Here is a 64369-nt window from a genome sequence, read left to right as displayed (position 1 = left end):
TGTGTGGGAGTTTTCTACAGGCCGCCGGGATGAAAGCATGCAGCTACACCATGTCACCAGCAAACATGAGCTCATCTCCACATTCAGACTTATGACTCAAACTTGGAGCTTAAAAACTGATTAATGTGCGTTCAAGAGTGGAGATTTCATGTGCTCCTTCCAATTCACCACATTAAATTAACGTTTGCAGCTGGGAAAACTCCATTAACCTTCTTGGAGTCAAAAGTAGGTGAGGCTCATTGCACCATGACGGCCCAGATTGTGTCTCATGGGTTGTCAAACATGAAGAAATGAACTTTAACGTGCTTTCTCGTCAGGTTTCAATCTGAAACAAATACGAACAGCTATTTGCGAGTGCAATTTGGCCCATGAAGGTACGCTGAGGGAAACCACAAACTTCACCATTTTTTTCCAACTATCATTGTGTTGACAGCCACCCAGCCAACAGAATTTAATTATTACTCTCAGGGAAGAGGTTTAATGTTGCCTCATCTTAATGGTATTTCAGAGGTCATCCCACCCCACCAAGAGAAACATCTTAGAGGAAGAACAGCTCTTGAAATAGGATTTTAATGTTGTTTATTGTGAAATTGCTCAGAGATGGGTTTGATGTTGAAATCAGGCAAAAATTGGTTTGGTTATGTATTAATAGCTACAGTACGGAGACAATAGCTCACAATAATGTGGGTTAGTATAAACAACTGTATGAGTGAATCACAAATTGTTTAACAGACATTCAATTTAAACTTTTTTTTGAGAGGAAAGTAAAAAGGCGTAGACTTCGTTGGGTTGCTTTAAGTTCACATCAAGCCACTTAGAGATTTTCACATGTAGTTGTAAGGTCATCAAATAGAGGGAATTACTGAGAGACCATGCAATTTACTAAAAGCCACTGACTGTGGTGAAATTACTGAAAATTAGACTCATTTTTGTCCTCAATCATCAAGTCAAGTTGCCTCAACTATGAGAAAATAAGTCACGCAGGAAGATAAAAACCGTCCTCTGTGTCGGTTTGGCTATCGAGAACGCAGAGCATTTTCCACAGCGAAAAGTAGACAATCAACAACAACTTAAGGCCCATAATAAGGTAGAAAATCTTTCAAATTCCTAATCAAAAAATATAGTAGTAAGATAGTACTATTCCTTAGCCCAATCCTAGTATCTTGGTCTGAAATAGTATATAGAAAGTGAGCACAGTAGAAAACACAGCATGAAAATAGCTCTATTAAAGCCTGTAGCTGTGGATGCAATGGTGTGTGCTTCTCCAAGTTACTGCCTAAAAACTCATAAATACTATTCTTGACTTTATTTATCAGCTTATCATGGCCAAAATACCAAACAGATTACCACCACAGCTCACGCAAAAGTACACATGTATGAATCGAAGCACAAATGAGCTACTGTTGGAAATTTGTTTTACATCTGCTTCAATATGTGTACAGTTAATCTTTTTCAAATGAGCACGGACAGGAAAGCAATTGAGGGCAAATATATCCATGTCAGTTACATCACCACCCTTTCTGTAGTTTAATGTTTGAGTCAGGCCTTTATGGTCACCCATCATACATATGACACAGCAGCTTGGTACAGCAGTTCCCATAGACGGAAGCCAGAGAGCCGCCTGCCTGCCAGAAGAGAGCACTTGTTTGCTTGGTATTACCATGGTTTCCATGGTCAGGGGATTAAAAGAGGCGCGTACGTATGGTTGGTGCGTGAGTGAGAGCATGAAGAGTTTCTGTAAAAGATTCTGGGCATGCATGATCTATTTACTCACATGAACTTGCATATATTCTGAGTAAGTACATGTGTGTTTGTGCACGCACTTCCAAATTTGTGTGGGCTTGTCTAAATGGCTATCCCATTTGGTCTACTTAGCCATAATGTCTCACTCCTGTCGCACACAACGAGACCATTCGGGACGTGAATTCATTCACGGGCTCGTTACCCTGAAATCCAAGTGACACAATACTTTCCGGCAGGCATCAAAGTGGCTCCCTTTTTGGATAGAGACTACACTGGACCTATTGTATCCTGCTCTGACATGAATGCTTACTTGACCATTTTATTCATTTGAGAATCAGGCTGGGTAATGACCGTACACAGTTATAATGGGTGGTAAAGCTTTGAGGCTTGCTATAGAAACATTTCAATAGTAAATTGGATTATAAAGCAGTGTTTTTGCCAATCTTAATTGATGTTTTGTTTCAGGATTAATTTCTGTTCAAAGGGCAGTGGCAACTCCAAGGCTGTTTTTATCATCATTCATTTTTATTAAATTACAGGCATTTCCCCTCTCTGAGTGCCTCTTAGCCGGGTGTGTCAGGGTGTTCACCTACTTCACTGACCAAGGAGCCTTTGTTGGGAGATAAGAGCCCTCATTGTTTGAGTGACCCTGAGAATTTGACCAAGCCGGCTAATGCTCAGTCCAAAAGTGAACGATGCAACATTAATAACAATGTTCACAGACCTTGACCCTGCTTTATCTTACTTCCAGCTGAGAAGAAACTTATAGCTGCTGTGTTCCAAGTGGAAAGCAGGAGGAGGGTTGGGAGTTGTTTGGGCTGTTTTTATTGGTGGAGAAGTTTCCGATCAGGAAGATAGTCTGCGTGAGGAAGCTTTTTGCCACAACCTTGGCTGATGAAGTACAGTAAGCAGAAAGAACCTGATGGTATCTGCTGAGCAATTGCTGCACCTTGACCTCTGATGTGTGATAGGCCAATCAGCAAGCAGGGATTGTTAAGCGGTTGCCATGAAAACAAAACAAGGATGACCCCGAGAAGTAACATCTTTTGCTGTAACAGAAGGTTAACCAGTGCATTCCCTATTGTGTCAACAGCAGCCTGTAAATACGCTGTTGGCGGGCGTTTCTGAACTCATAAAAGTGAGTTCTCATCTACGTAAGCACTTTTATGAGTTCGGTTGTAGAAATCTTTCTAGGACCATGATACTTAAGATATTATAGTGACATGTCGGAAAAATTCATGGTGTGTGTGAATTGAGTGAATGAGAATTATTTTATAAGCCAGATTTCAGCAGCTCAGATGCAGTTCTGCACTTCTTCAGATCTCTCCGTTCACCATTTCATTCAAATGAAGTGTTTTCCTTTTACTGTTTTCCTGGTCTCTGCAAACTGCAGCATAAATATTATTAGTATTATTATTATTGTTATTATTATCCCCAAAGAAATGTAATTGTTTGTCTTGGAAGACGTTTCACTTCTCATCCAAGTCCAGTTGCTTTTGACTTAAATTTATTTGGGGATAACGATGACCTGGACTAATGAGAACATTCACAGGCATATTGTAATAATAATAATAATAATAATAATTATTATTATAATAATAATAATAATAATTGTGTTCCACTCTCGTCTTTTGGGCTGCCAGACCTATATAGTAAAATACTGAGCCTGAATGGAGGATAAAAGCCCCAGCTGTCAAAGCAGCAGGCAGTCAGACAAAAGTAAATGGAGTCATTCTCCAAATCAGGGCTAACTCATTGGACTGCTGCAGTTGTAACCCAATTTTTCCCAGGCCACATGTTCTGAAAGTAGGGGTGTCAGGCACAGGGGGAAGCCCTCCGTCTTTCTCCTGCAGTGAGCCCATAAAAACACCAAGGGGTAGAGAGGGAGGGTGGAAGGGATAGAAAGTAGGGAAAGTCTAAGTGATATTCCATGTGATTTAAATGTAAAGTCGGTTTCAAATGTTGTGGCTGTGGTTTGGCGTAGCCTATGTTGTACTGTTGTATGGAAAGACAAATGGTTAAATGTAGATTGTAGTATATGCCTTTGCTATAGAGGAATATTGAGATAAAGAGCGAGATGGTGGGGTGTAAGGTTGTATGAATTAGATTTATGGGTTTATGTTAGCTTACATTTCACATCATTGTAACATACTCTTTTCATTAAGGACACTTATAAGGTGAATTCAAGTAAAAGCATTGATTTATGATGTCCTGTGAGTTGCACAAAAAGGGCAGCCCACTGAAGACGTTCTGTCTAATTGAAATGTCTAGTCAAATATTAAAAAGCTCATAGAGGCAGTGCAAAGAAAACATGTCAGTAAACGAGTAAAAAATATTGCCATCCTCATCCTTTTACTCCTCTCGATTTGCTATGCTCCGGAAGAGTAGGATGATGTGGTTTGTACTACACTGGGGTAATTAATGATCTGAGAGTGAGTAGTTGTTACAGGGAACCATGCACAGTTAACAATCCTCACCCATTACACCCTGTTAAACCTCCCTTGTCCTCTCTTTTCCTCAGTTGTCCATCCGCCCGAAGAGTGATAGACACATTCCTCCATGAAGCTGAAGGAATAAGGGATTTATTGACCATACGAATGTGGTGGTTTTTTTATTCTAACGTAGTGTATGGTGACATGTCATTGTTGTCTGACATGATAAAGGAAGCTGTGCAAGAAAGTAATGCAGTCAGCAAAATGTTGATGCAGCTGATTAGATTAATCTGAACTCAAAATGACAGTTAGTGGTACTTATTCTAAAACAGTGCCAAGAAAAGAACTACTGTATACTAGCAGTCACATAGTAGGTTGCCTGTCTGTGTCAAATTTCTATAATTAAGGAAAATAAAGTCAAAATTCTATGATTCCAGCTTTTTAAATGTAAATATTTCTAATTCTGTGCTCCTATGACAGTAAACCCGATAATTATGAGTTGCAGACAAAACAACATATAAAGATGTCATCTTGGGCTTTGGGGAACACAGACTGTAAAAAATAGAATACAACAAGTGACAGTATCTGCAAAGTGTTTTTAAGGATTGATAAAAGTGGTAATAGTTTAGCCTTCTGCTAAACGTAGCCTCACGACTTTGGGGGAAGTTGAGGAAACAGGACGGTAATCCTCATAGAAATGCTGCTATATACCGCCATCTGGATGAAATGAATGGCTAGTAGTTGTACTCTATGAAGCCTGTGGTGGGAGGGGCTGAGAACAGAGAGGGGAGGAGGTAGAGCTGCAGGAAAACTCTTCAAATTCTGGCTTTTTTTTTGGCATTCTGCCTCGCCCAGCTTATAGGTTGAGGTCTGGTTAAAGTTTAAGCAACATTGTCTTAATGGCTAAATATAACTAGATAGAAAAGAAACACCTTTTGTTACAGTTGAAGTGAAAGGCTTTGAAAAGGCCTCTGAGAATACAAAGTGGTATTGACCGTTGAGCAGCCAGTTCAACTGTAGTATTAATTAATCAAATAACTGTCATGTTATTTAAGGGACATTTTCTGTGACTAAGCAATAAAATACACATCCAAAAGAAAATATATACCCGGCTTAATCAAAAATGACATTTCTCATCATAGAACATGGTCTAAACTTTAGGAGTAGGCTGAACAATACCACATACAGTTTTGTTTTCTGTTTGGTGAAATATATAAGACATACACACAATCAACTGCTGCACATTCCCAGCCTGGGATCAATATAGTATTTCTATTCTATTCTAACTATTTGTAAAGTGACGGATGATAAATGTAAAAGGTACCATGTCTCTCTCTTTAATCCATGCACATATTATAACGTCGAATGCTGGCTAAGCTTCTCAACCCTCTGCATATTCAGCATACTGAACATTAGAGTTGTTGCCATAGCTGTTCAAGAGAGTCGATGTTTGTATTCTGGCCAACATTCATTTTCTGAGTCTTTCCAGTGGGCTTTGAAATATTTGTTTCACAGCAAATCTCAATTTTTCTCCAAATGTATTTAGGACCATGGAGTGGCCATACATTCAAATCAGGAAGACATGGTTTTCATGATCTGTCATAACAGCAGCCTTTTGTTGGATGGTGTTGCCACCTTGTGTTCAAGACAAGAGACAGTCTGTCAGTTGATGACTAGCGCGTGTATCTCATCTGACAAAATATGTGATTTGGCTCCATCGTGTGGTCTGTGATGAACATTGCATCAATTGCAACTTCCTACTTCAAGCACACCAGTAGTGACTGTTTTTGCAGAACCACCAGATGTTCCAGACAAAGGAATGAAAACCCACTTCAAGTAACTTCCTTCCATCTGTGTTACACTTCGAGTAACTTCCTTCCTTGTTCTTTGCAAAAGTCGCTACTGAAAAAACAAGGGTAGTTCTAAGTTCTAAGTATGCCTTAGATTAGCTAGTCCACAACGACTTCAGCTTCTTAAATCTTTAAAAATATGCTACATAACCAGTTATCACAGTTAGACTTCATAAAGTCGTGTTGCATCAGATAAATATAAGCCCGCCTGTTAATACTTATGTAGGGGGATGAGATACCAATATGCGATTTATTAACTGTGCACACTGTGCTCATCTGAATGTAGACCATCTGTCCTAAATTTACAGTAGCTCACCTCGGTTCAATAAGTTGGTCAGTTACACTAGGGCTCTTTTTTAGCATATATAATTGGAAAAAGGTGCTAGTGACAACCGTCTTTAAATTCATGCAACAGCAAACACACAAGGTAGTAGCACTATACGTGAGTGCTGCTGATTTGAGTGCCCTCTTTGTTTAAGTTTGTGTTTTTCTTTATGGACCATACTGAAGCCAAGCCTAGTACAGTTTTCTCTGAAGACACGTTGGTTGCTGTGTTGTTGGTTTCTTTGTTTCTGCCTTTTAATCTCCTGTCCTTCCCCACTGAGCTTCCATTTCTCTCTGACTTTTCTCCCAGAGCCGGGACCGTAATGTCCTCCAGTTATGTTACTGGACCATCATTTCCTTTGCAACTCCAACCTAGGAACAGTACAACAGAAGAGAGTCAGTCTCTATGGATCAACAATCAGGAGGAGGTCAATCCTAATAATAGTATAATAATAAAGTCATAACACAATCAACAGAAAGTGAGGTGGTTGAGTTTGTGGCATTGTAGATGAGAGGGAAGAGATAGAAATGGGATTCATAAAGTGAATTAATTCCAATAACTAATAGAATTGAAAATTCTCACTTAGGATATTTACCTCTTCTTCCCTGCCTGCACCACAGGTTCACCCCGGTGATGACATCATCATCAAGGGGCTGCAGCGAGGGAAGACACTCCCAGTTCTGCAGTCTAAGTGGCGAACAATCAGGTTTGCATGTCAGGTGCATGTTTACTGATGCAACAGATATAAGCACCATCATCACCTTCCACCCAGCCATGGAGAGGCCAAACACAAGAATGGGATTAGCAGGAAGCAGAGCACGAGGTATAAAAGCAGCAGTACCTGTATGTGTGTGAGCTATGTTAGTTTATTATATTATTTAATTCATAGTTGAGTTTTATTAAAAGCAAAAGCATTTCTTTATTTTCTAAGTAATACAATAGTTTGGTATCCAACGAGGGTTCAGCTACAATCTTTACACATTTTGTTTGTTTTGAGTAAAAACAAAAACCATTGCTGTTTATACCTGGCTGTGCATTTGCCAAGGGCACAGGCCATACGTATGGGTAACCAGGGGGCTGGAATGGATACCACAGCAGGATACCCAAGAGGTTAAAGAAAAAATGACACAAAGCAACCTGAAACAAAAGAGGAGGTGATGATAAAAAGATGCCTGACTAAACGCGAGGCATAGAGAATAAACAGCAGTATGCTTATATTCCGTCATGTCATGGTCTCTTTACTTTTTCACGAGTTACAGTATAAACCATAGGAAGAAACCACATGCATGTGAGTCAATTTAAAATCTAATAAACACATGAAAAATGCCCCACTGTCATTTCCAACTTGACATGACGTCTTCAGATGTCTTTTTTTGTTTGACAAACAGTTCAAAACAAAAGGATATTTAATTAACAATTATATAAACTGAAGAAATGCAGCAAAATTTAATAAGTGATTTGAAAAATTATCAAAATAGTTGCTGATACATTTTCTTCAATCAACTCACTGATTCATTGATTCAGATGTAGTTTCGATCAAATTGGACACTTTAAAAAGCCTACAGTAAATACTGAGTGTGCTTGCCAATTGAACAAAACCTACTTGAACATTAATCGTTGGTAATGTGATGTGTTTTCGGTGTTTGGCAGCACATGTGTATTGTTGCTTAGGTGTTCAGAGTGGCCAAGGGCTGCACTAGGACTGTTAGTACCACATGCTTTGTAGCTGGTTAATTAGATGTTTCAGGCAGAGACTTTTTTACACTACTGAGTGGTTATCAGGTGTTTTTTCTAAATGGTTCTGCCTAGTTGGTAGATGGTTGCCACGGTATATGAGGCTGGCTGTGTGGCATCAGCTAGCTTATCTCCAGGACTAGCCAGGACAGCCAGTGTAGCTGTTGTGGTTAAGAGGTTGGACCTGAGGGTTAAAGGGTAGGCTCTTTCAAATCTGATCACACCGATCCCTGAGGGTTCATGAGTATATAACAATAGCTACAATAGGTACAATAGCTATATGACAATAGTTTTAGTTCCTCAATTTGACAAATATATGATAATTTAAAGAGTATACTGAAAATTTGAGTTTAGGAACTGTGGAGATACCTCTGGAACTAAGTCATTCTCCTGCACATGGGGGATTTTTACCGAACATGCTTAACCATTATCTGCTGCTGTCTTGTTAATGCTATACTAATTTAGCAGGAGAGTGTTGCATGCAACTGTAAAAACACAGCTGTGATTTATTCTCGTAGTGGAAAGCAAAAAGGGAAAAACTTGCTAGAAACCCTTGTCAAAAGCTTATTTCCATGTATAATAAATCATAAATAAAGTACTAAAAAAAGTAACATTTTAGGATACCATTATGATTCATTTATTCTAGACTGGGAGGACTTCTTACCTCCAGCTAGTTGGAAGGCAGAGCTTAAAATGTAAAGGGATCACACAAAGATGTACAGGAGCAGAAAGAGCAGCAGGATTTTGCCCAGAGCAGATGCCAAAGTTTTTAGTCATGTTTCTGCCTGAGTTTCCATGGTCAGATCCTGGAGGGCATCAATTATGGATAATTGAAAAGCAGAATTTTTAGTGGGTAGTGGCTGTTGTATTGTTTATACACAGTTAGAAACAAGCTATAACTGTAATAGCTACTCCAACATGTATGGCCACATTCTGTATTAAAGTGCAACAAAGATTTGTTTCATAAACAAAGCGTTTTGTTCAAATAGCAGCATTTCAACATACCTTGGGTTTTTAAAGAAATGGCGCCTTAAATTGCTGTTGAAGTAAAGAAAATGTTGCCTCATACACTACTTCATACATCGAATAGGGAGATAAGAGTGGCCGAATGAGACATGGAGTTGAGAAACAGGAGGAGGCGATAAAAGGCAGAAAAACGAGGAAGGTGCTGCTGTGTAGTGAAGATGAACTCTATTAGTAGAGCCTGGTTGACTGATGGTATAATGGAAAGCTAAGACTCTGCCTCATTCTTTCTTTTAATTCCTCTTTGTCACCTCTTTGAGACTATCTGCACACCATATTGTTTCAGTTTGATACTCCATTTACTGCTTAACAGACCACTATAGAAAAGAAAAAAAATAATAATTAAAATAGTGGCTCACCTGGTAGAGTGAGCGTCCTCGCCGTAGTGGCCCAGGTTTGATTTTCAAGCACCAACACCTTCAGAAGAACAGCACATTGTATGTACAGTATGTACTGTGTCGATATCAAGAAAAGCTAGCAGAACCGGTTATATTTTGTGTTAACTGAATAACCACAGAACACAAATTAATTATCCTGTAGCTTGTTTTGCACATCACCAGACATGTTGGAGCCTGACACATTGAACACACACAGCTCCACGAAATAATTGGGAATCACCTAAAACGTGCGTCCTCGCCGTAGCGGCCCAGGTTTGATAGTGACCTGCAGCCCTTTGCTGTAATGTCTCCACCATTATATATCAAATCTGGCTGTACTATCAAATAAAGGCACGGGGTAGTAATCATAAAATACTGATTTATTACTTATTACTTCTATCATGTTCTTGCAGTGCATGTGAGTGTATCAAATGGCAAAAAAAATCTTCCTTAATGCAGGTATTATGATAGTCAACTACAATAAGGAAAGTAAAACAGCAACATCTAGTGGACCTGAGCTGATTGTAGCCATGTTAGACAAAAGCTGTTAAACAGTAAAGTTTGTTCTTTCTGGGCCTGGCTTTGTGAATTAAAACAGAAAAGACACTTCTCAGTTATTTAAATCATCATTGTATGCTGTAGAATAAAGATTTCTCTGAACTGGAACTTTAGATTGCTCTGTGTCATAGTGTCCTTTTTTGATACTGCCACTGGGAGTCACCAGACAGTTAGACATTTGTCTATCCTACACAGAGGTGTTACATATTGTAGACATTTTTTTTGTTTCAGGCAAACAGTAGAATCACAAGTGCTACATTTTGGTTTGTCATTTACTGTATTGGTTTCCACATTCACATAAAGTCAAAAGAGGAAGAACAAAGTCAGATGTTTTGTTTCTCAAGACTTCACTCATAAATACATGGCTCTCAATGCCACCTGGTTGCCAAGCACAGATCTACTGTATCTGACCTCGGTCCCTCTTTCAATAGCTCTGCCATCTGAATCTATGTCTTGCATAGGATTACTGTCAGTATTAGCTACTATGGCAACACATCACAACTCAATGCTTACCCCATCTGCTGTTCCATCTCTGCAACTGTAGACGTGCCTGTGTACATTTGCAGCTGGCTGGTACTGCAATACTCAGTGCCCCTGTACTTCATTCAGCTGATGCTTCAAAGTATATAGCAAAGAAAGAGTCGCCCACAATTATAAGAGGCTAAGGCTCCTCACGCATCAGAAAAAAAGAATAAAACTGAGGACACTCAGCCTAAGGCTAAAAGTAGCTTCTAACTGGCAGTTGGGAGAAACTCCTAAAAATAAGGAAAGATAGATGTGGTCCAGAGGTCTCTTAAGTAACTGAAGACTGCACATTTTCAAGTCAAATGCTGCTGTTAATAGGTCTAGCTATGTAAGCGACTTGAAAAATAAAACATGAGCACACTTTTTAAAAACATGCCAATACGACTGTTGAAATCTCATCAAATATCCAATCTGAACACAGCTGCTGTCCTTATGAGGCAGAAAGCGACCAGCTTTTCAGAGCCACTTTGCAAGGCCTAAGGGTTTGAGTTTCTGATACTCAAAACAGAGACTCAAAGAGTCCACATGAAAGGAATGTGTCACCAATAACTTGAGGCTACAGAGTGGGGCTTTTTTTTCCAATTGTATCTCCCGGCTACTTGAGCTCTTCATTGTAGAAAATTGCATTTCACAGTTTTGCTGTTTCCTCTTTGCAAACTTCTTAGGACTCCAATGCATGAATGATTCTACTCTATTTCAAAACTTAACTTGTTTCATTCACCCGCTGCAGTGTCTGTTGCGTGCATGGGTAAAACAGCCTTGCCACCAGTTCAGTCCTGATGTTCATCTACACAACAGAGCTTTATCCAACAGGGTTCAAGAACACAACAGCGGGAACATGCACCACATTTTCCAGACTGGGCAGCTGCATCTCACCTGTTTTGTTACAACTGAGTGAGTAAACTGGTTTTCAACTTTAAACGTTTCAAATTTCAGCCTTACACTGAGGAAACAACCCGCTGTTGTGAATATCCAAATATCCTAAAACCAACACCCTCTGTCTCTTAAAGCCCTGATTTTCAAGCACCAACACCTTCAGAAGAACAACACATTGTATGTACAGTATGTACTATGTCGATATCAAGAAAAGCTAGCAGAACCGGTTATATTTTGTGTTAACTGAAAAACCACCGAACACAAATTAATTATCCCGTAGCTCGTTTAGCACATCACCAGACATGTTGGAGCCTGACACATTGAACACACACAGCTCCACGAAATAATTGAGAATCACCTAAAACGAGGCGCCCCCCGTTGTGTCCAGGTGCGCCAAAAAGAGCCTGGGCGCAAAGCTCTCTAAAAAGTACATGTTGCGCGTGCCAAGGTATGAGTGAACAGTTTGATAATTTTTTTTTGGAGGAGGGCGGATGGGGGGGGGGGGGGGGGGGGGTGCTGTGAGAATGACAGGCGTCAATTGTCTGAGTCTGACGTTAAACAAGAGTTGGCAGCGGTCCCGGTTTTTTTTAGGGCGGCGGCTTTATGACAGGCGGGGCGAGGAGGAATGTCTAATCATAACCACATTTTCATCCCAGTATGGAGGGCGGGCATTGTTTAAGATACAGTCTGTGCAGGCCACAGTTGCAGGAAGACAGATGAAAGTACCGTAGACTTAGAAAGACGAGGATCCTTTGACTATGATGGATTACGAGGACGCCATAGCGTTTCTGGGTCAGTGGGGCCGTTTCCAGCAGGTAGTCTTCTTCCTGCTGTGTGCCAGCATCGTGCCCAATGGCTTTGGTGCTTTCACCCTCATTTTCGTGGGAGACGTACCAAGTCACCACTGCCTTGTGCCCGAGTCCAACCTCACCGATGACTGGCGTCAAACCGTAATTCCTATACAGGTGAGCCTGCGCCCCGCGCGACATATGTAATTTTTTATTTTGTGCGCACGAGACAATTGACTATAAATCTTGGATTCGCACCAACTTCCCTCTGAGTGATGTTTATAGCAACGCAATAGAGCCAGACGGAAATGACTACAGTAGCCTATACTAGAACAATGTGTACAATGTGAACTAATTCAGCAAAAGGCTCTATAAATGTTCTCATTTTAGGAGAAGGGGGGAGCCACGTCGTAGAGTTTAAAAACAAAAAGCTCCCAATTAAGACTTCTTAATGAAATATTGTTTTTCACGTGCACTTTGTTTACTGATGCAATTTCTGGCTTGGACTAAAACATGAACTGCTTAATACAATGGGAAGTCTCTCCCGGTTTAAAGTCTGCATATTACTTATTACAATTAGGATTAAAGCCACCTCGACTCATCTTAACTTCAACCAATGAAGTGGTCAATTCCAGGATGATAGTTCAGGAAGACAGTATAGGCAACATGAGAGAGTGCCATCAATTACGTGATGGGTTCACTGCATGATAAATGGAGAAAGTCCTTGGGACTGTGACGCGTAAGTATAATGGGCTGCTTTGTGAAACATAACAGCAATAGTCACAAACCAGTATAAATGGTAATCACAAGGTTTGCAAAGTCGTTTTGTGATTTTACTGCAGTTTTTTTCCAGAATACTTTGTTATAATATTTTAATGATGATACTTGATTAAGGTTTTGTAGTTTATTTTTTTCTGCCTCTTCTTTATAAAGTCAACTCCCTGTTGAAGTGGTTTGGCAACCTACAGGGTGAGGCTATGTAAGTATACTGTAGAAGGGTAGCGTAAGGACACCATTGTCTTGTTGCATCACAATAACCCTCCTTGGCTATAATTCCCTCTTTGTCTGAGAGAATGTTTTGAATATTGCCAGGAAGTAAATTATTTCTCGGTTTGTACATCATTTGTGCAGTCTTAAATTCTATAAGACCCATGGACGTCAAAGCATGTGTCCTTAATTCTGCATGCTGGTGTGTTTGTGATTGTTTGCTATCCTCATGGCATTTTTTTTATGTGTAAAGTGTAAAATGATTTTGTACATGTTACCCCATATCTCCAAAGTTATTGTTTCAGTAAAACAAATGCATATGCAAAATACAGAGCGATGCTCCAATATTTGCCTTGCTTTTCATACAACTGCAATGCTCACTGGAATAATTTTTTGGTCTAATATCACACCCAGAAATGTATTTTCATATCCTCTTTCTATATTAAAATTATCTGTATCATTAGTTTCTATTTTATAATTTCCAAAATCATAAGCCTGCTTTTGTTCAAATTTTATTCTCATTTTTTTAAAAACTATTTCAATCACTTCCAAAATCTGCTGCAATTTTTTCTTCCGTTGTCTGTACAGTAAATAGACAAAAATGTCCGCAACTTTGATACCCTACATACTGTGAGTCCTTTATTTATAAAATCAACAACTTGGGCCGAATGCAGATCCCTGTGGGACTCCACATGTAAAATCTACATGTTGATTTATACACGCCTATCTATACAAACTGTTGCCTATTTTAAATAAACCCCTCTAATACCTAACCCTTTATGTTATACTAAGTTATCTACTATATCATGATCAGTGCTAACAAATGTTTTGTTTTTAGATCTACAATTAATTCCACATACTTCTTTTGTCTATACAATTATTTCTCGTTATTTGCAAGTAAATGTTACTAATAACACTAATGCAGTTTGTGTCATTGTGACTGTGAGGTGGTGAATGGGAAACAGGAGCTGAGCAGATGCAGCAGGTACAGACTGGATGTGGTCAGAAACCTCTCTGCTCAGGGACTCATTCCTGGCAGGGACGTCAACCTCACTGATCTGGAGCAGGAGGGCTGTGTGGACGGGTGGAGTTACAGCAGAGACATCTACCAATCTACCATAATCTCTGAGGTGTGTGTGTGTGTGTGTGTGTGTGTGTGTGTGTGTGTGTGTGTGTGTGTGTGTGTGTGTGTGTGTGTGTGTGTGTGTGTGTGTGTTCTAGAGCCACATTCTGTGCTTATAGTCTGCAGTTCCCCTCCTAATTCTCATTTCCAATCTCCCAATCTATGAATTTGTCTTGCACCCTTTGAGGTGTTTGCCGTCTTTGCATATGTACCATCAATCCTGTTCCCGTCTGTATTGTATTTGCCTTTAGGCAATGTGTTTATGTAAGGCATGGCTTGTCATGGGTTTATATTTGTATGGGCTTAAAGAGGAAAATATTTTGAATGTAACCCCTCCTTATAATGTCTCTCTCTCGGTTTAACCAGTTTTCCGTTGTTCAAGTAAATACAAACAATACTTGTACTTTTAGGAGAGGTACATGAGTACACGTAAGAAATACAAGGCTACACAATAGATGTGCCATGGCTAACACATGTGCATCGACACAGGGTTCAGATATGGACACTGAATAGAAAATACATCCAGTCATTCAAAATCATTTCCTGTGTAAACAAATTAAGTGGATTAAACAAAGGAATGTCAGACTCCATTTAGCATTTCTTTATAAAGTACTCTTGGATGGTGGATAACTCCAAATACCATGCTATACACACGTCATAGACTTTACTTCCCTATTGTAAATTAGAAGGGAAGAATAAGAATAACCTCAGGTGCCCAATATAATGATGCACATATTATGGCCAGTCTCAGGTGGATGCTGGGATGTGGTTTAAATTGCCATGATTTTATATGTGCACTTAAAATAACAACAAATAGAAAGGAGCACATGTCCGCACTTGCCATAGGATCTTCATAGGATATCATACGAAAAGTAATGCACAAAAATGTGTATATTGTACAAAATATGATGTTCTATTAAATTCCGGCAACCGGAAGAGGATCGGGACGGTTACATTAGGCTTAGGAAACAAAAGGTGCCTGTTGGGTGTAGGCAACAAAACTGCCCTTACATGACAAAAGTATATAAACAACAATGCTACAGCAATGTGCATCTGCAAGCTGGTAACTCTTTTTTTCTAAACCAATAGGTATACAATTAACAGCAGTACAGATCACCCTGTGTTGTCAGTTTAGGGATTTTCTTTTGTAGATCTTGGTGTTCTTGCAGCCATGGGCTTTTCGGTTTTGCCCACCACACCTATTTGCCAAACTCATGTTTTACCTGTTCTGGTAGACGGGTCTGACGCCTCTTTCATTCAGCCTAATTTCCAGCATATCTGGCCCCCATGGTGGTCCAATCACAACCATCAGGCAACGCTAATAATATGACTCGAGATGGACTCACTGAAAATATTGTTGGTATTGGTCATTTTATGGGATTTTTTAACAAGCAAAATATGAAATACTGCCAGCCCAATCAGACAATACTGTAAGTGTCATATAGAGCCACAGAGAGTATATAGCATTAACATAGATATCTCCTTGGCAGTTTATTTAACTGTTTACATGTGGTTATTCCAGTATGACTTGGTGTGCAGTGAGGAGTGGAAGCAGCCATTCACCACCACAGTTTTCTTCATCGGAGTTCTTCTTGGATCCTTCTTCTCAGGACAGCTCTCAGACAGGTACTGAAAACACCAGCTCTAGGTGATACACCACATACAATATATGCAGTGCTTCTAAACCTTAAACCCCCTATATACTGCATAGTAGTAACTGACTAATTACTGCACTTAATATAGTATATACCTTTTTCACAGCAGACATTTTAATTCATCATAATAATAAAGCAAAGGTGGAATTGATGACGTTAACAATGGCTGAGTTCTAGTTATTCCTGTGAGCCAGCATGCACAATACCAGTGCCTCCCGGAAGTGAAATGCAATCATCAGAAATGTTTAGTACACCTGTGCTTTTACTACTGGGACATGTCAAGATGTCTGCTGTGGAAACTCGTTTCAGATCTTGCTGTAACTCCATGATTGTATATGGTGAAAATAGTAAGCTACACTTTCAATAATCAAGAATGGCAAAGATAGCTATTATTCTTTTATGGCGATATTAGTATAATGTTACACAGGTATGAACATCCATTATGTTGGCTTTTGTATTGTTGTGCCCGTTCCTTGCCATATTATGTAACAGACCTTTTCCAGTGTTAGACTACATAGTGATGTGTTATACAGTATAATCCACAGTGGGGGGATGTAACTACCGGTAAGTTACTACGAATATTTTTACATTGTGGTATTGCTACTTATGCTTGAGTAAGGAATATCAGAACTGTCTCCGCCACTGATGATGTGCAGTGCTTTATACTTCATTAGGCACTAGGATACTGTAAAACATTTAGCAGGCATATTTAGCGAAATCATTGTAAAGTGTGTTCCATATGTTTGAGGTCAGCGCATCTGTACATCAAAGATACACGTTCACTATAAATACTTTGGTAAGCATTTGTTTTTCTCATTTCTACTTTGGTTATTTAACTTCCCTCCTAGATTCGGAAGAAAACCTGTTCTCTTTGCAACCATGGCAGTTCAGATGGTGTTCACCTTTATTCAAGCCTTCTCCACTTCATGGGTTATTTTCACCATCCTCCTCGTCATCAATGGTTTGGGACAGGTGTCCAACTTTGTATCTGCTTTAGTGCTGGGTACATATGAGCATTGCATTATATAAACTACCACATACATACTGCCACAGTAGTTTTATATATTTGAGGGAAGGAATGTAGATGGTGTAGATGGTTCAGTAAGTTGGTTAAAATGCTGTACATGTCAACTTGCCTTTCACTGGTTCACCACATGTCCATATGTTTGTTTGTTTTTTATCTCTGTGTGCAGGTGCTGAGATCTTTAGTGGCGAATTGCGAGTCCTTTACTCATCCCTGGGCACGTGTTTAAGCTTTTCCATTGGCTACATGATGTTGCCTCTCTTCGCTTACTTTTTGAGGGACTGGAAGTCTCTCCTGTTGGCTTTGTCTTTGCCTTGCCTGTTCTACATCCCCTTCTGGTGGTTAGTTGCTCTCACTACAATAAAGCATACAGTGAATTACAGTGGCGTAGTGTAGTTGTGCTAGGCTCCGGTGCAAGTCTTGCGCTGGGCCCAGTGTCGTAAGGGCGGTGCTTCCAGTGCAACGCACCCCCTTCCCGCTAACATTACACTTTTCCACTACTTCACCATCATGTGATAGCCTGAGAACAGTTCATTAAGAAATAATGTAGAGCTGACTGATGTTTTTCCACTATCTCACACATCACAGTCATGGTTGTGTATAATCCCATCCAACTCATATATTTGCTCCTCCTTTTCTTTAATGTATGTCTATTTGATTTCAGTAATGATACTTTGGCCGTGAATAAAAAACAGATTTCCCAGCAGTCCATGCCCTTTTGTAAATGTTGAGAATAAAACAAAATAAATGAAGTAATTGTGATTATGATTATTTTTATTTTATTTACCGTTAAAGTATCATTACTGAAACCATATAGACATACATTAAAGAAAAGGAGGAGAAAATATGAGTTGTGTGGGATTACATACAACCATGACTGTGATGTATGAGAAAGCGGACAAATACCAGTCAGCTTCACATTACTTCTTGACAAATGATCTCAGGCTATCAAATGGAGGATGGTAACGGAACAGCGTAATGTTTCCATGTGTTTTTTCACGAGGGGCGGCCTTTCATGGCCCCTGGGGATGTCGAGGGCCCCAGTGCGTCGCACCTGCTGCACCATCCTTATAACCTGACTATCGCCAGATGAATTCATTCCCACTTGCTTCTGCCTTGACTCAGCCTAGCTCCAATGAGTGAAGCAAGGCGGAATGAAATTTGTCTGGCGAGTGTCAGGTTACCATCCTCACCTATGCCCCTGATGACAAAGTCTGGAGTATCTGAATTTTTGTTGTAATGAAATATCTTAAAACCAGTAAAGCCTTGACTCTGTTAAGAAGAATGGTAGAGTGACTCACAGACTCACTAAATAACTGCGCAAGTTATTTCAATTTGGGTGAAGTTAAACACGAAAACCAAGTTTGCAAATTAAATTCTACACCTGTTTGACATATTTGCATTTCAAAGTAAGACATTGTCCCTGTAAGTTGCATCCACATTCACATTTAAGACTTGATTATATGATATAGATTTTTTTAAAAGGACACACTGCAATCCTTATTAATGACTAAACTCTTTCCCAAAAGAGGTTTTATAACTTGTATTCACCACCTTTGTTGCTTTGTCTTTTAAGCCCTTCAGATCCAGCCTGAACCTCATTTTTTCTCTCCCTGTTTAATACTGAGGCAGGTTCATCCCAGAGTCTCCTCGGTGGCTGCTCTCTCAGGGAAGAGTAGAAGAGGCTGAGGCCATAATGAGAAAGGCTGCTAAGTGGAACAAAGTTCAGGCTCCGAGGGTCATTTTTCGGGATTACAGTGTAAGTCCACTTGATGATGCCTGTAGTTGGCATTCACTATAGAACAATAACAATAATTGTAATAATGATATTTATTCAGGAAGCTTTTTTCATGTTACAAAGTGCTTCACAATATAAAACAAAGTCATGCAATCGATGAATAAAATTTGATGTATAAAAAACAATAAAGTGTAGGAAAAGTTAAGAATAGGAAAACCTGTTTTTTTTAATGTAATGAAAGACACTTGAAAAAAAAAAAACTAAAGACAAAAAAACACACTCACATGCAAATTCTGGAAAGACTGTTATGAAAGTATGTTAAAGAATAGACCTAAAGATCACTGACTAAGCCGACCTTATTTTCTCAAGGCAAGGCACAGCATCCTTATTTATATAGCGCATTTCATACCAAGGCAACTCAACGTGCTTTACATGAAGACAAAAAACAAAAGAAAATCGTTCCAGAGCCTCAGGGCCCTGACTGCAAATGCTCCTTCCAATTAAGTTTAACTTCTGTGCCTGAGGAGCTCAACGTACATGCCGACATATACAGTGCTAAAAAGCTCAGAGATATAGCAAGAACAGAGGCCACGAAGAGCCTTAAAGGTAATCAGTAAACTCTTCAGATCTCTTCTAAAACATACTGGGAGTCAGTGTAAAGAGGCCAGGACAGGAATGATTTGATCCCATCTCTTGATTCTGAATTAAAGCCTGGCAGCTGAGTTCTGTAAAGTCCAAAGTTGCTCAGCTGACTATTGGCAGTAATCCAGGCACGATGAGACAAAGGTAATACACATATGATTGCACAGGCTTTGTGGTGTGCTGCTCAAAATTTGAATTGCTCTCAAACCAGACGCCAAGATTCTTTGCAGTAGGTTTGTTGTTTTTCAATAGGGACCAGCATGTTTTCTCTGCCATGTATGTTGAAAATTAGACTACCAAGAGACCAAACAGACAGAAGGTGAGTCCTGGGTTTTTGTATTTTGCAGGTGCATCAGACAAAGACACAGTCTAAAGAACGACACAATGTCTTTGACCTAGTGAGGACCAGCAGCATCAGAAACACAACACTCATTCTCAGCTTGGCGTCGTAAGTAAAAACCTTTTATCGCCATCATAAACTTACAATGTCAGAGAGGGTCTATTGCACTACGACTCAAGAAAACACATGACGAAACACTACTACATGAAGAGATTCTCTTCACAGATTTGACAACACATTGGCAACTTACAAGCCATCGACGTTAAAGTTCCTGGATAAAATCTTTGTTTAAAGTATTCACAGCGGAAGGGTGATTTTGGGGACTGCTTATGTGACTCCCTTCTGTACAGCATTTGCATCTACCAGGGTTTTGTTTCGGGCCTCTTCTGCTAAGTTTCTCTATTCAGCAAACTATATAGAAAACTGTGAATGACACATTTAGCCCGTCTATAATTTAAAATTCAAAACATAAATTGCGACGTATGATGCAGTTTTGTATGTCCATGGACCCAGGAATCAAGTGGCTGATTCAGTCATTGAGTCATTATCTAATGTTGATTCATTCTGAAATGGTCCTCAACAATAATCTACCTATACAAATAACCTACATACACTCACCGGCCACTTTATCAGGTGCACCTGGTGCTTAATAAAGTGTCAGTGTGGTCTTCTGCTGCTGTTACCTATCTGCTAGAAAGTAGGTCCTGTTGTGTGTTTACAGATGCTCTCCTGCATTCCTCTGTTGTAACCAGTGGATATTTGAGTTTCTGTTGTCTTTCTATCAGCTCGAACCAGTCTGGCCATTCTCCTCTGACCTCTGGCGTCAACAAGGCATTTGCGCCCACAGAACTGCCGCTCACTGGATATTTTCTTTCTCTTTTTGGGACCATTCTCTGTAAGCCCTTGAGATGTTTGTGCGTAAAAATCCCAGTAGATCAACAGTTTCTGAAATACTCAGACCAGCCCGTCTGGCACCAACAACCATGCCACGTTCAAAGTCACTTAAATCACCTTTCTTCCCCATTCGGATGCTCGGTTTGAACTGCAGTAGATCATCTTGACCATCTTTACATGCCTAAATGCATTGAGTTGCTGTAATGTGATTGGCTGATTAGAAATTTGCGCGAGCAGTTGTACTTAAAAAAGTGGCCTGTGAGTGTATACAGTATTTATACAACTTGTTACTGTACAACTGTTACTTTTGGAAAACAGTAGGCCTTTCTTTTCATACAACACTCTGTTTTATGACTGTGTCTTTGCCTCGCCCAGGTTCACTTCGATCACTGGATACTATGGCCTGTCTTTCAACACAAGCCAACTCCATGCTAACCCCTACATCAGCTGCTTCATCTCAGCAGCTGTAGAGGTACCAGCATACATTTCCAGCTGGCTGGCTCTGAGATACTTTCCACGACGGCTGTCTGTCATTTGTACCTTGCTCCTTGCAGCAGCGCCACTGTATGTCATTCAACTGGTGCCTGAAAGTAAGCAGGAAAAAAAAATCAAAAGAACAAGTCTGGGTAAAAATGAAGCTATTTATCAAACTCTTGGATTGAACAACAGCTAAAACTGGGGAGGAACTAATCACAAACTCATAGGGACATGATCATTTTTAATGGTGGCATATTGCGAGTCGGGGATTGGTTATCTGTTACTTAAGCATTTGTAATCTTATTAGAAAGTGTCACTTAAGGAGAATGTGCTTGCATGATACAAACACGAGTCACAGACTGGTATGTGTTGCTATTCTGTTTTTAAAAACAAACAATTTCCTTATCCTTTAGGTCATTCGAATCTGTCTCTTGCACTGGAGATGTTGGGTAAATTTGCGGTTACCACTTGTTCGTCCCTGATGTTTACCTACATTTCAGAGCTGTACCCAACAGTGCTCAGAAACACGGCAACAGGGATGTGCAGCACTGTTTCCAGAGTGGGAAGCTGCATTTCACCGTTTTTGTTAAAGCTGAGTGAGTAAACTGGGTTTGGATAATAATTATTACCGTTTATTACATTTTACTTATTAAGCAGCTGTAGTGACGTGCTGACGTACCCGCTAGTTTGGAGTGCACACACAAAAAGCACCCAAGCTCCTCTCCCATCTAAATCTCCCCTCATGTTTTTTTTTTTAGGTATGTACCTCTTGTATCTTCCTTATATTATACTGGGGACTCTGGCCTTGGTGTCTGCCTTTGCTGCTCTCTTCCTACCAGAGAGTTTTGGACGACCTCTACCTGAAACTATACAACAGATGAATAAGAGAGAAAGGTAGGCTGCCTAAAAAGTACAGCTTTTGTTATGAAGCTTCACCTGTGCCGTACTCATTTTATACATGCTATAAGTAACAATATGTGGTGGATAGATGTAATGAGCATGGGGTATGTACAACATGATCAACTACTTTTATTATCCTTAAGTGATGTTTCATGCAAAAATGTCAGATATGTCATGGTTCTCTGAATCCCAAACGGTCACGGGCAACGGTCACGACATTGACTAGTTTACCTGATTATACTTCAACTCAAGTAACTTAATGCAAGACCTTTATTTAAATTGGATATTGTTACAGTGTGGTATGAGCACTGTCACTTAAGTAAAGGATCTGAATACTTCCTTCACCAATGGCTGTGTAAATAGGCAAGTGTTTGCATACAAGTTCACCTGTTGACTTCTGCTGCCCCCAAGTGGGCAGAAAAAACGCAAGTTCAAGGATAATCTTTATTTTACCTCTACTATATTTAACACTGTAGTGACACCAGTCAATGCAGTGAATGCAGCTACCGGTACTTGTGATGATGATAGTTGAAAGCAGCAAAACAATGTTTATACTTTTCACTTATAATTGCCCTATCTTCTATGCAAAACACTGCAACCAATCATGTTTTGTTTGTTTGTCTTTTCTCCTTCTAACAGGATAAAGTGTCCATGCATCGATGGAAAAGAAACCTCAGTACCTGTGGTACTCCTGAACAGTCCACTATGATTATCTAGCACTTAACTGATGTAGGTGATGTGCTGATATTGCTATTGAATAGCATTATTACTGTTTACCCTTTAAAATATTTGAATTTTAAAGTTTAGTACAGTATTCAAATGAACCTAAAGTTTTCCTTTATCATACATTTGAAAAACAAGTCTTTTCTAAGATATGTGAATGTAAAAATGTAATGGTGTAATTAAAATTTAAAGTGCTTTATTTAGCCATTTCCAAAGACTTGTTTGTCTTACTCTGTTTTCTCATTTTTGACACTGCATATACATGTATGTGTTAACAAGTGACAGATCAACACGCTCTTGCATCTGAAAACTGTTTAACTGTGTAATGTATAACCTGACAAGGACAGTTGAGAACTCTAAGACTCGATACAGCACAAAAGCTATGTAGGGCTGGTACCTGCAGGACATTTTCTGGCATCTGTCTGCACAAAGACTTGTTATTTAGATCTTACATAAGGGTGACTTGTACTTATATAGCAGACATATAGGACATCTACATACCATCTAATGTAACCATTCACAGCTCGGGGAGCAATTCAGGGTTCAGTGTCTTGCCCAAGGGCACTTTGACATGTGGACCGGGGGAGCTGGGGAGCTGGGGATCAAACCGCCAATCTCTCAAATGGAGGGCAACCCACTCAACCACTAAGCCACAGCCACCCCTTTACTGTTGATGAGAGGGACCAAGTGTGTCCACATAAGGCCTACAAAAAAAAATCAGGGAGTGCTGTTCAATTAAGCTAGGGCTCATCTACTGCCTCAACAAAAAATCCTGTTTTGCTCATTCACACTTTGCTTTGGAACGATGTGCAGGCTTCATTCGTGCCTGGTTTATTTTCATGATAGGAGGGTAGCCTGATGGTGTGTAGTGGTTAGCACTGTCGCAGCACAGCAAAAGGTTAAGTTTACTTCATTTATTGGGGATTCTAAACTGATTAAATAAATGTGAGCGTAAATGGTCATCTGTCTCTATCTTGTGTCAGCTCTGTGATAGTCTGATGACCCGTCCAGAGTGTAGGCCTACACTGCCTTTGCCCAATGTCAGCCAGGCTCATCTCGGGAGCGTAATTATCTTCCCCGCTTTGTATGTGACTGGGGAACTCCGATGTTCCCCGCTTTTCCCAAAAAAGGTCCTATGTTCTCTGCACTGTTTCTGACCCCTTTTTTTTTTTTAAAGGGTCCAATGTTCCCTCCTTGACACAGAAAGGTTCCTATTTACCCCGGTCTGTTATTTTTTCCACAATCAGTGCCGAATTCCATGGCACATAGGTCTATGTAGACCCTAACCCCACCCCTTAACCGTATCCTCTAGCCCTAACAAAATGCTGAATTAAATCCGCAAAGGCAGAGGCTTATGCGACCGGGGAACATAAGACCCTTTTGGGGAAAGGCGAGGAACATCTGACATTTTTTTTTTTTCAAAAAGGGGTCCAATGTTCCCCGGTCACATACAAAGCAGGGAACATAGGACCTGGGGAACATTGGTACACTACTGAGGTGAGCCCAGCTGACATTGGGCAAAGGCAGAGTAGGCCTACACCCTTGGCAGGTCTTCAGACTGTCACAGAGCTGACACAAGATGGAGACAAATGACCATTAACACTCTCATTAAATCAACCAGTTTAGAATCACCAATAAATGAAGTTAACTTAACCCTCTTGCTCTGCTGCAACAGTGATAACCACTACACACCATCAGGCTGCTGTCCTACAAGGTTATTATTGATCACAAATACACTAACACTTAAAAATGTTCCTAACGCTGCTTACAACTACATTAGTGTGTGTATTACTAAACATAGGGATGACCCCCCCTCACCTCCAGCCCCTCAAGGGAGCACAGATGTAATGTTTGCACACCCCTGCCATAAAAACGGAGATTAGTGTGCTAAACATGCCGGTTTCAAGTTTGTTCTTTATAGAGAACATTCAGTCAGAAGTTGAGCAAAAATACATTAGACATGACATAAGTGATTAGGAAAAGTGCTGATCTCCCATGTCAATATTTGCTTTGGCATGTATAGTGGGCGTGGCTCGCTGGTATAATGATTTCTTTTTCTTGCAGTAGAAGACGAGATAGTCTGTGAGATAAAGGAGTTGGAGGGGACAGTTTCAGATTCTGAAATGAAGATTATGATGACACCATAGATTTTCTGGGTCAGTGGGGGTGCTTCCAACAGATTATCTTCTTCCTGCTCTGTGCCAGCATCCTGCCCAATGGTTTTGTCGTCGTTTTGATTGACATACCAAGTCACCAATGTGTTGTTGCCGAGGTCAATCTAACCGAAGATTGGCGCGGCGCTGTCATCCCGATAGAGTTAGGGCCTAGTTAAGAGTGTTGTGTTGTTTACTCACTATGAAAGTTGCACTTATTGAACAATTCCACAGTCTTACTCGTATTTAGTTAACAATATAACTATAGACGTTAAATATTTGAGCGTAGGCTTCAAACATGCTCTAACACAGCAACCATTCATTACTTCAAACATCTGATTTTTTTTTCGTCAACACAGAGACCTGTAAAAACGGATGTGACTCTATCACATCATGAATCTTTGCTCAAATCCTTAAAAGGGAACTATAATACTTACTCTTCTCTTTTCACAGTGCACTAAGAACACTACCTGGCCACCAAAGCGTTTTGTCCTGGGGACAGTGTGTGTATTTTTTATTATTCTCTGCAATGAAGTGTATTAACACAAAAACAGCAACAGTGACAGTTCAACTTAAAACACTGTGCTCGTCACTGTCAGTGTTTTTACCCAGCCGTCCAATCATAGTGGATAAGGAGTGGAAAAAATAAGCTATCCGCTGTCACTTCCTACCTGAACATCCACAGCACAGCAGTGGGACTGTAAAAAATGCTGCCCCCTCCGAAGTCTGGCGATCACTCTGGCGGTCTCTGCTGGGCATGTTCAGAAGTGGCATTTTCAGCTGAGATAAGTCGCTTCTGTGGACACACAGCCGATTGTCGACCAAATAATCGACAAGCCGTTCTGAAGATGTCCGCCCTAGAGTACCTGAGGTTTTTACAAACCTTACAGACCATCTTAATACTGGATGTTCAGTCAAGAAAATAGCAGCATAAAAAAGTCATTGATTATTCCTTTAATATAACGACCAAAACCGATCCCTCTCATGCTTATCACCATGGCTCAGAGTCAGTCTTTTTCCTGAATGTACCATAATACAGTTCAACAAGTGCAGCTTTTTTTTCAGTTTTTCTGCCTTCTGAAACCAACTGATGCTTTGTTTTTTTTGCGTTTTGTCCCAACAGCGTGAAGTTTCCATTCATCACAAGAAAAGAACATCCAAAACCTCAATTATGAGTGTCTAAAACACTGGTTCTGCAACTGTGGTACTTGTACCACTGGTGGTACTCAAGCTCTCTCTGGTGGTTCTTGAAGGACTCTCCAAAATAAATAAAAAAAGGGAAACATTAATTCCAAAATAATTTAATACTTAGAAAATACTTCAACTTTTCGGATCCTTGAAATGTGATTTAAAATAAGTTTAGCATTTCCTGTCATATGATTGTTTCTGGAAAGTTTCCAGCAATTTACCAAAAATTGTTGCCTCGAGGACCTGCCACCGGCCGCCCCTGCCGGCACTGATTGTTGAAAAAATAACAGACCCCTGCACAGAAAGGGTCCACTCTTCCCCGGTCAAAGCGGGGAACATAGGATGCTCCCCTTTGAAAACACTGACATGTCAGTTCTGGTGCTATCCCTTGGCTGTGGCTGAAGACAGTCAACAAAAAATAATCTTCTGATAAGGAATAAACTTTCCTGTCCGTAGCTGAATAGTGTCGCTCTACTTTTTTTTAACATTTGTAATCTGCTGCTGAGTGATTCATTCAGGGACAGATGTTTTTTTCCCTTTCTATTGTTAGACAAACCATTTCTTACATTTCAGGTTTATCACATCTGTTGCTCTGGAGATGCTGGGTAAATTTGGTATTACCACTGATACATCCCTGATGTTCGCCTGCACAGCAGAACTTTACCCAACAGGGCTCAGAAACACAGCGACAGGGACATGCACTGTTTCCAGAGTGGGCAGCTGCATTGCACCTTTTTTGTTACAGCTGAGTGAGTAAACTGGTCTTTAATAGTAATCACTGATTGTTTAAACTGGATTTATATTAGCACATTGACACACTTTAGTGGATAAGCATCTGATTTAACATATTTGTAGTTTGGATGCTCTGTACACACTGATCAATTAACGTATTGTAAATGTTTACAGTGCACATTTTCTGAGGTGGTACGTCATGTACAAAGTTTGATAACCACTGGTCTAAAACATTACTTATAGGAGTAATATTAAATGAAATAAATATTGCACTATTACGTTCAAAAGTTTAAATATTATTTGTACTGTTTGAAAATCAATCACAGAATTCCAATCAGTACAACTGGATTTAATGACATGACCAAGAAGTGAAAAATAAACTACTGGTGATAAAAGTGAATAAAATAATTAAAATTTGATATATAGTAAAAAATATCCACAAGAAACTGACACATGCGAGTGTTAGATGTGAAGGGAATTATACAGTTGTGTGTATATATTCAGCTGTAAGTACAGTATTTAATCTTATACAGTAAGAAGCAGTTTTATATAACAATTGCACTGACACTGAGCATCTGTAATGCACAGAGGATGGTTACACTTTTCAACCTTTCTTTTTACAGTATAGTAGTTACAATAACAATATAGGTATGATGTTTATAACTATGTGGAAATATTACTCCAGTTTTTTGGAGATGTTTTAAGGCACACATTTTATTATATTTACCAGAAACATGGACAGAGACATGATGATTGTCCAGTTTTTCACCTCAATCTGGATATCAGTGCTTCTCCTCAACTGGAGACTTCCTTCCAGCATCATTTTCCTTTTCTTCAGTGTGTGTGGGTGTATAAGGGGTCTTCTGACAACATCTAGAGTTAAAAAAAACAACAGTGATAGTTAGCAGTTTTGGGCGTTACATGAATGAAACCAGTCAGAGTGTCATCTCCCATTCTCATTAAATGGGTTAGAAGCATTGGCTTATCACCAATAACCTATTTAAAGTTGTAAGATTTCCATCTATTTAAATGCCTTTTGAGTTCATATCTATCAAAGAGTGACTTAAAACACAATGACCCACTAATGAAAGCACTTCTACTTGCCTTTTTTACCGAGTATTACAGTATCTGTCTGTGGCAACATTCGCGGGCTAGATGTAAATAGTGTGTGTTTGTACTGTTTGTGTGTTTTAGAGGGCAACATAAAGGTGATGGACTGGTGAATGTCTTTCAATCAAGTTTACAAAGGAGCAGAAAAAAATAAATTAAAAAATTTTCAACACAAAGTGACTGTGAATGTAACAAGATGGAGGGCTCTGAAAGTACAGGCTCAAATGCAGTTACATCCTACCGCCCCAGAGACCGCTAGAAACAACGTATCTCAAATCTCATGGAGTACAACTTTAACTGATATTTTTGTTTCACCAACTCGCAATCCATCCACAATTAATTAACTGTTGGTCCGCGGACAGTCCGTACATCACTAATCTTACTATCTGAACAATGTGCCCTTTAAATAGCAGAAAAACAATGCACTTGACCACACCCCATTTTAAAACCAACACACCCATAGTAGCACAGATAGGTGAATTTACCTATTGTCTGCCTGAAACTACTGGGTGAGAGAAAGAGCCCTACATGGGGAAATGCACTTATAAAGTATAATGAGAAAACTAATAGACCTATTGATCTTCTCATCAAGATCTCAGTCAGAAAGTGAAGAAGCGCATTCCCCAAAATGTCAAACTATTCCTCCGTGTTAAGTAGGGTTTCTTTCTGAGCACAGTGTTTGGACTGCCAGAAGTTACTTATTGAGCAAGTTCCAACTATTTTTTATGGTCAGTTGAGCCAGACTGTAAAACAGTCAAAGGGCAATGTTTTTGAGTTAATCATTTTTAATCTGGCACCTGTACAACAACAAAAATAAATGGAAATGTTCTTTGCATTACAAATGAGATGCATGTTTTTATGTTTTCTATCAAGTAAAATAATTGTGGGATGTTTTACACAAAGATTATGATTTTTAATTATTATGATTCTTAATGGCTGTAGACAATAAAACATCAAACCTAGATAAATGTTCTGAAAATCAACATCAATCAACATAAAAATAGAGAACCAGACAAAAATGTAAACTGGATGACAGGGAGGCTTCGTCTTACCCGGGGAAGTGTTGCATGTGAGTGATGGCATCAGGCAGAGGCATTCCATAGCTCTCAGGCAGCAGGAGACTCAGCAACCCGGTCAGAGCTGTAAGGCTTCCTATGAGGATGTAAGGCAATGAAACGGAATAGCTTCCTGTGGCAACACATCAAAGAAGAAGACAGTGAAAAACAACCTCGGCCAGAGCAGTTAAGAACAAAGAGAGAGACTTAGAGTACTTCAATGTGGCTGCATCAGTAGTTCAAAGATTTAGTGGGTTGGATTTAAAGAAACTTTTAAATTTTAACTGAAAGCTTTGGGTTTTTTTTCAGCAGAGAGGTCTATCCCAGCTGAGTGCTAATCAAGCCTGCTTTTATGTTTTTGTTCCAGTGACTTTTGTTCTTCGTTTTTGTTTCTGTAGAGGCACCAGCTTCTTGTTAGCCTCTTTTTCTAGCAGTGTTAGTGGAAGTCAGTTGGGAAAGAAACAGCTTTTCTTAACAGTGCATCTAAATAATTCGATTCACTTCCATGCATGGGAAAATATAGGTAATGTCAATTCTGATAAATATCCCTTTTTTAACCAAAACAGTGAGTGATGTGACATGAAATGACTGCACTTCTAGGCAGAGGCGAGAGCATCCTTACTTAAGTAAATGAAGTATGGGGCAATGATGCTGCCTATTCTGGAGGCCATGGAGCAGGTTCCCAAAGCCGTGGTCCTCAGAACAGTCGGGTAGACTTCGGCTGTGTATGCGTACACAACAGCAAATGCTGCCGTCACTGCAAACTTCCCCATCATCTCAAATGTTATTGCCAGATAAATTAGGTCTAGAGGGGACATAGCATTACATTGTTAAAGGTTAAAGTGGGTCTTTTCTCAGATTAAAGGGTATAGCTGCATGTCAAGTAACACATTAGAAAAGCTGAATGGAAGAAATTGAATGTGCTTGCAAATGAGCAAAGAAAGTATTGCACCGGAACATACCATATAATGATATTAATGATCTTGCATACAGTAACTGAACAAACAAGAGAATGACCGTGGCAATCGTACTTGCTGGTATGAGCTGTATGAAGAGTAGAAACAATCCTCCCATGAAGAGGGTTGAGGCGAGGCACAGTCTTCTGGAAAACCAGCGAAACATAACCCATGACAAAGCGTAGGCTGGCATCTCTACCAGAGCTGACAGGAAACAGTTGAAGTATGCATTACCATGAAGGTTTGCCGTGTTCAGGGAGAGAGCAAAGTATGCGATGGTCACAGTGTTCCTGTGGGGATAAATGTTAAGCATAAATATCAATCTAGAAGGTGTTTTTTATCGTGTGTACTGTAGCTATCTGGCATGACACTGCAGTGTAGTCAGAAACCTAAGGAGATTTCCTTTTATCAGTGTCTAGAAACGGTCATCTTTTATATGGTTAATGTATGTGAATATATAAAATTTGGATGAGTTGTACGGAAAGGGAGCGATTTTCACACCTGTACCTGACTAGATACTCACTGAGAATTCCAAGGCCTGTCAGCAAAATGTAATATATGTGTGTCAAGAAAGGGTAATGATTGACTCTTGAGGTCGTATTTGGCTGCAGAAGGCAAAAAAATAAAATAAATAAATAAATAAAGCTCTAAAAACCCACTGAATGCTTACTGCTCTGCAGTAAATGGCAGACAAACACGGTTATGCAAGTGAGCAGTGGAGCATTTAGCAGCTAAAGAGCCGGATGTTTCCCTAAGAAATTAGTGGAAAGCAGGACAGAGCTTAAAGGAAAAAGGGAAAAAAAATCTGCTATTGTAAGTTTAATTTAACAGCATATGTAAATGACAGTTGCAACAATTACTGTCTGTCCATCGGAGCAGTTTTATTTAAATTGATAAAAACTTTGGCAGACATTTGGCTTTTGCATCCTTGAGATTCTTTTTGGACTACATAAAGTTAGTAAGAATGACATGCAGCCTGGAGCTCATCCACCCACTACAATTAACTCATGTTTTTGTTTTCTTCTAAAGACTAAATGGAACTTGGAGGAAGTGCACAAGAAGAATAACGACATACTGTGCAGTTACATAAAATCTGATTTTGATCTTAGTTTTCAGGCTTCACAGCACCTGACAGGTCATTATTTGTTGTTAGTGAAATGGGCTGACATGTGGTCGAAGTGACGCATGAATAGGCTGAAACTCATGTCTGTGTGTTTGTAACAGCGTGTGTTCAGTATACGTCTACGTGTGTGTGCTTAGGTGTGTGTATTTGTGCATGCAGGGTCACTGTACTGAATGTGGGGGTCAGGTGGGACAGCAGGGACTCACCAGACCAGCCACAGCGTGACAGAGATCCAGCGGATGTTCCGAGAACGAAGCAGGTCACAGATGTTGTGGGCCTTCCTCTTCTCACATTGAAGTTCTTTCTGTGGGGCAGTAGAGCCCGTGGAACAACAAACACTTAGCAAGCAGAGCCATCAGTCTAGAAATAATTGGTCACGCTTGTGAGTGCGTGACCACTTGCTCTTGCTTTGAATTGAATTGAATTGAATTGCTCAGGGTACACATGCGTGTGCACATATTCACACATGTAGTACCAAATGTCAGGATCAGGATTTAAGGAGGCAAAAGTTCAGAGTGCAATGAGGGGGCAAAAATTCAGATTCTGATTTTTTTTAAACGCAAAAATCCTGTATCGGCCAGGCTGTCATTAGGAAGATACATTTTTGTCCTTTCATCCCGTTCACATTTAGTTTCAGTTGTGTTATTACAGTATGCTGCTACTATTAACAGTGTTACCATTATATTAGATTATATTTGTAAGATATTCATGCATTAATGTGCCTGCTTCATTTATTCAAGCATGTTTTTTACTTTTTTCCCTCTGATTGTTCAGTTCCTCAACTACTTATTAGCTCCACACAGCATCTGTACACAGATGATCACAAAGCTGCGGGTGAGCATACATAAAAGCTAGTCTTAAGATTATTCTGCAGTTGTGAGCAGTAAATGATTACATCACACTGAGCAGTGAACCCTAAACGGCGCACTACCTTGAAAGTTAACGTGACAAGATGAAAATGGACAAAGAGAAAAGCGGTATTGGTAGGGAAAACAGGTATGAGCTGGTTTAAGGGCTTGGGTTAGGTGTAAAGGTTATAGGGTTAAAGAAGACTTGTGTAATAATTTGCTGAAACATCCAAGTGATTGTTGGATGTGTTTTTTATATATTTAAGCTGTAACTGGGGTGCCGTCTTGGACAGGTCTCTCTCGAAAAAGATTTTAAAAATAAAATAAATTAAAACTTTCAGCCATTTCAAACTCTCTACAAACAAGGTCATTACTATTGTCATTGACTTTGGTTAAGTTCTGACTATTATAGTACGGTGCAATGATGATAACCTGAAATGAATGAAAAACTAACGTCATATTTCCTATTCTCAGTAATGCAGTAAACTTATATGAAAACCCTCCCCCAATAACTTCAACAACTGGCAGCGTGGCACTCCAGCTCAGTGGTTAGCATAGTTGCATCAGAGCAGGTACTGGGTTCAATGAGTTTGCATGATCTGCCCATGAAGTGATGTGCTCATTACCAGTCAGCTGGAGCTGGTCAGGAGTTGGATAATCATTAGAATCAGGTGTGTTAGAATAGGGAGAAACCAAAAACATGCAGGGCAGTAGTTCTCCAGGAGCAGGGCTGGTAATTTTATATATGTGACAATGATAATAGTACTGCCTTCCTGTCAGCTCTGATAAATGAAGGCAAACGTATGCTTTTATGTGTTATTCATAAATATTAGTTGTGTTTTGTAGTTGATGTTGTACGGTGATGGCATGAGTTGCTCATCCGGATGGGAAATCAACTTGGAAAAGGTTAATACAACGGCTTTCTGCTACGATCTATGGCTACGATCAGGAATATGATCGAGACTACGTGGACTAGCAAGACCATCTTTGCATCCATCTCTACATCAGAGAGTGGCGGAATTGAACACCGCCTGTGATTCAAGCATCTTCTCTGCCAGGCATAATGTTGGCCAGTGTGTAAGCGTGGGACGGAGAGGTGGCCAGCATCTGTGCCCGCATCAGTTTCCAGGGGCATGCAGGGAGCTGTGGTGTTGTTTTCACCCGGAATTGGCTGGGTCCTAGAGTAACTACTAACGGCACCATTCAACTTGGTAACTCTTTTTCTGTGTGCTAATCTGTCAGGCACACTCAATTTCATGTGACAAATAATAATAAATGATTGCTAAATAATGCATTTCACTTAAACAACCTATTTATTAACCATATTATACATGTGATTACCACATGCCCAGGACTCACAACCTTGGTATTTATGCACTTACATGAGGAACTTTTTCAGTGAGCTCTTACCTGCAAAGGACTAAAGATGACTGATGGAGGCTCAATTTTGTTTGTCTTAGCAGCATCTCTCATTATAATCTCGGCCTCTTTAAATCTTCTTTGAGCGAGCAGCCACCGAGGAGACTCTGGGATGAACCTGCCTCATTACACAACAGAGAGGAAAGAGAGAGGGACAGATGTTCAATTCCCTGGAACAGAGGAACACATACTGTACACTAAAGGTACTGTTAAGGCCATATTTTTAGTTCTTATAATGCTCAAATGAGTTCCTCCATAGCTTTACAGTCTTCATAAAGTTGATATACTGTAGGCTAATGCTGTTGTGTTTATTAGACTGGCATTAGAGAGCGGTGCAATCAATATATGTTCATTCATTCATTTAATATTTATTATAACTTTGAAATTCAATAAATGATACAATTTTATTGTGTTTGTTTAGTCTATAAATAGATTTTAAAAATCAAGTTTTGTCTGACCAACAGTCCAAACACCCCAACCATATTTACTTTACTATCAAAGAAGTTTCTGCAAATATTCACTTATAATCACTTATCAAGATAGATTTAATTTAATTGATTCTGTCCATCAAATATCTCAATCAACTTACTGTTTCCATCCTTGAATAGTTAAAAAACAATCTTTCTAGATAGTTATTTTTGCAGGAATAATGCTGATTGATTGACCTGAAAGTACTGCTTTACCAGGTACTCTGACAGAAAAATAATTTCTTGCCTTTATACAATTAGTTGACATCATAGATGGCCAATCATGTCACTCATGTTCATGCAAACACACAGGCAAACACACACCTACCTACCACCAGAAAGGCACATAGAGGACGCCAGGCAGGGTGAGGCCGAGGAGAAGCTTCCTCCAGTCCCTGAGGAAGTAAGCAAACAGCGGCAGCAGCATGTATCCAACACCAAAGAAAAGACACACGCCTGCGGTGGAGAAAATCGTCCGAACGCGTGGGCCTAATATCTCTGTCCCTGAGAAAGTGGGGGATTCAAAATACATGGAATGAATGACACTTTTGCACTATGGTGAACAAGGTAGTGACTAAACACATCTGAGAATCAGTGAGTAGAAGTGATCAGGAGTAGCCTACCTAGTACAAACGCAGTAACATAATTGGAGATTTGCCCCACCCCGACAATAAAGAACAAGGCGCAGAACACGGTCCAGGATGGAGAGAAGACCTGGATGAATGTGAACACTGTGTGGATTGCCATGGTAACAAACAACACTATTTTTCTCCCATACCTGAAAATGATACAAAATACAGGTAAGCACCAAGTAAGATCGCTGTGTAAATGGGAAGGTCAAGTTAGAAGCTTTTTTCACCAAAAACACTCTAACTACCTGCCCGGCACCAGATAAGGCGGGTGGTGGTGGTGGTGTGGTGTGTGTGTGTGTGTGTGTGTGTGGGGGGGGGGGGGGTCTACATAAGGGGAGCACTGCAGAAAAAGGCTTACAACTGGAGTGAATATTTAAAAGGTTCTTTGACCCTAGAAGAGATTAGAGAAAACTTTTGTCTCATAACCTGTCAGAGAGCTGTCCCGAAATGAAGGAGCCAGTAAGAACACCAAAGAAGAAGAGAGAAGAAGTCAGTGGTTTCTTCCATCTGTCCTCACACACCAGGTCCCACTGCGAACACACACACACACACACACACACACACACACACACACACACACACGTACATCAACGCAAAAAGTGTTAAATCCTGGAGTTGCAATTTCTGTACCACTAGTATGTTATAAATTATTATGTATGTGTGTGTGTGGGGGTGGGGGGTGGGGTGGGGTGTATATATATATTCAACTTAATTTTGCCTCAATATTCCCTGGTGTCCATTCCCTGGATATTGAACTGTAATTGTGTAGCCCATATAAGGAGGATGGACAAAATATTAGAAACACCTAAACGTGATCCATTTCTGTCTCTTGTTTTCCAATTGGTGATATCTGGATGATGGAGCTGGAAAATATCTCTAAATCTCTAACATCAAGATGAAATGCAGTTTTTGCAGTCATGGATAATCACAGTAAGTTATTCAAACTCACCCACCCCACTCAATAAGGAATCTGTGAAATAGCTGTCAGATATTTAAGTATACATGTTTTAGTAACCTAAACTTAACTTATGTTAAAATAAGTAGCCTAAGGGCGTTATCCTTCAGCCAGCCTGTAGACAGCACACAAATAAACACAAACAATGCAAATTAATTCTCTGTCATCATGAGAGCAGCTGCAGCCTCCTCTACTGTACAGTATAGCCCACCCTTCAGGAGCAGCACGACGTTGGCAGGACACAAACCTCAGAAGTGATGGTAGAAATGTACACGCTCTGGTCGTACTCCCACCCATCCAAGCAGCTTTCTGTTGCCACATTAGATATGTTCACATCAACGCCGGGCAGTAAGCCTCTGTCCGAGAAGCTCAGTATATCTTGGAGTTTGTATCTGGCGCACTTGCTTGGCACTAATGCGCCGCTCTGGCTCTCCTCCAGCGGGATGCTGCTGTTCCTCCATGCGTCGGAGAGGTTGGCGTGCGCGGGGATGAGGCATCGGTGTGTCGGCGTGTCGGCGAGGAACACGACGGCTAAGCCGGTGAAACCGTTAGGGACGACGGTCAGACAGAGGAGGAAAAACACCTGCTGCTGGAAAGGGCCCCATTCCCCGAGGAAGGCGGTTGCAGCTTCATAGTCGGTCATGTTGCTTGTGGCTGCGAAAGCACTCCGGAGTGGATGGAGTACTTTGGACTGAGCTTTTCCAAAGCAGTGGTTTTGTTTCAGCTACTGAACCAACCCACCCACCACCCGCTGTATTCATTTTTCTCTGTGGTGTTCTTAAATTAACCGATCCTGATGATTAACTGTTTGTATTAAACCGTACCACAGTAGCTTTGGGGAAAAGGCCTCCATTTTGCGCAGTCAAGAAACAATCCTAGATTCAGATCATGTCAAAACATTTTGATTACTTGAATGTCTATAAGATATAACCTAGTCTCTGTGCCTAGGTCCAACTTATTTTTATTGATTAAAAATGACCTATTTTTTTCAGTTCCAACATAAGAAATAGCCTACAGTCAGCGTCAGAACCTATAATCATGACACGTCATGGTATACACGTGGCTTCATTTGAACAGGGACAATGCACAATGAAGATTAACATTAGGTTATATAAAACAAGGAGATATGTAATGTAGTGTCACTGGGTTTAAGATGCTTTTTTAAGGCTTTGTAGTCCCTGGGCATGTGTTCATAAAATTATGAAATAGTAAGAGAGATTACACATTACACACACCAACCACAGCCCATATAAAGATTACACACACAAAATAAATCATTGAAAGAGTGCCAAAAGGGTGTTAGGCAGGTAGTCAATAGACACACGCCACCACAGTTTTCCAAAATCCTGCAAGGTTGCTGTGTTTGTTTTGTCTAAAAAGTTGTAGATGTAGTGATTAGTTCCATTGGGAGATTATTCCATTGATTTATGGTCATAAAATAACGGATGCTTTGCCAAGTGAGGTCTTGTGTTTAGGAATTCTGCACTCCCCTTGGTTGACTCAGTGCCTTGTGTTATTATTTCTTAGCTGATTGTCAGAAAGTTCCTCTGGGGCCAAGGAGCCACATCTTAAAGATTAACCTTGCCCTATATACAGAGGCTATGTCCCCGCGGGGGAAAGGGGGGTCTGAACATCTAAAAGCTGGGAACCTGAAGATTAATTTGTGATGCAGCTCAGCACCATGTAAGATTTTACAGGTATAAATCTGTTGTCAAAATTATTTCATTATTTAAAATAAACTGAGAAATAGTATAAGGACTTAGCCCCATATGATTTACCTTGATGATGACCACTCTCATGCTCACATATGTCTCATAGGGTGTTGCAGCAGTTTTTGGGTTGATACCATTTGTTACACAGATTTGTTTCTAAATTAAATCATTTTTCACTACTCAAGAATTGATAAAAAGAAAATGGTTAAAAATCACTCCAAAATACCACATTAAGACACTCGGACCTTGAGGAACACCACAGAAAAAAACATGTACTGTTATTATGTATCAAAATTTTTTGACATTTGGAGATTTCTGCGAGAATTGCATTTTTCAGCAATTGGATGGTGGCTCGTATGAACTAATTTATCTACCCTCAGTCACACAAAAAGGAAACCAATGATCATGTTGTGAAGCTCTCGCTGACCCAGACAGCTGTATCATGAGCAAGCGTCAAAGCACAAATGACTGTGTTGGAAAAGTCCGTCATTATGTGAAAGAGGAAGAGAGAGGGCAGACTCTCTCTCCCTGCCACAATAATAACCTGTAACTTATGATGACTTCCACCTTCCCTGTAGCTCACTTGCCACACAAGGCTCAGATGCACTCCGCAGCCTTTTATCTTTGTGGTGACAACTGTAAGATATATTGTATCTTTGGTGCAAGGTCCAAATACAAAGCACTACTTTCTTTTGTTTCCTTTGACACATTAGTTGGTCTGTCAAGTGACTTTCTATCTCACATATGTGTTTGAAAGAAAAGAGTTATACTCTTGATATACTCGCTGGCATAATTTCTTCAACAGCTGACTATATGATACAATAAATGTTTCTAGCTGAGAGTTAAGGCAATTGAGAAATTGTATACCACTCATGTCTTTGTGGTTAGAAGGGAAACATTCAGCAGCAGCTTAGCTGAGCATAGCGAAAAGATTGGATATGGGGGAAACTCAGTCCAGGAGTAACAAAATCCACCCCCCAGCAGTTGGTTAATGTTATATCTTGTTTTACAAGATGCTATATCTTGTTTGTTCAATCTGTACAAAAACCAAAGGGTAAAAATGACAATTTGTTCTTCCTGTTTTGGATTTTCTTGATTCTGTGCAGTTGCCAGGCAACCATTATGGACTCCATCAAGTGGCGAGTCGAGTGGAGCAGTGTGTCCCCTAGCGTCCTTGCATCACCTGGTGGAAATGCACTGTAAAGTCCTGAATGGAGGGCAGGATGGAACCAATTATTCTTTTCTGCAGTCCTGACTGTCAGTTGCAGAGTAGAACTGGATCAGCAGCTCCTGGGGTAGGTTTCATGAGCTGGCGCAGTAGGTACATCCTCTGCTGGAACCTGTTTCTGATGGTGTCGGCCATTGGAAATCCACTTAAGGTCCTGCATGGGAGAAGTTAGATTCCATAAACCTGTATCTAGAGCCGACACAGTACTGTTTAGTGATAGGAGACAGTGTTCAAGTTAAGTCCACTGTCATCTATTTGTGAGCATGTTCAGCTCCAGGTTGTTATGACTGAACCAGTTGGGCCAGCTGTATGCAGACCGATGACTGTTGTGTCATCTGCAAATTTCACGGGTTTAACAGACGGGTCTCCTGAGGAGCAGTCAGTGGTGTAGCGGAAGGGGAGCAGTGGGGAGAGCGCGCATCCCTGGGGGGGAACCAGTGCTGATAGTCCCGGGGCTGTTTGCTGAATGTTTTTTGTTCAGCACACTCAAAAAGTAAAAAAAAGTTCAGTGTCACTGAGTTCATCCAGGTCTGTAACAGCAGCAATTAAAACACTTCAACTGTGCAGTTCAAGCAGACACGTAACTCCAGCTTTGCCTTGTTGGTCCATCTCCTCAGTCCTGACCACAGGCGTAGCAGATTTTAGTTTCTGCCTGTAAGTCAAGAGAACCCAGACAGTGATCACAAAGTCTCAAAGATGCACGGGGGACAGAGCAATAGGTGTCTTAACATTGTATAGCAATGATCCAGTGTGTTATCATATCTGGTGGGACACTTGTTGTGCTGTCTGAAATTTGGAAGTGCATGGCTGAGGTTTGCTCTGTTAGTCTTTGGGAAAATGAGCATCGAGTCTGGATGTTTTCGCTCCATGTGTGTTATCTGTTCGGCTAGGTGTTGTTACGCTTCAGGTACACAGACCTGAAGTGGGATGTAAACACGGACCAGAATAAACAAGGAAAACTCCCGCAGCAAATACAATGATTTACAGTTGCTTTCGAGATTGCTTTCACATGACGCAACCCCAGGTAAAGTGTTTTATTCTCATTTTTTAGACATTACAAGATCAGAAGGGTATTTTTTGGATCTTAAAATGCGTATTAATTACATCCTTTTTGTATTCTGTATCATTCTGTATCTTGGTCAGATAAATGTCTCCACCTGAAGATGTCAATCCCCTGTACTGGTAATAATCTGCTGTTGGATTGTCACGCGGTTTTCATAATTTGGTTAGAATAAATCATTTAAGCTTATTATCCACTTATGACAAACCTGGTTGGGATACAGTAATTTACTTCAATTTTAAACCTACACTGGCATGTGAGCGTATTCCGTCTTGGTTTGTATCTGGCAGCCAGGTCTGTTGCTGCTTTAGTGAGAGTAGATTATTCATCTGTAGACTATTAATCAGTCGTTTCTGAAAGCCATTTGGTGTCTTCACTGATGAAAGACCTAATCTTGTCATGCATCAATATCCTGAATGACCATTGTGTGAAGAAACAGGAACCATCACAGCCTTGCAAAGGCAGATTAAACATTTGCATTTAGCTCAGTTGAAACATACCTGATTATGTTTCTGAAAGGTAATTCATGCAAGTACTCATTAAACTGATTAACATTGTCACTGTGGCCTGAAAAAGAACAACTACAGATTACACAGCACACCAACATCTATAATAAATTCAGAAAATACACGTTAATATCAGTATGTACAATGAGTAAACAATTAGTTGCTGTAAAACTAAGGGTAATTGTTCTTTTTCAATTTTTAGCAGCATATTCTAATTAAAGTTAAATGAACATTTCTCATACAATTTGAGGACTACATATAGGTTTGCTACAATTTCTCCTTAACTTTTACATAGAGGAATGTTTGCCTCTGCAACATGGCTTAAAAATAGTTCAACAGGAGTCCTAATGCTACTAAGCAGCATTGAGAGTACAGGCACGTGCACTTCTTTGGGGTATTTAAAAGTGTGGAATGCTGTTTAGAGAAAATACCAGTTTGACCACAGTGGTGCGGGGGCTGGGTGGCTAGATTGGCCACTTTGAAGCTATTGATCATTTTATGTTCAGTAAATCAAGTCAGTGAGTGAGAGGACTCTTATTTACCAATCTCAGATAAATAACATCCCTGTCTGCTCATCAACTGAGAGACAGCGGATTCAGCAGTCCGAAGGCACTCTGGGATTAGGAAGGTATCCCCTTGAATGAAGGTTTGCCCCACTCAAGACTGGAAACTGAAGTTTTTCAGTCGTGACTCCGTCCCACTGAGGGACCGGCTCACTCTGCTCCACAGAGAGCTCAAACCTAACACTCTGGTACTGAGCTCGAGACTTTAAGAGGGATACCACGGCTCACATTCTGAAGAATTAAGAGGGTTTTTTCTCCCTCAAGAGCAGGGGGGTGTTTTATTTAATTTAAGAAATGGGAGACTATGACGAAGACACTGCATTCCTCGGACAGACTGGTCCTTATTTCTGGACCACATTTTTCCTCCTGAACACAGTTTTTGTCTCAACTGGATTCAACGGACTTTACATTGTCTTTGCCGGGGCAGCTCCAAAACATCAATGTGTCATTCCGGACGTTAACTTAACTCAGGACTGGACAAATTCCATCATTCCTTTTACGATAGTGGATGGTGAGAAGGTGCAGAGCCAGTGCAGCAGGTACAGGCTGGATGTGGTGAGAAACCTCTCAGCTGAAGGATATATTCCTGGCAGAGACGTCAACCTCACTGACCTGGAGCAGGAGGGATGTTTAGATGGCTGGAACTACAGCAAAGAGATCTACCAATCCACCATAGTCACTGAGGTCAGTATGAAGGTGCATGTGTGGTTTTTTCTTTAGATTGCCTTATTTTGTATGAAATCTGTTGCTAATTAAAGTCTTTTCACAGTGGGACCTCGTTTGTGACGACCAGTGGAAAGTTCCCTTTGCATCCTCAACTCTGTTTGTGGGATACCTCTTTGGGTCCCTTATCTCAGGCTATCTTTCTGACAGGTATTTCACCCTTATTTATCAGTAAACTGTAATCATGTCATTGTCCAATATGAACCTTAAATGTATTTACAAAGTATAGTAAGGCAGTTCTAGTCATTTACTACATACTGCAGGTGAGATTTTTTTCTTTATTTGTTTTTTTATCATGTATGGAATGTTGGTGAATGCTTCTAACAAACAGAAAATGATCAATCAATCATCAATAAGTGATGTTTTCACATTGTAGTGATTGTTATCGGCCACTTGATTAGCTTTCATTATGATGACTACAGCCCCATCTACTGTTGAAGTTGATCTCCTACAAGAGAGGATGTGTTTTCACGGGGATAGAAGTCGTCATTAGTCCTACAGTGATGGTTTCCCAAATCTAAGGACACCTGTGTCTTTATTAAATGGTCAGGGGTGATAGAAAGGCATTCAGCCAAGAGTTCTACATTTGTGTCATAATGGTGGTGGATTATTTGCACTCTGGTGATTATGTCATCCAAACGGAGGTTGGATGACCCTGATAAAGGCACAACAATAAAAACAACAATTAAAAAGCTATAAACTAAAGTGTTGCTGGAGTTTTGACCTTTTATTCCCTTCTCCATGCACCTTGGAAGTAGAAGTTTGAAATGATCAAGACCACATTACCTTGTCCTTAGTGGTACTGTAACTGCTTTTGTTATGGTGATTTCATTTGATGTATAATTTAAATGCTCCTAAATACGCTATGATATTTAGTTTTAGTAAGAATTCTGCTCTGGAAGACAAAAGTGTTGTGTATCTTTGATTAAAGAAGAAAAAAGAAAAGAAAAAATAAGCATGGGGCTCAGGGCACAGTGGAGCACTAGTGTGTTTAACTATTTAGTTCTTTTGCAGCTGTGAAAACTGTCTGCCCAATGATTGAGTAATGGGGGGAGGGGGCTTTGATGTTTTAGAGCTTTTTGGTGATTGTGTGACGTTGGGCTAGGGTTAGGACTAAAAACAATCTATTGTATGTTGCCAGTTCAGGAGATTAAAATTCACTTCTTGACGGCAGGCAACAACTCAGCCTGAAGTGTGTGTAACCTTTTTACTGGCCTTTGTGTAATTCATAGATCATCTTCCACCTGTGCAAGGTCCTGTATCTGAAACTATTTTACAATTTTTTTACTGTCTTGGAATGCAGTGAATCATAGTTGTGCCTGATCAGAAGTCATGTGGCATGTTATCAGCTTTTTTTAATGCAACTAAATTGCATGCAGTTTCCCATTCCTTGCAGTAATCCAAGACAAATTAAATTAAACAAGGGTAGAATGCTTATTCTCAACTTGAATTTGAGTGTGTTTGTTTCACATTACAGCAACAGAGCAGAAATTGTAGAACTGTTGACACTACATACAGTAGTCTCCCAGTTTTAAGAGATGGAAAGTAATTAACCATCCTCAATCTACAGAAAGTTAATAATATTTGGCTGGCAAAAATTGTTGACTGGCTGCAGTCACATCAGCAGACTTTCTATCGTACCTGTTGATGCTCTGCCTGGTCTGCGCTGCAGAGATGTTCATTTGCTGCTTAGTTAGGCTTTTGCCTTCAGTCTGGCCCTCAGAAAGTGAAACCAACACTCAGTACGGTTGAGGTCAGGTAGCCAGTCAAGAACATTCCTCAGTTTGTCATTTAAGATCACTGCATTGTCCTCAAATGAGGGATTTTAATTTTTAAAAAGGGACAAAGCAATCCCAAAGATGTCACTGTCATCATGTTTCCTAAATGCACTGTCTCTGTGAATCACTGTCAATGACATGCAATTCTTTTTCCACTCAGGTTTGGAAGGAAGAAGGTTATTTTCATCTCTCTCGGGGCCCAGTGTGTCTCGGTCCTGCTTCAGTCCTTCTCTCATTCATGGAGGATGTTCTGCATCATGTTCCTCTTTGTTGGAGCCTCCCAGATATCCATCTATATTTCTGCATTTGTACTGGGTATGAATTGTAAAAGACACCTCATGTTTGGGCTTTTAGGTAGAAAATCTTGTTGGTTTATCTCTTTTTAATCTCATTCTCGATTTACTCGGACAGGAACGGAGGTTTTGAGTAAAACTATGAGAGTTATCTTCACAACTCTTGGGGCCTTCCTTTTCTATTGCATCGGGTACATGACACTTCCCTGGATTGCATACGGCATCCGAGACTGGAGGACTCTGCTTGCTGTTCTGTCCACGACTTCTGTTGTCTACATCCCACTGTGGTGGTAGGTCACTCATAAGACATATTTTTGCATGGATACAATATGCCCATAGTCACCATCCCTGGATAACAGCAAAATGTGATCATTAAAAACCAACTTATTTAATTTAGTAGTAAACATGTGTTGATTGTGCAGGTTTATCCCAGAGTCTCCTCGGTGGCTGATCACTCAGGGAAGAATGGAGGAGGCTGAGGCCATTGTGAGGGAAGCTGCAAAGAAAAATAAGGTTGAAGCGCCACCTGTAATCTTTAAAGAACCTGAGGTGAGATTCCTATATTTTCAATAATAATAGCATAGTATTTGCAACCTTTTAATTATCAATTTAATTAATTCTAATGTCTTTTTTTTGTTCTTCTTCTGGTTCATGTATGGTGGTTGTTGTTATGTTTGCTTCTGCCAAGCCTAGTGTCAAGCTGTTTCAAAAATACTCAAAGCTGACAGTGGCATTTATCTGTCAAGTTACGATATACAAAAATTCCAAGTTATTCTTAGAGGCAGTGATGTTATTCCTGTTTCTTGACATGATATGAAATCTATATCTTGACCCTGTCAGTAATTAAGAATTAAGCAAAACGTGCAAAAAAGTGCTATCTGCATATTTGAGATATTCTGTGTGCAAGTCTGGTAAATGGTACCACATTAATGGTCTTGTTTGCGTTGTTTTTTCAGCCACAGGCATTGTCTATAGGCAGGACATACTCCATGCTTGATGTCCTAAAATCTAAGAACATCAGATGCATCACGCTGATGTGTCTCCTTTTGTGGTGAGTGGTTGTTTTTTTGTTTTTTTTAATAGTTCTGACATTAAATAATGGTCATCATTCACATTAGTTTTTGCTGTTGCTATTTAAATGCATGTGTAGTTTAATAGAAAACGAAAGTGACGCGTTAACAAGAAACCCACAGAAATGTACAATGTAAACCTGCATGTCATGACATTTACTTGATAATACCAATTGCTTTTCTTCCTTTACCCAGGATGGCAATAAACATTGGGTATTTTGGATTATCCCTGAACACCTCTAACTTGAGTGGCAACCCATTCATGAACTGTTTTTTATCGGCTACTACTGAGGTCCCTGCCTATGTTGTTTCTACTTGGCTGCTGAGGAGATGTCCAAGAAGAGCACTTCTGTCATCTTTCCTCGTCATTGGAGGAGGAGTTCTTCTTCTGATCCAGTTCATCCCTGATAGTAAGACTTAGAGTGTTTACAGTGTGACAACCTACCAACCTATCTAGCACACACAAGTCTGACTCCAAATACAAGCCAAACATTTTTATATTACCTAGTGCACAATTTGCTACAATTTGTAATGCCAGCTGATGTGGAGATAGGTCTTGTAATGCAAGACTTCACATCCGCACAATGTCTTATCACACAGTGGTAATAGCTAATTAAACTTTTATGGACTTTTAACACCACATGGGTGATAAGCGTTCTCGGTTACATAGCAACATGACATTTAAGATACAATAGAACTTAGGGAAATTCTAGTGCAGCGGTTGCAGTGCAACATGGAAATGAAGGCAAATATAATATAATAAATAATAATAATATAATGAATGCATTTATAATATCAAATGACCTCAGCTAAATTATAAAAGCCATGCAGATGTTGTTACCCAAGGAACAATCACTGAGAACAACACGCGATTGTAAAACCAAGTCTCACGTGCTCAACTGCCAAAATACTCGGAAATCTGAGTGCAGCCGTTAATTATTGTCTGGCTGATGGGATATCTGTGAAAGTTACTGTGTCACTAATGTTTTTCTCTTGAAGTTCAGAAATGTGCTGTACTCCTGTTTGGTTGAATTTTCTTTACTGAACCAGTTTACGTATATTTTACAATTACATGCACCTGTAGTTGCACGTGTACTTGCACGTGTACATGAGCATGTAAATGCACATGTACATGTATGTGTGCTGCGTGGAGTTCATATATGACATCAGTGTTTCATGCAGACACATTGCCACGTGAGCTAAAAAAAAGTGGAACCTTGCACCATCAGCTAAACAACCACCACCCCCACATGTTTGTAATTAACAATACATGATGTTCTTTGCTTTTTGACCAGTAAGGGAGTGTAGCATTTAAGCTCCTGTGTGTTCTATAATGCCCTGCAACATGTGCTTGTCTTTGTCAAGATGATAAAGAAGCCATGCTGTAGGTTATTGCATCCTTTAATTTTAAAGATGATGAAGATTTAAGATGGTTCATAACTGAAAACACTCTCATTCCAGTTTTGTTAGTAGAAATGATTAAACCTGGAGTTAGAAACTTTAAATGAAACTATGAAACAAGGCACTGCTGATCAAATAGGAATCAAGATTATCTTACTCTATTGCACATTTCTTGCATAAAATGTTTTCAGAAACATATTTTAGTGTACTGTTTAGCTGTGCAATTAAAACGCTTCTCTGCATTGGCTAAACTTGTTCCCGAAAGTTCAATTTTTTTAGCATAGAAAATTACCTACTTCTGCTTCAAGTCACAGAAAATAAGCCACTGTTCATATCCTTTTAGGCAGGGCAAGTTATATACAAGCCTTTCCACCTTAATGAAGCACCTATGAGTTGGGAACAAATATGCCTGACTAAGAGTGCCAGTATGTTTATGTGACCAATTTTGTCATTGTCATTTGGTTTTTCAACACTTGATAAATTCATTCATAACTCACTCCAAATATTCTTTCTCTCTCTCTCTCCTCAGCCCTTCAGTATGTTGCTCTGACACTGGAAATGACTGGAAAGTTTGGCTTCACCATGGCCTTCAGCATCGTCTACATCTACACCGCTGAGATCTACCCCACTGTACTCAGGAATGTCGGCATGGGAATGTGCTCCTCTGCTGCACGCATTGGCAGTATCACAGCTCCTTATGTCATTTATTTAGGTGTGTAGATGTTCAGTACGGTATTTCACAGAAATACTGAATTTGTCACAGCGGTGATGAACAATATGTATCTAAAAGAACAAAAAAGTCTGCAAATGATAATGATGTGTAAAAGTTATCTATATAAGTATCCATACTGAGGTAAAGGTTTCTGATTTTCTAATGTAGAACTTTGCTCCTCTGTTATTTACAGGTACTTATAACAAGGTTCTGCCATATATCCTCATGGGAAGTCTCACAATTGCCTCCTCTGTGGTGAACTTCTTCCTTCCGGAGACCTTCAATAGAGATCTTCCAGAAACAGTGGAGCAGATGCAGGAATGCCAGGGGTAGGTGCATTTCAATCAGGTTACTGCAGTTCACATATTTTTCAGGTCACCATTACAAAATAGTTTGACAAGATACTAGATTAGATAAGATGTAGATGATCTCAGACGGATTACTGTGGTTTTAGCCTTCCTAGAAAGAGTTTTACAGATAAAAGAAATCTTCTCAGAAATTGTAAAATTGACTTACTGATATGATAATGCATGTCATCCCTTTATTATGATTGGTCCATATTAGATTATGGCTATCTTCAAACACAAGGAATTAAAATAGAAACACTCAAAATAAAAACTTCCTGCACAATGAAAGAAAAGAAAACGAGTAGACCTCCAGTAATGTATCAGTGGTAGCTGTCTCTCATCTGCTAATTTTCCCATGGTGTGCTGTTCAATTACAGGTTGTGCAATGGATCCAAAATAAGGAAATATGTTGAAGAGAAAGGAAGGAGGAACCCTCCCAAACAACACGAGACCAAATCTGATGTGCAGACTCTTACTGTGTAGTTTGTTTTCAATGGCCTTTCTTTACTTTTAAGCGAGAATGAAAGAGAAAAAAATCTCTTGCTTGAAAGTCCTAATCTTAAAATAAATCCAAAACATGCACAATGAGATCCAAAAAGTCCACTGGGGAGAACTGTTGGTGTTTCATCGTTGTTTTTTTAAAAGCTCTTTATTTTTGTACTGATGCTTGCTAATTAAAGATTGTTTTTTAAATGTTTCAAAAATGAAAACTGGATCTTAAAATATTCGTAGAAAATTGAAATACGTGTCTGATTGGTCTCAAATCTTTGTCACACACTACATGAAATTAAAAAAATATACCCTCCCAACACAAAGTCTGAGTTGTTTTCTTCTTTTAACAAAAAAGGATCCTGAATGGAAATCTGGAAATAAAAGATCTGATACCCAAATTGTCTTTTGGTGGGTTTAATGAACTTTTGCAAAAGGGTCAGACATACACTACAGTTCTGCTCTGATGGACCAGGAGCGCATACATTCAGTTTGTTATATTAAAGTGTGTCTCAAGGTTTTCACAACATCCTCGTAATAGTTTATGTTGAACGACAAATGAGCACCTAAGCAAAATATTCAAAACCACGTATCTGTAAACCAGCTATTTGAAAATACACAACTCAACTAAAAATGATGATGACAACTGGCTTTATTACTGTTTAACCTCTGCTTGACAATGATTAACTCCCTTTTCAGTATCACAAAGGGAGAGTACAAGAGAGAGTGTATCTTGTACTTATCAGTATCGATGCAAGTCCGCTTGCCGTATTTCCTTTTCTTTCTTGAATACCAAGGATTTTGGTAAAGTAATGGGCGACATAAAAATTAGAGACTATGACAGCATCACATCTTTTCTTGGATCTTGGGGACCCTTTCAGCGAAGGATTTTTCTTGCATTGGCCGCCAGCATCCTTCCGAATGGGTTTGTTGGCACCTATATAGTATTTATAGGTGATACTCCACCTCACGAGTGCTATATCCCTGAAAACTACAACATCAGTGAGATGTGGAGAAATGTTACAATCCCAATGGAAACAGTTGATGGCATTACAAAGCGCAGCTCTTGCTCAAGGCTTAACCTGGGAATTGTTGGGAAATACTCTCAAAATGAAATCATCCCAAATGTGGATGTGAACGTGAGTGAAATCCCTTTGGAGAGCTGCCTGGAGGGGTGGACATACAGCAAAGACATCTACCAGTCAACCATTATCACAGAGGTGAGCAATTTGAACATGTTTTCAAGGTTTCTCTAGTAGCCTTTTATGTCTCTTAGAGAAACCATGATGTGATTTAATGCTGCACACAGGCATGGCTCTGTAAAAGTGAAAGTAATTATCTCACTGAAAAGTTTGAGTTGTGCAAACTGTCACTTGCAGCTCTTTATTTAACAGCTCACTGTTACTCCCTGCCATATTTCAGTGTCAATGACAAACACATCGCATTCTTTCATCAGTGAGCCATCGGCTCCATCACTATTGTGTTACATCATTCAGTGATAGATAGCAACTTGACAGACATTTATTACTGAAAAGCTTTACTATTATTTAGTTCCACTATTTAGTGATCATTACACTGATAAGAAGAGCTTATTGAAAATATCCTCTCAAGCTTACCCCAAGTGTGTAATAATTGGAGAGTAAACATCACTAAATAGAAAAATCAGTGTGTCTATTCAAGCTACCAATAACAATGCAGTTACGTCTTGGAGGAATAGCACCATCTAGTATGTGATTTCTATGACTGCTGCTACAGCAAATATGCTGTTGATACATCTGGCAGAAAAGCAGAACCTGTGTTAATTTTACCACTATTACTATAACATTGATGCTTCTAATAGTTAGACTGATAGTACTATTAGTTTGACTGCCACTACTTATAAATGTGGCTGCTACCTCTAGTAGACTGTGGATATTGCTACTGTCATATAACATGACATTCTTTTCTTTTTAAATATTATATTATATTAGTTTTACTTAATTATCCCAGAAGTCAGATCTACAAGATTTTTTTTTTCACAATGTCAGTAACTGAAGAGTGAGAAAATGTGTTGATTTTGCAGTGGGACTTGGTATGTGAGAATGCATACAAATCTCCGCTGGCCACCTCTATCCAATACATTGGTGTGCTAGTGGGAGCATTTCTCTCTGGCCAGCTGTCTGACAGGTGTGTACTTTACACAACATTGTCTGAAAATGTTACTTTTAAGTAACTCAACTACAAATTGTATTTCTTACACAGGTATGGGAGGAGACCAGCACTCTTTCTCTTGATGGCTCTTCAGACTGTGGCAACCACAGCACAGATATTCTCTCCGAGCTGGGAGATCTTCTGCTTAATTTTCTTCTTCGTGGGTGCGGGGGGATACTCAAACTATACTGTTGCATTTGTGCTGGGTATGTTTTTCAGGGATTTCGATCATGCAATATTTCACACCTCTGGATGTGTTTGGGTACTGTAATGTGTAGTGTACATATATTCACTAGTATGGCATTAAAATTTGTAATGCCAATAGCCAATTTGTAATGCCAATGGCATTAAAAACACAAAGCACATATGAATATTAAATTACCTGGTTTTGTCCAAACAGAATTGAGTGGCAATAAAGCACCCAGTCTCAGGTTTGCATTCTCATAACATTACATTCTCTATCTGTTATACCTACAGGTACAGAAATTCTGAGCCCAAAAGCCAGAGTGGCCTTCTGCTCCATTGGGGTTTTTATGGGCTCTGCTTTGGGTTACATGGCAATGCCAGCTGTGGCTTACTTTCTCCGTGATTGGCGAATGCTGATGATTGCCATGGCTGCTTCTGGCCTGATATACATCCCTTTATGGTGGTAAGAATATTCAGATGTATGATTGTATTTCAGCTTGCCCTCTTATGCAGCAACATTAATGTAAACAATGTAAGCATTTATATTGCAGAGGAACCTGCAAGTAGAAACTTCAGGGGAGTAACACCCCAAATGAATGTTCCTACAAAATAGGTGGTGGTGAAATCTCTGTACTGCAGTAACTACTTGCACCATTGTAAAATGACAATAAGCACATTTAATTTAAAGATATTTTTACCAACCTCCCCTCTCTCAAAACTGCACTCCATACTCAAATTTTGTGGAGTAGGTTTTTTTTTTGTTAGCCTAGTGTAGGCAGCAGCTGTGTGCTATCAGAGGCAAGGAATGTGTGTGCATTTGCCAAGCCAACCTGTTAAAACACTTCCAATATGGCATAAATCTCACCTGACTGGTGTTACAACTAGGGCTGCAGTCTCACAAACCACAGTTACAGTGGTTGATTTCTGCTCTCCTGCCTCACTAAACGGCAATGAACTCATTTCAGCTTGGTGGACTAGAATGAGGCAAAAGAGACGAAAGACTAGCCATGCAAAAACAATATGGTTGGTTTGGCAAATGCATGTCTTCACCACATCCATTACTCATCTGTGTTCCCATGTAGCGGCTGAGAGAGTCAGATGGTGCAGACAGCTGAACAGTGTTGTTTTCCCTTAAAGTTAAGCAATATCAAAATGGTCTTTTGATGTATGTGGTGGTGTGACCAGGCTTAAGAACCACATACTGGTTTGGTTTGGTGCACTTAGTCCTAAAGTCCTGTGTGTATGTGCTGTTATTGTTGTATCCGTGTGTTTCACATTCTTAGGTTAGTCCCAGAGTCCCCTCGCTGGCTCCTCTATCAGGGAAGAGTGAAGGAGGCTGAGGCTATACTGAGAGACGCTGCCAAGAGTAATAATATAGAGGCTCCACAGGACATTTTTACCAAAGCTGAGGTAAGATAGTGTTTATTTAAAGCATAAACTACATGTGCAAGTGTACTAACACTTAACAAGTTTATATACAACACAACTTTGTGAAATGAATAACAGTGTTCCTGTTATGTCTTCACTCAGTATTGCATTGCAGCTTAGCCACGTTTTGTTAGGTGACTCAAAAACTCTTGAAACTTGCTTTTGCCTGTCTGCATGGTATTTTGGTGCTCAGCTCAGAAAGCACACTTCACAGGTGCAAACATGTAGAGGCCAGGTTCATTAAAACGAGGCAGCACAAAGCTAGGTGTATTGGGATTGAAATTGGGTCATATGTTAGTAATGACATGACACACAGTAGATTTAAAACATCCCACATTTTTATACATTTGTATATTGTAATTGCACAAAACCCTGCACCATCTGCCCTTGGCCGCAGATTTGTGGTGCTGTGTGGCTTTGCACCATCCAGACAACAATATCATCTGAAGAAGCATTTCCATTTGTTGAGCTTTTGTAGTCATGCTCTCCAGCTGTTTCCCTACGACGAGAGCAATGATGTGACTGACAGCATATCTATTTATCACCACACCAATGAAAACGGAAAGAAAGTAGGTGGTGGTGTGTGTTCCCAGATGCTCTCCTGCATTCCTCTCTTGTAACCAGTGGATATTTGAGTTACTGTTGCCTTTCTATCACCTCGAACCAGTCTGGCCATTCTCCTCTGACCTCTGGCTAAAACAAGGCATTTGCGCCCACAGAACTGCCGCTCACTGGATATTTTCTCTTTTTGGGACCATTCTCTGTAAACCCTAGAGAAGGGTGTGCGTGAAAATCCCAGTAGATCAGCAGTTTCTGAAATACTCAGAGCAGCCCGTCTGGCACCAACAACCATGCCACGTTCAAAGTCACTTAAATCACCTTTCTTCCTCATTCCGAGGCTCGGTTTGAACTGCAGCAGATCATCTTGACCATGTCTACATGCCTAAATGCATTGAGTTGCTGCCATGCGATTGGCTGATTAGAAATTTGCGTTAACGGGCCGTTAGACAGGTGCACCCAATTAGGTGGCCAGTGAGTGTATGTTTGTGAGGCAGTGTAACATGTGGTCAGGATTGGACTTTTCACGTTTGACTGTTGTAATCGTTTCTTTTTGTTTTTCCCAGATCGATGATGCACTGGCTATGAAAGACAAGAAATACAGTGCTCTGGTTATTGCGAGCAGCTGCAGTATGTTCTCTATTACATTACTGTGTTCACTTCTGTGGTACGTCTATGATTTCTACATTAATCCCTTGAGCATTATTAATAGTGTTACAAACTCATTACACAACACAACTTACAGTACACAACAGAAGTGAGTACATTCCTTTGCATTATCACATGAAGGTCAAATGAAAAATGAAAAATTGCATTTACCTAACTGTATCTACCTTGCAGCAATTGCGTCACTTCTGAGTTGAACAGTAGGGTATTTGCTCATGTAGAATTTCAAAAACTAAGTTTAGATCTTTCATTACTGAGATTCAAATATTTTATTTTGATTTTGTCGATACTTCGTACGTCGTACGTTGGTGACAGACTCAATCCTCCTTGGCATGGAGGACACCAGTATTGCACGAATTTCTTGAGAGACGCTCTGCCATTCTTCGGAGACAATTTTTTTCAACTACTCTTTGCTGGAGGGGTTGTGTTGCTCGACCCTTATCTTACTGTAAGTTGATTCTGTTTTGAATCATTTGACATTTAAGTGATATTGCACAAGGGTGTACTCACTTCTGTTGTATACTGTAGTTTCACCCAAAATTGTTGGCTTTTGGTTTAGTGGTCTTGTGTCTCTCACCCTATGTGTATTGAATTTGCTGTTGTCTTTGCAGGATCATCATCACCATAAGTTACTATGCTTTAGTCCTCAACACTTCAAATCTGCACGGCGACCCGTACTTAAACTGCTTCTTGTCTGCCGTAGTAGAAGTTCCCGCTTACATAATCGCTTTGTTACTGCTCAAGTACTGCTCCAGGCACTTGTGCCAATCTTCTACTCTCTTCCTTGGAGGCAGTATGATCATCTGTGTTAATCTCATCCCAATAGGTAATGCCTTGCTTTCTGTTGATAAGTTAAGCAGATAGACTAGATCCACTTATTTAAAGTGAAAATCTTCACACGCATAAGAAAAACAACAAGGAAAATGCCATCTTGTTTGTTCTCATTCTATGTTTTCTTTTTTTTTAATTCCACTTTAAATGCCTTTTTAATGTCACAGCACTATGCATTGCAGGGTTTTCCTTTAAGCAAGTGTGCAGAGTTTCAGACTCGGGGCGCACTCACACTGTCCATCTGTACCGTGCCCAAACAGGTTTCACGGGGAAAGTCTAGTTTGTTTGACCAGTGTGAGTGCAACCATACCGCACCTAGCTGCGCCCCGCTTACCAGCCACGTACAGTTTGGGAGAGGCTTCTGTAAAGTACGTTTGCACATGTACGAGCATGAGCACGAGGCCTACTGCGGTTCTGCAGCATTTTATGTGCGCCTGTTCGGACATAGAAATAAAAACGGACCATGCGCGGACATTTAAAACAATGGCGGCGAAAGGTTCACGTTGGTGTGATGCGGAGGTGGAGTGTTTACTGCAGATTTGGTCGGATGAAAATATTCAAAAACAGTCGACAAGACGCACAAAAACTCTGAGGTCTATGGAAAGATTTGTAAACAAAGCGACGCATCGCGATGACGTCAATCAATGCGTGTGACGTGTTACGGCGTGATGACGGGGCACGGTACGGACGGACAGTGTGAGTGCGCCCTCAGGGAAATAGTATATAAACAGACAGATTTCACTGTGGGACAGCCCTGACCCGTCACTGATTTAGCAGTGGGGACATTGGGCCAAGGTACAGCCGAGGCTGATGTCATTAGTTTTGCAGATATTTGGTCGTAAATCAATGTATTGAACACATAATACTATATACTATATAATATAAATAATATAACATCTTTAATTAAAGATATTTTGCATGGAACTATTTTGACTTTTTCAGTGGTTTTTTTTGTTTTTATTTTCTCAGATTTACCGACTGTGGCTGTGATCCTTGAGATATTGGGGAAATTTGGCATGACATCTGCATTTTGTGTGGTGTACTCCATCACATCAGAGCTCTTCCCCACTGTTATCAGAAATACAGCAATGGGCTGTTGTTCCATGGCAGCTCGGATTGGAACCATCATCTCCCCCTTTATCATTTATCTGGGTAATGTAGTTTTCCATTTGGAGCCTTTAGCCAATGCCAGGGCAATTTGTCTTTCTAAGATTCTTATTATGTTCATTATCTCTGCAGTATAGAGCTGCACCAGTTAGTCAAATAGTTCATTATTTGAGCGACGGAAAGTTAATCAATAAGCAATCAATGGTTTCAGTCATTTTTTTAAGCAAAAATGATTTGGTTTCAGGTTCTCAAATATGACAATTAGCTGTTTTTCTTCATCATATATGACAGTAAATTGAACATCTTAAGGTTTTAACACTAAGTCAGAAAAATAAAAGCAACCTGAACACAATACTGTGGTCACTGAGAAATTGCGAATGCCATTTTCTAATTGGAAAATGTTTTATTCTTGATCAATCAACAACTAACCTGCAAATTAATGAATAATTTAAATATCTTATTGTGTCTCTACATCAAGAATTAGAAATAAGAAACTTGTTTTAACACATTTGGTTTGAATCTGTCATTGTACAGAAAGCATCAGGGTTTTTATCAGAATTAAACATTCAGTTTAGGGCTATTCTAATCATTTATGTTCTCACCATATATGCTTCTTTTTTTTGTAGGACAATACTACAAGGCTCTCCCATACATACTGATAGGATGTCTCGCCATTTGTGGTGCCATCTTGTGTTTCCTGCTGCCAGAAACTTATGGGAAGGCTTTGCCAGAGACCATATCACAAATGCAGCCAATATGCAAGTGAGTTTTCACACTGGAAATACTGTATGTTTACTGATCACAGTGTTTCACTCTCTGCACAGAGGTCACAGCTGTAAGTTTGGCTTTCAACCATCAGCAGTTAGAATAATATATCAACAAGTCCACTTTCACTACTATATGATCAAAAAGCAGAACTTTTGCACACCTGTAGATTGAAAGGTGTATCGGAGAAGATCGTATTTCGACAATGCAGAACAAACTCCATACACTGTCTTCTTCATTGTAGTCATTTAACAAAAACTCTTCGGTACACAGTCCTTCATGTGGTTATTTTGACAAACAAAATGTGTCAATCAAGTATCTGATATAGTATTTATATATATCTATATATATATATATAGATATATATAAAGATATATATCTATATATATATATGTATTAGGACTGTCAATCGATTAAGGTTTTAGTTATTATTTAGTGGCATGGTTCTCATCTCATCTCATCTCATCTCATCTTCAACCGCTTATCCGGGGTCGGGTCGCGGGGGCAGCAGCTTAAGCAGGGGACCCCAAACTTCCCTTTCCAGGGCCACATTAACCACCTCTAACTGGGGGATCCCAAGGCGTTCCCAGGCCAGCGTGGAGATATAATCTCTCCACCTAGTCCTCTTAGTAAACTTGTGATAAATCGCAAATAATTGCACATTATTTTCTGTTCTAAATGTACCTTAAAGGAATATATTTTCAAGTTTTTAATACTCCTATCAACATAGGAGTGAACAAACATGCTTGCTTTATGAAAATGTATGTTTAATATTATTGCAATTAGGCGGCCGGTGTCACAGTGGCAGAGGCTAAAGGTCCTCGAGCGGCCGCGGGCCCTTTGCTGCATGTTTCCCCTTCTCTCTCACCCCGATTCCTGTCTGTCCGATCTAATAAAGTCTTGAAAACTGCCCAAAAATAATCTTTAATATATATATGTATATATATATATATATATATTATTGCAACAATCCAAAATGATGGGTTCGTTGGGGAAATTAATGAAATGCAAGTACACATAACACATATAAGTGATGATATGTGATGCAGCTACTGTAGCTTTTAACTGAATTGGTAACTATTTACTGATGTCATTTTTGTATTTTTATGTTACAGTGTATCCATTGAGAGGCATTTTGTGCAACTGCTTCATAAAAGGCCTTAATTATTTATTATTTTGTTGCCCTTACATGTGCAACATGCCAAGCTGATTTAGGCCTATTGTTTTGAAAAACCTGGTGCTGATGTCGCTGCTGTTGCACTGTTGCTAACTGTATATCCGTATGTATATCTCAATATTCAACAGGAGAAGAAGAAAAAAAGAAAAGGAAGCTGAAAAAGAAGAGTGCACGGCTGATTATCAGTGTAGAGAATCCAAGTTATAGTGTCAAGTTAAGATTATTCTTTTCCCTTTTGTACTTTTCTCTTTAGCATTTTACTTATATTTCCTTTATAAATAATATTTCGTTTTATGTGAAATTCTGTTTCAAGTTTCTTTTGTTTGACTATTGTAACTTCATTTTGATCCCACTTATCTAATTGTAAAGCATGTTTGTCAGTTTGTTTTTGTTTTTTAATTTGATCAATACATTTCCAGAATTATAATTCTTCTGCTGGAACTGAAGCTGTGCAACATGATTCCCCAACAGGATTTACACATCTGCGGGGGTCCGCTCTTGTTCTTGTTGATAGTTTTAAACTCCCACTTTGGCACTTTTACGTTTATCACTATTATGTCTCTGTATGAAAGTCCTGTCTATCTGTCTGTCTGTCCGTCCGTCCGCCTGCATGTCTGTCTGCCTGTCTGTAACTTTGTGTCTCATTGCTGTTGTGTCTTAAAGAGGTCTCTCTTGAGAATGAGACCCCTGTATAAATAAAACCTTAAAGAAAATAAACTCTTGTAACTGCTGACTTTTTGACACCGAAAATTGGAGATGTTTTATATGTCTTGTATTTCTTTATATTTTTGGATTCAGGGACTTGGGCTTGTTAAAAGCGTGTGCATTTCAATTTACTTTCACATGGTTGTCTTTTTATTTTATGAAGCACTGAGGGAATGAACAACTAAGTTAACAGTATGCTGAGCAACCCAAATGATCTTTCTTTTGATGGGCTTATTACCACTGGAGAGCCTTATATTAACTATGTAATAAAACAAAGCTTTTCCTATACAGATTTTCAGGTTCATGTTTGTACTTGGGGTTTCTAAAAGAACATGATTACATGCTCTAATGTTACATAAAAGCACATTCTCTCTATCTGCTTTCTGTCTGAATATACCTGTATTCAACATCTGTCTGAAATGCTCCGTTTTAACATCTGTCTCTAAGCCCCCCTCCCAAAAAAGCCATGTCTCCTCTGATTGGTCAGCATTTATGTGTTGTTTTGTGCATCGAAGCGTGCAAAGAAGCTGTTCAGGTTGTTGAGCAGAGAGGTGTCACTCTCTCAGCTCTTTGGTGCGGGCTTATAGTCCGTGATAGCTTGAGTGCCTTGCCATAGGCTCCGTGCATTTTTGCTGTCGTTGAAGTGGGATGTTATTCTGCGTGTGTGTGATCCTGTTTTGATTTTCTGATGCCCCAAGAAAGATTGGTTCTTGCTGTTGTTAAGCCAGATTCGTCGCCAGCTCTGAAGGCCTTACCTCTGGCCCTCAACAGCCTGTGGACATCCCCTGTCAACCATGGCTTCTGGTTTGCCCGAGTGACAATGTCCCTATGTAGGAGGTCACAGTGTTTGTGTACTCGTCAATGTCTGTGTTGTTGTTGTGAGTGGCTGCCTGTTTGAACATCTCCCAGTCTGTGGTGTCTTGAAGAGCTGAGGAGGCTCCCTCTGGCCACACTCTAATCTGCTTCAGAACCGGTTTGGTGGCTTTCACTGTTTGTCTGTATGCTGGCATTAAGTCTCATTTAAAGCTGGCATTAAGTCCTGACAGCTCATTAAAGGAGACAGTTGGTGAATACAGGTTGTTAGGATGGATTGAGAAGAAGCAGAAGAAGAATTCCTTTATTAGAAATTTGATTTTTTCACTCTATTATGATTATTCATGTTTCACACACACAGGCCCGAAATACACACACACATACAGGATCTATATACTGTACACGCAATTAATGGAGAGATGTTAGTGTGAGAGGGCTGCCAGTGACCAGCGCACCGAGCAGTTGGGGGTTCGGTGCCTTGCTCAACAGTACCTCGGCAGTGCACCGAAGATAAACTGGCACCTCTCCAGCGACCAGTCCACGCTCCATTCATGGTCCACACAGGGACTCGAACCAGTGACCCTCCAGTTCCCAGCCAAGTCACCCATGGACTGGCCGTTATATTTAAATAAATAAAAGACATCGAGATGGGACATGGGGTGGGATCTTTAAGGTGAAGCACATAACGCAGCAACAGTTGGATGCTTTCAGAAAGGTTATATGTTTTCATTCTACAACAATGTACTGTATATTAATACATTTATTTAAAGATGCGTATATCTGAATGCAAATGAAAGCTTCGGGAAAGGCTTAGGGTTTTAAATGTTGTTCCCCTCCCTATGTGATACACTGTGTATTGTATGTCAAAGGTGAGCACCATAATGACGTGTCATCTGTTTCTGTGGAAAGCCCTCCGAGACATTTCACTTTCACTTCAAATGCACAGTAACAGGAAGCTTTAAAACATTGAATTATGCGTTATTATTCTAAATAAGCAACAATCCTAATATATAATAATAATAATAATAATAATAATAATAATCCCTTTTAAATGAATTACAGCTGCTATTACGACAGTAAGCTGACTGGCTGGCTCACAGCAGCTGTGAATGGGAGTAACTGCGGCACCGTTTCGCCTGAAGGGTGGACTAAAATAAAAGTGAAAGTGTTTTTATGTATTGTGCTGGCACTCCAGCCAAAAGTTCGGTTGTTGGGTTTATCCAACGGGTACCGCGTTTCGTGATATATTTTCTTCAGAGCGTCACCTCTGGAAAAATATGATGGCTGAATAATTCAAGGTGAGTTGTCTTTTTAAGTAGTTGCTTTAAATTGTAGATTGATACGCCCTGTTGCCAGGTTCAGATAGCTGTGGTGTTTGAAAAAGAAGCAGCCATGAAATGTTATTTAAAGGGGAGTACAACACTTCATTGGTCAACAGTCCCGCTTTTAGGGAGTTTCACCGTACGTTTCTTAGGTTTTTCTTTATTTAGAACAGAAATGAACCAAAATAAATTGAAAGTGACTCTCCGGAAAAGACAACTGCAGCCATATGTACAGCTGGCTGGTATTAAGTACTTCTTTCTTCAGTTTCATACATATGTTGCACTATTAAGTAGCCTACACATTTATGCTGACCATACAGGCCTATAAATGCTATTGGGTTTTTGTTTTTTTTATTATATATGTGTGTGTGTGTGTGTGTGTGGGTCTGTGTGTCATAGGCCTTTTTACATTTTAGAGTTGTTAAGATTTGGATGGTAACATGCATAGTTATTGTTTGATTTTGAATACTTAGTACCCAGTGACATGACATATTTTACCATAGCATATCTATAAATGGCTCCTCCCAGGCCTCATTTGCACAGTTGGTCAATATCTCGTCTATATAAACGCTGTATCATAAACAGCCCCTAGATGTCGCCAAATACGTCCGGCGCATGTCCGACATCCAACATGTATTATATGTATATACTGTAGGTGTCTTTCATGCTCAGCTAAGTCACATTTCTTCACAAAATTGCCTCTAATGCATTAATATCAGAAGTGTAAGGTTCAATTCTCTAGTTATCTTTTTAATTGACTTTCACAACTTTCCAGTTGACGTTGAGATAATATGCATAGTTTATTATATGACACTGCGTCATATTTTATAAAGTAATCAATTGGTTTGCTGTAAAATCGTTATCTGTTAAGTGAATAAAGCATTTAGGTAAACATATAGTGCCTTAAAGTACAATAGTTGCCTCTACATTGCAGGGGACTTTACGTTTTAAACTTCAGCTGATGAAATGGAATTCTCAAGCAAAGGACATCTACCTCACATTTGTAGAAGAGTATCCTACAATAAATGAGGGAATGTGGAGGAAATCCCACCACTGGTAATGAAGTTGTCAAATCATAAGAACCAGCTACAACTTTAAAATTCTATTACATCTTACTACCAGTAGTAGAAAGCAAGTACATTTGCTCAAGTATGGCGTTTAACTTCAATTATGACTTTTTCCATTTTCTACATTTCCTTTCCATTAAAACGCTGCAATTCAATTATTCATACTAGTTAGATAGTTACTAGTTACTTTACAAATATAATAATACAACATACAACAACAAATAACATATGATGTATTATCACAGGTTAAGATAAGGTGAGACTTTATTGATTGCTGAGAGGGATAAGCTACCCAGATCCCCGTTACACTTGCAAGACTAAAGGGATGCTTACACAACAATGCATCATGTTTTATAATCTGTTAACATGGTTTTTATAATTCTCTTACATTTGGTACATTAAGAATATTTTTACCAGCAACGATAGCGACGCTGGTATTGTTTTCACCTTGTGAGTCTGTGTGTGTCATTATGACAAAATGTGGTCCTGGAAACAACTACTATACCGCAGAGGCATAGTATGTCTGTCTCTCTGTGGACAGATTGTGTCACTGTAATAGAAACAGAACTGTGCCAGATGCAGTCACAACTTTACTGGTGTTGAGTTCAAAATGAAGGCAGAGTTTAAAGATGAGTGTGGTCTGAACAGAGGCATCAGATGTAGGGGGTTGGAAGTAGGGAAGGGGGCAGTGGCCTCCCAACTTTATGCACTTGGCCTAATTTTCAACAGGGCTGGTGTGATCCTGAATACTAATACCTTTAAATGAGTTCAATTTTGAATGCATGACTTTTACTCAGTGACGTGCAGTCAGGGGAGGCAGGTGAGGCTGTGCCTCCCCTGTCACAATAAGAGGAAAAATAAATGAAATAATAAAATAACACAAGTATTAATATCTGGACTATGATTTTGGTGTGGTTCTTTATGTATATTGACCGTTTTTACAGTAAAAATCGCAGAAAATTATGTATTTCCTGCTTAAATAAACGGAGTCTCTTCGGAGACGACAGGTGAGGCACGGACAGCCGAGCCTCCCTCCAGATTGCGCAATCACACAAACTGGAGTGAGCGCGTGCCAATGGCGCGGGCTTGTTCCCATTTCTGTGTATGTTTCCAACATGATGGTTGAGGACACTTTTATGTAATAAAAGCTTACGTCTTCTTTTCCATGGTGTTCAGTAATGTATTTTACGTATGTGTGTAATATTTACATCTTATGGATGTGACATAAATCCACAGGGAAAATGCCTGGCTTGAGGCAGGCAGTACCTCTGCCTCAAGGAAGGCAGCGATAGTGAGCAGCCTGATAGCCTGCCATCAGCCAGGTCACGGTGAACTCTGACCTGTGTGCAAAAAGTAAACACAAGAAGTGTGCTGTGCGACGCTGTAGAGCTTAGAGACACGCTGTCATTTCTCGCCCTGAAAATGGAGGATTTGATTTCTCAACTAAGACATTTTTCAAAGCTTGACTTTCAGTCAAAGCAAGGAGCCATTTACAAGTAAAGGTAAGATATACTGCAATATACAGTGGCACTGGTGTTTTAAAATGGTTTTCAGCATCCTATTCGCTCCTATTCTCTCCTATTCTCTCATCCTATCCTATTGGCATCCTACTGTATGTTTGTAAATCTGACTTGTGAGTCAGTGCCCCCCCAACCCCAACCCTCACTGCACGTCACTGCGTTTTACTTATGACAGAGTATTTCTGCACTGAGCTGTTGCTACTTTTACTTATGTAAAAATGAAGTCCTCGACCAGTACTTAATACTTTAATGTTGTTACACTCTGGGAGTGACCAATGTTCAAAGTAAGTACTTTCAATACCTAAGCACACTGATACTTAACATTTACTGAAGTCTAAGACGTTTTTTTTTTAAATTACTTATTCATTTTAATGTGGCTGGTGTCAAAACTTCAAATTTTTCTAAATTCACACCAGATGTCACTATTGGTACAGGTTTAGATAAACACTGTCATGAAAGAATATCCACTAGATGGAGCCAAGACCTTTTAATATAACCAACGTGAACTCAGCATGCTTATCTTGTACTTACTGTCTGTTTGTATGTGAAAAAGGAAGTATCATGGTTTCAGTGTTTATGACTGGCAGGGCGTTTCTTATTTACTCACCGTGAAACTCTACCTGCCCACGGATTCGATCACATATTTCTGGATTTGTTTTGCATGTGTGCAAGTGTGTGGAGAGGAGTAAACCTCCACAGTTTAGCAGAGATACGACTATTTATCACAATCAGCCTGCAGAGCTGCTGAATCAGAGTCCTACTGTAAAAACAGGAAATGAATCTTGTAAACCGGGGCAGTGACACTTGATCTACTTTAATCCCAGCCAGCCAGCCAGTAGGGCGCTTTTACATAACGACATTACAGGAATCTTCGCGTTGAACAAACATGTATCACAGTAAAACACGTCCCAAACCTGATCCTACTTCCTCATACCCTCACCTGGCATAGATGACCGAAGATACTTATGTGGCATAAAAGCTTCAACTCTGGCAGGCCTGTGTGCGTGTGTCACGGATGATTGAGCCTTAGGTATGCCACATTCAATTTCCAGTGAATCTTTTTTATTATCATCACTTACTGAATGAGATCAAATCTGCACACCATGAGATTACATCCCAGTAGGGAATCTTGAATCTTGAATCTTGAATAGGGTCACAAATTCAAGAGTGCACTCTCTAATTCCTGCCAGGACTGTTCAAATATCAAACCCCTGATTGTTTTAGCGCACAAGACAACGGAACAGGCAGCATTCCCCTTAAAGTACCCAGATAAACTAATTTTTTCTTTTTGCGTGAGAGGCATATTATCTGATCATGTTTACCAAACAAAAATTCATATGGCTTGTTGGCCGTCTTATAGTTTTTTCTAGGGCAGTCTCAGCATGTTGTGATATGTCATCTTGTCCTAAAAGATAAGACAAACACTATAACTTGATCAAAATCATGTTTCATCCAGTAAACTAGTGTATTTTCACCTTTTAAACACTGCCCCAAAATAAATGCACATTTAATACTGTCACATATCTGTTTAGTATGTCATCCTGGAAACTTTATATAGTTATCTGTGACAAACAGCTTATCTAACACATCCAAACGGGTGCGATGTAGTGAACTCCACCCATCTGGGACTCTAAAACAAACACACAGAATCATTTTTTAGTAAGACATGATCCAAATCTGACTAGCAGTGAGGAAACTAATGTCTATCTGCTCCTCTCACACAATGACACACACACACACTCAGATATTTTTTTTGTAAATGCTGTGGTTGCAGCAGCTTCTTACAAAGCCACAAAAAGGCAGTGCCAAAACACTCCGGTGCAGCTCAGCCAGTATGAGATTTACACAGGGAGGGGTTGGGGAGAGAATCCAGAATTGGATTTCCCAACTCTAGGCAGGTTTCTTTAGAAATGCCTCAGTGTCAGATGTTAGCAGCAGCACCACCCGCTGGTCAGATGATGGAACTTCTGTTAAGTCACGTGATTTATAAGAAATTGGAGCCTCCAGCTTAGAGTAAGCCACACTGTTGCACAGAGCCTTGCAGAGAGACTGTATAGCTCTTGACTCAGCAGTTCCTTCTTTTTTTTTTTTATTGTGTATGTGTTTTTGCAGTTTTATTTTTTCTTATCTGAAGATAGCAGGCATAAGAATTATATGAGAGGGGGATATGTAGTGCATGTGGGTTAGGGTTATGATGTCTTGGCCTTATGAAATAGCATGCATGACCCAAATCACTCACAGGTGTCTACAGGTTCTCGTGGCTTTAACCCCAGGAGATAGTCTCATGTTGGGGATATTTTTTAAAGTCAGGTGCATTTTTGACATTCTCCGTCTTGTTGTGAAATGATGCTGTCATTATATGCAAAAAATGGCTTTTTTCCAACATATAGTGAAGATCTAAGAAGACAAAAATGCAGCAACTAGCTGTGTCTTTTATCGGCCCACGAATGAAGAGTGTCAACAATAAAGATATACAGCAAGAGAGAGTTCCCAGTTGCAGCCTACTGCTGGCAACTACAGAACCCCATAAATGCCTGCTTTTCTAACACACATAAATAAATATCTGTGGTATGTTTTTGAACAGGTCCGGCAGCCTGCATGTTTAGCATTGACGTCCTTTGTTCGCTTCCTGTTTTCTCTATCTGTTTTTGTTGCTATGACTTTTCAATTCAGCGTGCCACCACATCTCATCTGTGGCCACACCCACAGCAGATGGCAAGGCAACACAAAGACATTTCTATTAAAAGGTGATTTTAGTAAATGCAGGATTTAGTCTTGCA

General features: G+C 39.8%; 3 protein-coding genes and 1 long non-coding RNA gene across 5 annotated transcripts; 2 read left to right on the top strand and 2 right to left on the bottom strand.

Annotated features, from left to right (window-relative positions):
• Positions 1-3834: 3834 nt before the first annotated feature.
• On the bottom strand, positions 3835-9525 carry LOC310956567. Of its 2 annotated transcripts, none has more exons than XR_014593483.1 (3): positions 9467-9525; positions 6946-7037; positions 3835-6721 (listed from the first exon to the last, which is right to left on the bottom strand). It is a non-coding gene; the product is annotated as an uncharacterized lncRNA (long non-coding RNA). The 2 variants fall into 2 exon arrangements; XR_014593484.1 differs by lacking the exon at positions 9467-9525 and adding an exon at positions 7376-7438.
• A 2583-nt stretch (positions 9526-12108) lies between these two features.
• Positions 12109-22949, top strand: LOC310956696 (organic cation/carnitine transporter 2-like). The gene is made up of 11 exons (XM_083927031.1): positions 12109-12408; positions 14166-14348; positions 15864-15967; positions 16845-16999; positions 17190-17361; positions 18653-18779; positions 19748-19848; positions 21010-21224; positions 21525-21707; positions 21870-22005; positions 22651-22949. The coding sequence occupies exons 1-11, from the start codon at positions 12202-12204 to the stop codon at positions 22718-22720; spliced, it is 1653 nt and encodes a 550-aa protein (XP_083783157.1). The 5' UTR covers positions 12109-12201; the 3' UTR covers positions 22721-22949.
• A 4640-nt stretch (positions 22950-27589) lies between these two features.
• LOC310956851 (organic cation/carnitine transporter 2-like) lies at positions 27590-36015 on the bottom strand (the record flags this gene model as incomplete). Its single annotated transcript, XM_083927226.1, has 10 exons — positions 27590-27680; positions 28970-29105; positions 29595-29777; positions 30004-30218; positions 31258-31355; positions 33310-33436; positions 34118-34289; positions 34409-34563; positions 34844-34947; positions 35620-36015. The coding sequence occupies 10 exons, from the start codon at positions 36013-36015 to the stop codon at positions 27590-27592; spliced, it is 1677 nt and encodes a 558-aa protein (XP_083783352.1).
• A 4720-nt stretch (positions 36016-40735) lies between these two features.
• Positions 40736-54986, top strand: LOC310956850 (uncharacterized protein; the record flags this gene model as incomplete). The annotated part of the gene is made up of 19 exons (XM_083927225.1): positions 40736-41125; positions 41211-41314; positions 43103-43257; positions 43354-43525; positions 43658-43784; positions 44192-44286; positions 44501-44715; positions 46236-46418; positions 46612-46747; positions 47143-47227; positions 48052-48474; positions 49317-49420; positions 49496-49650; positions 49922-50093; positions 50914-51040; positions 52183-52283; positions 52894-53108; positions 54083-54265; positions 54847-54986. The coding sequence occupies 19 exons, from the start codon at positions 40736-40738 to the stop codon at positions 54984-54986; spliced, it is 3282 nt and encodes a 1093-aa protein (XP_083783351.1).
• Positions 54987-64369: the final 9383 nt, after the last annotated feature.

Source organism: Echiichthys vipera (genome assembly GCF_963691815.1).
Source record: "Echiichthys vipera genome assembly, chromosome: 14".
In the NCBI taxonomy this organism is placed as follows: Eukaryota; Metazoa; Chordata; class Actinopteri; order Perciformes; family Trachinidae; genus Echiichthys; species Echiichthys vipera.
Note: the sequence above shows the minus strand (reverse complement) of the source record. Positions and strands in the feature narration are given on the sequence as shown.

Excerpts from the sequence above, each read along its gene's own strand:
- LOC310956696 (XM_083927031.1), top strand. The coding sequence starts at position 12,202 with ATGATGGATTACGAGGACGCCATAGCGTTTCTGGGTCAGTGGGGCCGT. Across the intron at positions 17,362-18,652 it reads TTCTACATCCCCTTCTGGTG|GTTCATCCCAGAGTCTCCTC; the intron begins GTTAGTTGCTCT and ends ATACTGAGGCAG. Across the intron at positions 21,225-21,524 it reads CATTCAACTGGTGCCTGAAA|GTCATTCGAATCTGTCTCTT; the intron begins GTAAGCAGGAAA and ends CTTATCCTTTAG.